This window comes from Pinus tabuliformis, chromosome 9 (genome assembly GCF_031772625.1).
Source record: "Pinus tabuliformis cultivar Carrire ecotype Pingquan chromosome 9, CPIR1, whole genome shotgun sequence".
NCBI classification, from domain to species: domain Eukaryota; kingdom Viridiplantae; phylum Streptophyta; class Pinopsida; order Pinales; family Pinaceae; genus Pinus; species Pinus tabuliformis.
In genome coordinates, this window is record NC_142307.1 from 1,872,226,470 (window position 1) to 1,872,298,558 (window position 72,089).

Below are 72,089 nucleotides of genomic sequence, written 5' to 3' on the forward strand. Positions count from 1 at the left end.
CATGCTTTCTGTGAATCTCAACGGAGTCACTAACGAAGATGCTGTTGTCCGGCTTTTCCCTTATACAATGCAAGGAACACCGGGTCATGGTACTTTTCGTTACCTTCCGGATCCATCACAAGCTGGGAAATTTTTCAAAGTCAGTTCCTCACCAAGTTTGGTGATGATAGATCCACGGCGACATTGATCAATGACCTATCTAATCTTAAGGCTGAGGCTAGAGAACCCATTAAAGATTTTAACTTACGGTTCAATAAGATCCTCAACAAAATCCCCGCTGCTTCACAACCCAGCGAGGAAGTAAGATGTGAATGGTACATCACGGCTTTACCTCCAAGCTTGGCTATCTTCGTAGATAGGGCAAACAAGACCACCTTAGTTGACAACTTGACAGAAGCGTTAGTAGTGGAAAAACGCGTGGTAGCCCTAGAAAAGAGATCTGCTATAGAAGAATGCAAATCTAAGAAGATCTCTTTCAAAGAAGACACCAAGAAGAAGCAAACGAAAGATCCTTTTGATTTGGAAGGATTACAAAAAGTGTTGAAAGCCATGTCCAATGAGATGATTGATATTAAGAAACAAGTAGCAGAGACTTCTTCGAAAAAGCCCTTTAGGACTTTTAAAAGAAATCCTCCCATGGAGGTAAAACCACCTAGTGTTGTCTCAAACGTTGAATCTGAAGAAGACGAAGAAGAAGAGAATACCACTGAAGGGCAGACCGACGAGGAAGAGGTCGTAGAACTAAAAGGAATGTGGGACTTCATCCTCCCACAAGAAGAGGATCAAGAAGCATTTCCTGTTAGCATGAGAAGCAAAAATCAACTTGATCCTCCCCAAACTACCCCAAAACAAAAGGGCGCAAACCCTGCAACAAAAGAAAAGGTCGCAACAAAAAAGACAACTGCTAAAGCGACCCAGCTTAGCCCAGTCCAATCTGATCAAGCACCTCCATCAAGAACACTAATAGTGTCGGATGAAATGGAGTATAACATCATTGACGACATGAAGAAGACTAGGGCTAATATCACTCTGTATGAATTGAGTAAATTGAAACACCAGCAGAAAATAATGATGAAAGAATTACATGCTGTGCCTACTACATCTTTACCTACAGCTATAACTTCCCACAATTTGGGAAGGCCTCCAACCAACACGATCAATAAAATTGATCCAAATGACATCGCCTTGATTGGAGGAAGATCAAGGTCTCATACTCCCCCTTTTCTTCTCACATATGAAATCTTCAATAAAAACGTGCACAATTGCTTGTTTGATTCTGGTGCTTCAACGAATATTTTACCCAGGTCAATATGTGCCAAATTGAATGTGCAACCTCAAAAATCCGCAGTACGTATAGTTCAACTTGATCGATCCCAAGTCGAAGTGATTGGTGAACTTAATCAGGTGACCATAAGATTGTCGTCTAACCCAAAAGTGTGTCAGGTTATCGACATTCTAGTAGCTGATATCCCTGAGTTCTATGGTTTGATTCTTAGCAGGGATTGGTCGGAGAAACTCCACGGATATTTCTCAACCAACTGGTCACACATGTGGTTACCATACAATGGTAAACCAAATCAGATAAAGGTTGAACGAGAGTTGCACCAAAAATACATAGTGACAGAATTGGAAGGAGAAAATGAAGCCATAACATAGAATAGCAGCATTGTAGGCAATTACGCAATAGATTCTTTCCTAGGTAATTTCAATGCTCATATTTCACCATACTTAGAGAATTCAGTTTTATCCCAAGTTGAAAATTTCTCCCAAACTGATGACTCAAAATGTTTTAGTTTTTTAGATAATTCTGTAAATACATCTTTATTTTGGAAATTATATTTTGACGGATCTAAATCCAATGAGGGAGCAGGAGCAGGATGCGTTCTGATTAACCCAGACGGGAACAAGATTATGCTGACATGCAGACTTGAGTTCGATTGCACGAACAACACAGCGGAGTACGAAGCCTTTGTTCAAGGCCTATACAAAGCAATCGGATTAAACGTTAAGTATCTTCAAGTCTTTGGAGATTCGGAGATCGTCGTAAAACAGCTACGTAACACCATACATTGCCTGTCAAGTCATTTAAAGCATTATCAATCATTAGTTCAAGATCTCACTGCACATTTCGTAGCATTCAACATCTCGTCAATTCCAAGAATTCAAAACGCGAGTGCAGACCTGTTAGCTAACGTGGCCTCTAGACTTATCCCTTCCGAAGATTTTAGTCCTGATAGGTTTTCAATAGAATTAATCTTTAGACCATCCATCCCTGACAATATCACCAATTTGAGAGTGTTCAACGACGATCCTGACATCGTAAATTTCCTTACTTCTGAAGGATCCTACTCAAATCAGATAATCGACGAAGACCATCATGATCACCAAATACAACAAAATGGCTCTGACAATGCTATACCGAAATCAGTGGTCAAGTTAGAAGATCTGTATGATTTGAAAAGTCAGTTTAAAAGGTCCACCAATGCTAAACTTTGTAGTTCTACCCTGAACTATGAATTAGTAAACAAAGGGACCGATCAGAAGCCACAAAACGTTAACCTAGGTCACGGCCTAGCCCCTGAAGAGAAATCAGCATATATCCATCTTCTGAGACAATACAAAAACGTTTTTGCCTGGAATTACGATGAGCTAAAGACATACAACACTTCTATCATTCAACATGTTATCCCTATGATTGACAATGAAAAACCTGTCCAGCAGAAGCTCAGAAAAATACACCCTAACCTAGAAAATCAGATAAAAACTGAGCTTAATAAGTTGTTGAGAGCCAGAATAATCTTCCACGTAAGGCATTCTAAATGGGTATCCAATATGGTGCCCGTTAGGAAGAAAAACAGAGACATTAGAATCTGTATCGATTTCCGAAATCTCAACAAAGCCTATCAGAAAGATAACTTTCCCCTCCCACCTATGGAGCAAATATTACAGGCAGTAGCAGGCTCAGAATTAATGTCATTCCTGGATGGATTTTCAGGATACAATCAAGTACTGGTGCATCCCGATGATCAGTTAAAGACTAAGTTTCGAACCAAATGGGGCACTTATGCATATCGGAAGATGCCATTTGGTCTGATCAACGCCGGAGCTACCTTTCAGAGAGCCATGGACATCGCGTTTAAAGGGTTAGTCAATAAATCAGTAGTGATTTACCTGGATGATATAACAGTGTACTCCAAAAAACGAAACAACCATCTCAAAGATTTGAAGCAAATCTTTCAAAGATGCTTGAGGTATGGGATTTCGCTCAACCCAAAGAAATCTTTCTTTGCATTAAGTGAAGGGAAATTGCTCGGATTCATAGTGTCGAAATCTGGTATTCACATAGAACCCGACAGAATCAAGGAAATTTCCGAAATATCCATACCCCATAAAAAGAAAGCCATGCAATCCTTCCTTGGACAGATCAATTTTGTCAAAAGATTTGTCCCGGATTTTTCACGTATTATTTCTCCCTTACAAAATATGATAAAAAAGAATTGAAATTTCAAATGGGGTCTAGATGAGCACGAAGCATTCAACTTAATCAAACAAGCTATCATCAATGCTCCATCTTTGGCCACCCCAATTTTTTCGGAATCTTTTATCTTGTACACCTTTGCCTCAGAGAAATCCTATGCCGCGATTTTGACCCAAGCAAATCAAGAGAAAGCGGAAGCTCCAATCGCATTCTTTAGCTCGAACTTACAAGGTGCTGAAATTAATTACTCAGACGTAGAGAAACAAGCATATGCTGTTTTCAAAGCGATCAAATATTTCAGACCTTTCTTTCTTAAAGCCTACACTAAAGTCGTAGTACCGTTTCCGGCGGTAAGAAACCTTTTGGTGCAGAAAGACGTGGGCGAAAATAGAGCTAATTGGATTACCGCTTTACAAGAATATGATCTTGAGATCAAACCAGCAAACATCGTAAGAGGTCAAGGCTTCTGCAAGATGTTAGCCGGAGCATCGCAAATCCCAGAGAACTCATCTGAAGAGGTACAAGCATATGAGGTAAGCCTAAACGATGCAAAATCATCATATGCTGACACCATTTATTTTCTTAAGAACGGGTATGCTCCATCACGTTTGGATCATACCAAGAAAAGAGCTCTGAGATTAAAAGCTAAACAATACCAGCTCATAAATGATGTCTTGTTTAAAAGGAATTACGATTCTGTGCTTCTTAGGTGTCTTGAGAAAACTGAAGCCGAAAAGGTTTTGCAGGAACTCCACGATGGACCAGCGGGTGGACACTATGCCGGAGATGCGACTGCACATAAAATCTTGCGTGCAGGATATTATTGGCCCACGCTGTTCAAAGACTCATACAATCACGTAAGGAAATGCCAAGTCTGCCAGACTGCTGCAGGAAAACAAAGGAAACCGTCCATGCCGCTACAACCAGTCAACATCGACCAACCATTCAGTCAATGGGGCTTGGACATAATAGGTGAGATCGTTCCTCACTCTTCTAAGCAGCATAAGTATATCCTTACGGCAACTGATTATTTTACCAAATGGGTAGAAGCAGTTCCTCTCAAGACAGTTCATTCTGAAAATATTATTGAATTCATAGATCAATTTATCATCACTAGGTTTGGATTGCCAACAGCATTAATGTTTGATAACGCTTCATATTTTTCTGGAAATACTATGACTGAGTTTGCGCTTAAAAGAGGGTTCAAACTGAAATATTCTGCCAACTACTATCCGCAAGGTAATGGATTGGCTGAGTCAACAAACAAGAACCTAATCAGAATTATCAAAAGAACAATCGACCAAAACCAAAAGAATTGGCACAAAGCGCTGGTAAATGCTTTATGGGCTGATAGAATCACAAAGAAAGCTTCAATCGGCAGTTCTCCCTTTAATTTAGTTTATGGGAGAGAAGTGGTTCTTCCGACTCACCTAGTCATTCCCTCTTTGTCTTTAGTGCAATATATCGATGAAGTATCTACTTCCTCTTTACAATTAAGACAAATGGAAATAATCAAAATAGAAGAACAAAGAGAACAAGCTAGGAAAACCCATGCTCATCACCAAGCGCTAATAAAATCTTCTTTTGACTCAAGCATCATAACCAAAAAAAACTTTCAGATGGGTGATTTAGTTTTGAAATGGGATAAGGCTCATGAAGAAAAGGGCAAACATACGAAATTTCAAAAGCTGTGGCTTGGCCCTTTTCAGATTGTAGAAGTCGTAGGCCCGTCTACATTCGTGTTGCAGGATCTGGCAGGTAGGAGAGATTCTTTACCTGTCAATGGATTGATTCTTAAATTATATTTTCCATAGAAGAGAATTCTTCTAATTTTTGTAGGATAGATTTAGTTTTTAGTTTTTATTTTGTTTTGTTTTTCTCTTTTATGAATAAAACCCGTTGTAAATGATCATTTAAAAAGGATTCATGAAAGAGCACGCCAATTCTCTATCAGATTTTGATTTCGCTTGTACAAATAGCAAATTTTTTTGAAAATCTGAATTTTATTATTGACAAATAGAGTTAACTTCACTTTGACTACGATACTCGTTTCAACCTCTAAAAAACTTTGACAAAAGCAACCTTTGGTAAAAGAATTGTTTTGTATCAGCACCATGAAAGGTATCATCAATAATAAAATAAGCATTCTCTGCAAAACTGTTGTTTTCAAAAACTCTATTATTGTCGTCCAGAGCTTTCTTAAGGAAAAAACAATGACTTCCTCCCTGCTAAAAGGAAATTACAGCATTCAGAGAAACAATCCAAGGAAAACACTATATCTCAAAGAATAAGAGGTCTCATCACGAGCCGGCTTATCATGATCACAGATATTATAACTTGCTGACTTTGCCAATACTGTCTATCAAAACAGGGCAATGACTTAAGATTGTTGCAATAAAAAGACAAGAGGTCTCATCACGAGCTGACTTGTTCAGCAAAAGTGTAAATCAGGTGAATGACTGTGTCATAATTTGGCTACCAAACCAAGACATTCTTCTTTAGAGAATTAAAAAAGGAAAAGAGTGTCAAAAAAGATTTTTCTCTAGAATGTTGCGAGTAACCTCAGATAGGAAAAAGGATCATTGCTGGATAACATGGTAACCCTATCGAGGCTATGGACGCTTGCGGGCAGCAGAGGCTCTACCTACGACAAATGAGCATACTTTTAAGCCAATACGCAGAGAAGACCTTATTTTATCTTTAATCAAGACCAAGTAATGTCTGATGCGAATTCAAGAAAAAACCCGAGGAAGCAAGCAATTGGGATATAAAAAGGGTTGAGACAAAATATCGTTGGCAAGGTGAGGGGTAATCTACTCTATCTGTCCATAACAAAATTTAGACATATAAAATTTTTTGCTGTTTCGGAAGTGAACGGTCAATAGAAATACAGAGATAACTGGTTCTTCACAGTGAATCACCATTGTTGTGGTCACCAACAACCCCCCTCTTTGTTTGATATTAGTAATAACATCAAGCAAAGGGGGACCCTTAACTAAAAATCCAAAAAATATTTTTGTTTGAAAAATCTTTTGTATTAACTTCCTAAGAGCTATATCGCGTCGCAAAAGAAAAAGAGGCGCTCTCCCAAAGCGCATAAATACACTGGAAGGGAGCGACGCGAGAACTCATCGCATCGCGTGCATTAAAAGCACTCAAAAAGGGAAAACCTAAAGAATCGCGGACGGCCGATATGTGACGTCGCACGTCGCAATGTTGCATAAGCAGCACAAAGTGACAAAGCGAAAACCTTGCGACCTTGCGATCTTGCGATATGCGATTTGCGACCATGCAAAGCTACGACCTGCGATCTATGGTTTGCGACGAATGAGTCCATCAATTGCTACGATACCACTATTTACATCGCAATCTTCGACGCTGCGATGAAAATCGCAGAAGCCATTCGTCGCAGGCATTCCTCGGCATGATCTGTGAGCCCAATATTAGGCGCGCACCTTACGGGAAATTAATGATTGTACACCTGTGTATCCAAAGATGATTATGTTGTGTTTTGCGAAGAGTCAAGTCATAATGGGTGACATGATTATGCATTCATTAGAACTTAATTGCTTTCATGTCAATCTTTTCTTCTGTCTCTTTTCATTTACGTGAACTATAAGTCAGCAACTGATATAAATCTATATGTAGGAAACCTCTAGGGAAAAGCGCCAGAGCTAGAAGAACAGAGAGGAGATGACTTCGCAGATGGATACCGCATACAGCAGGGACGCGGATTCCAGAGTATCACTCAACAAATGCTGATGGAAATAGGCTATCCAGGACTCAGAGTCAAAGGCGCACAAAAGCAAAGCGTTTATGAAAGATCCTGAGTCCCAAATTGGGTAAAGCAAAAAGAAAAACGATTAAGGGGAAAGACATCTCAGAAAAGCCTAGAACAAAGAATGGAAACCAGTTTCAATTGAGAAAATCATTCAGGCAACAAAATCTCCAGCTCATTGAGTCATTCGCACGGCCGGAAACCGAAATAGCAATAGCACAATCAGTTTGAAAGAAATCTGAGTTGTACTAAGTTTACACGCCGTGAAGACACTCCTCCAGAAGAACACTTTCAAAAATATCTTCTAGTTTGTCAGAAAGAGGTGCCAGCTCTTGTTATTTCTAATTTTCAAGCTCAAACAAAAGGAAAGGACAAGCAGCCGACTCTTTCACGGCGAACAGCGCATCGCTTACAGCACTAAGGAGCAGATACAGAAATGGTTAGAAATTAGATTCAGTTTCTAGAAATAAATTTGTTTTAGTAAAAGGGCGGTCATGTGAAGCCGTTCCCTAAATTTGTGTAATTAAAATTAGCCGGTTAGTAGTATTTAACCCTTCTCGTTGCATTGGAGAAGGGTCCGGAAATTTGTCAAAAAACTTGTCCTCAGAACATGCACTTTTGCACCCTCGGAGGGGGTTTTTGATGAATGGACGGATCAAGATTTATTTATGTTTGCATTTTAATACCTGCTACTGATGTTGCACTTCTGTACTCTTAGTAGGCATTAGAAGTAAGTAGAAATAGATCGTTATTGCTTAAGGTCTGTGAGTATAAAATCAGTCATAAATGGTACTTTTATCTCTTGACGAATTTCTGCTTGCATTCTTAGAGTAATATACAGCTGATGTTGTTTATATGTTAATGTATGAATGAGTGGACTACCATTTGGCACTTTTGTACGGTGGAGTCATTGATTTGTGCTTAATACATGAATAACTGATTATGCGATATGCTGTTCACAACCGTTTTGCTTAACTTTTTATGCAGGATGGTTCATCTTAATTGATTTATATTCTCATAATAGCTGAATAATCTTCATTACCAGTTATTGTGTGAAATCTTTCTAGATCGCGTAATGGAAAAGTTCTATCCCGGGTTAGCGTAGATTAGATGTGTTGTTCTTGATAGATTAAAGTAGTATAAAATTCAGTCTTAGAGTTTAGAATTGAATTAGCTTAGAAATAATTCCAGATTTTCATTATCATATTCTACACACACACATCACCAAACTCTTCACACACACACCCCTTAGATCGGGAAGCTGGTCCCGTTATCCCCATTCGGACCCGCTACACCAAACGGGCATGGAGCCGCCAACCAGGTTCCCGACCGGGTGGGTATCCCCCTTGTTGTTGACCCGATTTCAGGGCCCTCAACACAACCCAAAACATCAATTTTACATTCTTGAAAAACATCATGGAGCACATCATATTTAAGATTATCCTATTCATTCTTTCATATACTTTGTTCTTTTGGGAATGATAAGGCATAATGGTATGATGTTTGATCCCATGTTAGTGAAGATAGTTTTAAAATTCATTTGAAGTGTATTATTTTCTATTATCAGTGCGAATAGAGCTAATATGAGATTGTGCATCATTTTCAATCCATGTATGAAAGTTCTTGAATGTTTGAAAAGCATCATATTTGTTCTTCAATAAATAAACCCAACACATTCTGGTGTAATCATCAATAAATGTCATCATATATTCATCTCCATTTGCAGAAGGAACATGCATTGGACCAAATAAATTTGAATGAATGAGTTCAAGTTTTCTATGTGCTCCGGAATGTGAATCATGAAAAGACTGTTTGCTATGCTTTCCTAGAATGCAAGCATCACATTTCTTAAGTTTCCTAGGAATTGTGGGCAAACCGGTAACACCATTTTTCTTTAACAAGTGGAGACTGTAATAGTTCAAGTGTCCAAATCTAGCATGCCATAATAAACTTTATGAAAATGTACCTTCATCATAATGAGAATTGTATGAGAAATTTTTGTGCATGAGTCGAGGTACCTTGCAACTTGAGAAGACTTTCTTCTTCTATCCCCATCATGACAAGTGAGTGATCTGATGATTTTCTCACCTCAACCTTACCATGAAACATATGAATGGAGTGTCCTTGGTGGAAGATGTCGACCAAGTACAACAAGTTTCTTGTCAGCTGTCGGAGATATAAAACATCATGCAGAAGATAGTCTGGAAGACCAATAATTTGAGCCTGATTGTGCCAAGCATTGATGGCTTGAGTTTTGATTTATCTGCAAAGTAAACTGCTACATCAACATTGTCAGTAAATTCTTCAAAAAAGTCTCTTCTAAATTTCATGTGGAAAGTTGCTCCTGAATCCGAAAACCAATCATATTTCCAAGAAGCAAGTGAAGCATTAAACAAGTCTTCATTTACTCCAATATTACAATGTACCACAGCATAGTGAGTGGATTTAGGTGCTTTACCTTTCTCTTTATCATTAGTTTTACCTTTAGGTTGATTTCTTTCCCGCTTAATTCTTCCCCAAGGAAACTTGCATGTGGATGCATCATGTGATCCATCTCTATTGCAACATATGCAATGTAAATCAAACTTTTCTTGTTGAGAGTGTTCCCCCCCACCTCTGAAATTTCCTTTTCCTATTCCTCTTCGACCACCTCTTCCTCTGGAAGAATCTTGAGAAGGATTATTATCTCTTTGTGTAAGACACACAGCCTCTTCAGAAGACTAAGGAGTCGTCTTCTTCCCAAAAGCTTTCTCTGTCTCAGCAAATTTATTCACAATGGAATCAAATGTCATTTCTTTGAGGTTTCCATTTGCTTGCAATGACTAAAGATAATTTGAGTAAGTGGGATAAAGTGCCTTGACAAAAGCTATTAGAGGAATGTCCAATTCAACATTAGTGAATTTGATATCATGCATAATAGATTTTACTTCTGATGCAAGAGCAAGAGGATCGTCGTTTTGTAATTGAAGGCTGAACAATTTAATCATGAGTTGAGCAACTTCAAGTGTAGAGTGTGAGTCATAGATTTCCTTCAGTTTTTGTAAGGCTTCGAAAGAATTTGAGAATGAAAAATATGGTGACTCACCTCTTCATTTACTAATGCTACAATCAAGGCATAAGCCTTGCTGTTATTATTTTCCCAAATGGAAAATTCCTTGCCAAAAGTAGGATTTTCTGGTTATTTCTCTCCTTCACCAACACAAACTCCTTTCCACAACTCATTAAAAATGAGAGCATGTTTGATTTTCTGCGACCATTCTAGATAGTTCTCCTTCCCATTGAGAAACTCCCATAATAGATACCAATGAATGCATTTTAAAATCGTTTCCTGTGAAAAATTTCACTTTTGGTAGTAGACTTTGTTTAACTTTTGAAAAAAATAATGAGGAATGTGTGGGGAAGGGGTTATGTAGAGGAGGTATTAATTGGATAGTCCGATGGAAAAAAGGCCAACTGTGGACCAATGGTATTGGAGGCAAACTGTTAGGTGGTTAACTACCTTACATAACTGTGTACTACCGTAGGGAAAAGTGGAAACAAAACTTTTCATTTACAAAAACCGAAAGCATTTAAATGTATGGACAATGTTAAATATATGCTAAAAGTTGGGTGGGGCAGTGTAAATATATGATGGAAAAAGTATGTGTTGGACAAAGTATATTCTGAACAAAGTATAAAAAATTATTATACCATGTTGACATTATGATTCGAGCAACATTATTATGAACAAAGTGTATTATGAACCGAGCAACTTTATTATCAACTCAGTAGCACTGTGGAGTTAATAGAGCAGTGGAGTGATACCATGTCATCACATACCCTTGAATGGGAGCTGAGGGGCTCGAGCTAACTGTGCAGGAGGGAGTTCCGAGGGAGTGACCTGACCGAGCCAACTATGTAGGAGGGAGTTGAGTATGTAGTGAGGAGGTTTGGATATACAAGCATGGAGTATGGTGGATCGTTGTGCAGTTGGGAGAGGGATGAAAGTATCAAGAAAACATAGTATTGAAAAAATCCATATGTCAATTGGGCCATGATTTCACTGCACTGAAACCAGAATACCAAACAATGTCTAATGTAAAAATTTTTTTTTAGTGTTATAAATATAAACATCTATGGTATGAGTACTGGGCTACAAAAACCACTGTGCATACCATTGCCTTTCCCATGCCACTCTAGTGCTCTATCCGGTGTGCCACTCCAGGTTTCCCGAGTCTCGACCTCCCTTCCTCCTACGCATAGTGGCAGTGCTCAGACACGGTCCTCCATGTTACATAGTTCACAACACTCTAATCCTTCAAATCCAATCCTCTGTCATCCAAAAGGCCAAGCACTGTTCATGGAGGGTGTGGCTGTAACTGCAAGGTAGTGTTGGCCTAGGTATGTAGGGCAGCAACATTGAGAATGAAGTATACATTGCACAAAAATAAATGTAGCATACCATGTCAAGAAAAAAGAGTGGAATAATACTAATGCAAGATAAATAATATGACAGACTGCAAAAATGGTAGAAGGGAGTTACAAGAGCTAGAGGAAACTAAAAAAAGGGTTGGCTCTAATACCATGTCAGGCAATGAGGTAACTCCTCAAATTAAATCTATTTATTCATTTAGATTTCTCATAGTTATATACATGAGGGAGTGACTCTTGAGTTTCATTTCTTGATGACTCTTCCTTTTCCATTACTTATTATTTACACTATTTTACAACTGTTCACCCAACCCCATGATTAGGTGTAAATAGGGTTCCACTTCATCAGCAGGTAGATCATCAAAGACTAGTGGCTTGGAAAGTTCAACAGTGAATGAATCAACATCGTGATCGAATGAAGGAGTAAAGAGATCATGACAACCACGATCACAATATTCGAGATGTTCATCGACATCCTGATGATCTGATTAATCATGAAGAGGGGTATATGAGAAACAAGAATGTTCACCCTTTGCATTTCTGGAAGTGAATGATGACATATTGAATGGATTTTAAAGGAAATATGTGTCCTCTCTGCAATGCAATGACATGCTGACATCCGTTGTGTCCTGTGAATGATCAGAAGTAGAAACACACAATGATGAGTTTTCACAAGGAAAGTCAAAAGTGGCAGAATGACAAGAGATGTCAAGATAGAGAGGACGAGGTGTGAATGAAAGTAAGTCATCCTTCACCGCGAGTTCTTCTTTAGATTCCCACACACACTCATCATGAATGATAGAACAGGCTGACTTCACAACATCAACTATGTCGACAAATTGATCTTGTGAACACAAGATGTGGAGTTTGGAACAGGGGAACACAACATAGTACAATCCGAAGGATTAATGGAACCAGAAAATTCAGTTTGAAAATACAAGAGAACATGACGACGAATGGGCTTGCAAACCAAATACATGCAAATATGTAGAGTAGGTGGGGTGGGAGTATGTGACAGTTCAAAGGATGTGCACGCACCTTATCCCACCTCGTACTGTGGAGCTAGAGTTGTTTGATGAGAAGCAGATAAAGGGTCACTTGTGACAACAACCTTGTCTGTCTTAGATTTTGCAGCTCTAACACAAAGGTGTGCTTGGAGGGGTTCGAATGATTCTAAGATATGTGGACTTTTAGATATGTGAAGAAAATACTGAAATATTTCATTGAGAAATTTCCAATCAATTTCATCTTCTAGGATTTGAAATGAAAGATTACAAAAGCGATCCCAAAATTGCACAAGGGATTCATAAAGTTCTTTCCGTAATTTCAAAATTTTATTTTTGAGTGCTTGATGATCATATTGATAGAAACCACTTGTCAACAGTCTGACCACACCACATCATTGGGTGTCAATGAAGCATGAGTGTGAACATCGAGCAGGAAATGTAATTCTCATGGATTTCATTTCTTTCATAAAAGCTTGTGAAGGCAGCTTTGTGTTTAAGCAAGGATGCTCCACCTTCACCATCATATGTGTTACATGACAAGTCATTCCAGAGCTCCTCTGATACATCAAAATCATTTCCATAAGACAAACATATCGGAGGATTAACTGTAGCATAAGTCATAAAATATGTGCATATATTCAAAACAAACTTTAAGGACTCATATTGTCATTTAGCCCTCCTTATAGCACTAGAAATTTTGACGATGGTGGACCCACTAACATGTCAAGGAATCTCCCTGGTAAGAAGTCTGAACTAGAAGTCACATTGTTCGGAGTAGGAGTCCCAGTAGTGGGTAGTAAAGCTATGCCTTGACTGTGATAGCACACAAAGTTAAGCATGATATATTTGTCGGAAGCAAGTGTGTGACCTTAAAAGGAGTCAAGTGAGACGCATGGAGGGTTCTAACACACTGAAGGGGAAAAGGAAATGTGCCCCTTAGAAACCTTCAATAGTGTGAAGCCTAAAAGGAATGCACGAGTTGAATGACATCACAAGATGGAAAGAAGAATAGTCGACAATCCAAGGTGGTGGGTTAAACCAACAACACAACTTCAACAAGATTCATACAATCATATACAAAATATTTCATACACAAATGTGTATGTTAAACAACATACATTGCTAAAGTAACCAAAATAGTCAAACTACAATAACAACATATGCATGAAGACGTGTTGGCTTTGTTATATTATATAACTTGAAAGTTCCATCCATACGTACACCATTGACAACAACTAGCCCCAATAGTGGAACGTTACAGTCAACACTGCCTACTCCTCCAAAGAGATGTACTCGCTTTGCACTATGGAGAAACCAAAGCTTGTCACAATTCTCTCTAAGCCCTCTCTAAGAAATTCTTAGCAAAAACCTTGGCTCCCAAAAGCCTGTTCTATGAGTTATGAGGTTATATATATATCTATATATCTATCTATCTATCTATCTATATATATATATATAGAAAAGGGTGGGGTGACCCTTGACATTCCCCTTTCACTCTTGTAATACCCTAATGACTCATCAACCTCATTAGATATAACTCTCTACATTAAATATGAATGTTTGTATTCCAGTAATGACACTTGGAATTTTACTTTACATTACATTTGATTACAACAGATAAATCTCATAGTAGTGAGGTGGTCAAGACAACTCATGACACAACTCGACATGACACTACTAACATGTACTGGCTGATTGTAGTTTCCATGTCAAGCTGCTGTGCTATTGAGTGATAGATGTGTTCTTGGACATACTTTGTCTTCACCTCCGCATAGCTTGGTGTTGCAGGGTCTCCAATGGTCTTGGTATTTTCAAGATGGTTACATGCATGTACTCATTTTTCTTGTTGCTCGATGTGATTTGTATGTCCATCCAGCTGTAAGAACGTCTTCTAGCATGTGCTCCTTCTTCATCTTGTTCGTCGTCCCGCCATGTTCCATTGATGTACCCATTCCTGCAATTCACTCATGTCGGGGCAACATCAAATATGAAAATATCTTAGTCCAGCATGATGCATTGTTTTCTGTGTTCAGGTCCATGTGACTGGGAGGGAGGATAGGGTACTGAAACTACGCAGAGCATAACTTAGGTTAGGATGAGTGATTCTGGAGCTCAATCTGCACTATTGGGAAAAACTGTGCAGTGATCAATGGGAAGTAGAAATGGGAAGTGACAGTCACCAGTGTCAACTGCAAGATGGGATCCTTAGGGGGACAGTTTCTATGTAGTTTTGTGAGGGAGGACAGAGCAGGGCTACAGAGGGACTGTTGGGTAATTCTGCACAGTTTACAGAGGGAATACATAGTAGGACTACTGGTCAGTTCTGCGCAGTGTTTGGGAGGAAGACAAGGCAAGGTGTGTTGAAATATGGAAAAGGTATGAATTTGCCATTTATTTGATCATCCTTTCCTTTAATTATATCCCCTTTATGTTCTAAAGATATTCATATATCAAGGGATTATAGTAAAAACTAGGGAACTATTTATTATTACAATTTAGCTAATGATTGTCTTTTCTCATGCAGGAAAAAGATGAAATGGGAGAACTACTGTTCCTGACCCAAGAGAAGGAAAAAGACAAAGTAGAGTAACTGTTATTCCCTCAACAGGAAGTAGCATACAGGCAACAAGCCAAGGATGGAGAGCGCAGTTATGGATAAGGACAACAAAGATCAGAGCATCAACACAAAAGAAACAGAGCTAACTGAAGATGGAAGATTGAGCGGATCTCTCAGGATCTCTTGATCTTGAGGGATCGCTGTTACTATTCTATCCACTGCTACTATTTTATCTGCCTAGCCATTATAAAAGGGTCAGCGATTGTAAAGAATAGGGAGATTATTCAGAAATTAATTTTGTATTTTTACTTTGATCATCGATTCTCATTGTTGAAACAGAGTATGAACTGGCTGTAACCATTTTGCATATGATTAATATATAATACAGTTGATGTTCCTTCTGTCATACTGAAATAATATGGTGGTGTTCACTAGGTGCTAAGGGCCCGGCCCTGGTGGATTCACTTGTTGTTCTCGTATCATTCCTTTACGATTTCTGCCAAGTGATGGTTTGGTTTTATTTTTATATATTATAGTCGCATCACTTTACTGTTTCGTATTTACAGACTTAATGAATTGATCTATTTTATAAGCTATAATTGAATTGTGTTGATGTTCATTTCCCCCATAACAAGATCACTACTTTTTGCAAATATATTGTTTTGCTGTTCATTTTACTTACAGAGCTTCACTATTCATTTCAGTAACTTAGCTTTGCTATTCATTGCAGTTACATAAGTATTGTTGTTCATTTCTATTATATAGTGTTGCTGTTCATTTACTTTCTGCAATCATTTATTTTTGCCTTTTAGCATTCTTACAGTTAGCATAAGTATCTCATTTCGATCAGTTGGAGTAGCATTATTGAATTAATTCATTTCCATTTCCCATTGGTTATTTAATGTGTTGTATGTGAGATCAACAACTGTAAAGAGCATTGGCTATTGCTGTCAAATCTCTCAGATTGAGGATCTTATTTATGCTTGATTTAGTTCACATCAGTTAAAAAGGAATGAGTTATTGCTACTGTATCCTTGACTGATAATTATTGTTACTTTGTCAAATAAATGATTTAGTTTTAGAGCATTGAGTTTCATTTAATTGCAAGTGATTTTTATTTAAAGAATCTGTTTACTCTTGTATTTGAAAGCACTTTACTGCAATTTAGAAACATTACTCTTGAGTAAATAGCCACCACAAACTGTGTACACTCTTGAAATAGAAAATCTTGCCCAAATTGATAACTAATGTGAAGATAATTAGGAGTTAAAAATACACCTTTTATACCTCAACATTTTGGCGTTGTTGCTAGGGAGAGTGTATCCATTTCTAAGGAGTAGTGTGTATCTGATGGGTGCCTATTAGGAGAGAATTGGGTATTAAAAACGGAAGGTAAGAACCTGCCTACGGAGCATGTAAAATCCCTTCTCCCCCGCCCACTTTCCAGCAGAATTGTTTAGGGTAGAAATAAATATTTGAGTTGTGTGTATGAGTAAGAAGAAAAAACTTGAAAATAATTCAAAACCACTACCCAAACCCGACAAAGCTAAGGGGTCGATGACCTTTGGTCGATAAACCTTCATAGACTATATCATTAAGAAAGTTGAATCTCAGCCATCAGTAGGCCCTAGAAAAGTTGCTTCTAGACAACCTAATAGCTCCCTTCAGGCCACAGACTCACCATGTATAGCCTTTGTTGAGGTGCGCAACAAAACAGAAGAAACTGAGCAAGATTTTCAAGAAATTGAGAATTCTCACCCAATTTCTTTACAAGAAGGGAATTCTAGTAATCTCCATGAAGGAGGAGGAGAAACAGGGGAAATAGAAGAGCCAAGATCCCCTCTTGAAATAATTCAAACAATCAGCAGCCCAGATAAGGGGAGTGCTGTTAAGATTATCCAAAACGAAGCAGGAGAACCTGAGGAGCCAAGATCCCCCTAGGTAGTAGCTCAGCAAGGAACACTCATTATCCCAGACCAGGGAAGTGCTGTTAAGCTCATTCCTATTCCTTTTGGTCATCCTAGGAATAACTCTCTGGAAATCCCAGAAGGGTATTGGCACATATTTAATCAAATGGCCCAGAACTAGCAAACACCTCAAACCTCCACACTGTAGTATCCCATCGTGGACAGAACAGTTAATGCACCTATGAAGGCCATTCCTCTCCATAATATTCCTACATTCCATGGCCTAACATCAGATGATCCAGATTCATTTCTATTTGAGTTTGATGTATTATGCTGGGGGTATGACTATACCACCGATCCCCAAAAACTAAAATTATCTCCCTCCACATTAAAAGGAGCAACTTTACGATGGTTTATGGGATTAGGTGGGGGCATTATAAATCACTGGGATCAAATGAAAACTACTTTTCTAAAGAAATATCAGGACTATTGTAGATCCAGAGAATTAAAGGATGAGATATTTCAAATGACGGCAAGACCTAGTGAAACACTGGAGGAATATGTAGAACGCTTTCAATACAATCTCCAGAGATCTCCTTATGCATATTTAACCTTCCCTGACAACGTATTAAAGACTACACTAATCAAAGGGATGAAAGAACAATGGATTGAAACATTAAACATTATGGGTAAAGGTGACATATATCAGGAAAACTTTGCTGACATCATTGATTTGTATATTAGGAGTTCAAGAGGCAACACAAGGCTGAAGCCAGCGGAACGTGACATGATCACAAGGGATAACAAAGTCTTTGGTGGAGGTATAAGCCGTGTAGAAATCGACAATCTACTAGAGGATTTCAAAACTGATATTCTAGGGACTCTAACAACACAGTTGGACATTATGCAAGCTAAGCAAAAGCAAGCAGAAGTGGAACAAAACTTGGCGATATTCTGCCCTAGATGTAGAAAGAAACATAGCCACAAAGAGTGCTCGCTGGATATGGTCAAAATCTGTGCTATTTGTATGAAAGATCATGCCACAGAAAGCTACCCATCACTCCCAGGACTGAAAGCAATCTACAAAGAAGTAGAAGAAGAAACAGAACTGGTTTACCTACTAAATCAGTGCCGCCAGTGGCAGTCGTGACAAATAGGTATGCCCATTGATCCATCCTCTTCTTTTCAGCCTCCTCAGTATAATGCTCAACAGTATAATGGAATGTGGCAGAATCAGCCACCTTTCTCTAGCTGGTCACAACAGCCATTCCCCATATCACCATGGCCAAATCAAACAAATCAAACCAATTGGACGAAATTTCCTTACTATCCACCATTTTGGCAAAATAATGCATATTCAACACAATGGTCACCCTCCACCTCGCAGAGTCAAAATTGGCAGTCAAACTAGCAAAGACCTATAAATCAGCAAACTGGAACGATCCCTCTCCCTTAACCCACACTGCCGACGCCTTATAGATTGCAACAAAACCCCCAGACCAACTTATGACCTTAGCTCCCAGCCCAACCCAACCCGAACCCCAACAATAGACTGGTTCAATTTGTGCAAATAATTGAAGGACCAGAACCAGAAACCGAGTTAAGGGAGTGTAATGACCTTCAATTAAGATCTGGGCATATAATAGAATCAGAGGGAGATAAAAATATTCAAACTGAAAATATGTTACCTATAGAACAAACATTATAGGAAGAGAATTTGCTTAGACATAAAACGCATGAACAAGCAACCACCTCTTCTCCACCATTCTCAAAACGACTGATCATACCTCGCCCAATAGAAAATCCTAATTTTGATCCTTTGGGAGAACTAAAAATTTTGTGTATAAAAATTCCACTCCTCCAGGCTATTCAAGACATCCTTATTTATGCAAAAACTATCAAAGAATTATGTATGAAAAAGCCAAAGAGGAAAATAACAACAAATCCAATTGTCCATGTAGTCGGTACCCTATCTGACTTACTATAAGGAAGAGAAGCACTTGTAAAATATAAGGACCTGTTGAGGGCCCTGGAATCGGGTCAACAACAGGGGGGATACCCACCCGGTCAGGAACTTGGTTGGCAGCTCCGTGCCCGTTTGGTGTAGCGGGTCCGACTGGGGATAACGGGACTAGCTTCCCGATCTAAGGGGTGTGTGTGTGTGTAGAGTTTGGTGATGTGTGTGTGTGTAGAATATGATAATGAAAATCTGGAATTATTTCTAAGCTAATTTAATTCTAAACTCTAAGATTGAATTTTATACTACTTTAATCTATCAAGAACAACACATCTAATCTATGCTAACCCAGGATAGAACTTTTTTCATTACGCGATCTAGAAAGATTTCACACAATAACTGGTAATGAAGATTATTCAGCTATTATGAGAATATAAATCAATTAAGATGAACCATCCTGCATAAAAAGTTAAGCAAAATGGTTGTGAACAGCATATCGCATAATCAGTTATTCATGTATTAAGCACAAATCAATGACTCCACCGTACAAAAGTGCCAAATGGTAGTCCACTCATTCATACATTAACATATAAACAACATCAGCTGTATATTACTCTAAGAATGCAAGCAGAAATTCGTCAAGAGATAAAAGTACCATTTATGACTGATTTTATACTCACAGACCTTAAGCAATAATGATCTATTTCTACTTACTTCTAATGCCTACTAAGAGTACAGAAGTGCAACATCAGTAGCAGGTATTAAAATGCAAACATAAATAAATCTCGATCCGTCCATTCATCAAAAACCCCCACCGAGGGTGCAAAAGTGCATGTTCTGAGGACAAGTTTTTTGACAAATTTCCGGACCCTTCTCCAATGCAACGAGAAGGGTTAAATACTACTAACCGGCTAATTTTAATTACACAAATTTAGGGAACGGCTTCAAATGACCGCCCTTTTACTAACACAAATTTATTTCTAAAAACTGAATCTAATTTCTAACCGTTTCTGTATCTGCTCCTTAGTGCTATAAGCGATGCGCTGTTCGCCGTGAAAGAGTCGGCTGCTTGTCCTTTCCTTTTGTTCGAGCTTGAAAATTAGAAATAAAAAGAGCTGGCACCTCTTTCTGAAAAACTAGAAGATATTTTTGAAAGTGTTCTTCTGGAGGAGTGTCTTCACGGCGTGTATACTTAGTACAACTCATATTTCTTTCAAACTGATTGTGCTATTGCTATTTCGGTTTCCGGCCGTGCGAATGACTCAATGAGCTGGAGATTTTGTTGCCTGAACGATTTTCTCAATTGAAACTGGTTTCCATTCTTTACTCCAAGCTTTTCTGAGACGTCTTTCCCCTTAAGCGTTTTTCTTTTCGCTTTACCCAATTTGGGACTCAGGATCTTTCATAAACGCTTTGCTTTTGTGCGCCTTTGACTCTGAGTCCTGGATAGCCTATTTCCATCAGCATTTGTTGAGTGATACTCTGGAATCCGCGGCCCTGCTGTATGCGGTATCCATCTGCGAAGTCATCTCCTCTCTGTTCTTCTAGCTCTGGTGCTTTTCCTTAGATGTTTCCTGCATATAGATTTATATCAGTTGCTGACTTATAGTTCACGTAAATGAAAAGAGACAGAAGAAAAGATTGACATGAAAGCAATTAAGTTCTAATGAATACATAATCATGTCACCCATTATGACTTGACTCTTTGAAAAATGCAACATAATCATCTTTGGATACACAGGCGTACAATCATTAATTTCCCGTAAGGTGCGCGCCTAATATTGGGCTCACAGATCATGCCGAGGAATGCCTGTGACGAATGGCTTCTGCGATTTGCATCACAGCGTCGAAGATTGCGATGTAAATAGTGGTATCGCAGCAATTGATGGACTCATTCGTCGCAAACCATAGATCGCAGGTCGCAATTTTGCATGGTCACAAATCGCATATCGCAAGATCGCAAGGTCACAAGGTTTTCGCTTTGTCACTTTGTGCTGCTTATGCGACATTGCGACGTGCGACGTCGCATATCGGCCGTCGGCGATTCTTTAGGTTTTCCCTTTTTGAGCGCTTTTAATGCACGCGGTGCGATGAGTTCTCGCGTCGCTCCCTTCCAGTGTATTTATGCGCTTTGGGAGAGCGCCTCTTTTTCTTTTGCGACGCGATATAGCTCTTAGGAAGTTAATACAAAAGATTTTTCAAACAAAAATATTTTTTGGATTTTTGGTTAAGGGTCCCCCTTTGCTTGATGTTATTACTAATATCAAACAAAGAGGGGGGTTGTTGGTGACCACAACAATGGCGATTCACTGTGAAGAACCAGTTATCTCTACATTTCTATTGACCATTCACTTCTGAAACAGCAAAAATTTTTATATGTCTAAATTTTGTTATGGACAGATAGAGTAGATTACCCCTCACCTTGCCAACGATATTTTGTCTCAACCCTTTTTATATCCCAATTTCTTGCTTCCTCAGGTTTTTTCTTGCATTCGCATCAGACATTACTTGGTCTTGATTAAAGATAAAATAAGGCCTTCTCTGCGTACTGGCTTAAAAGTATGCTCATTTGTCGTAGGTAGAGCCTCTGCTGCCCGCAAGCATCCATAGCCTCGACAGGGTTACCATGTTATCCAGCAATGATCCTTTTTCCTGTTTGAGGTTACTCGCAACATCCCAGAGAAAAATCCTTTTTGACACACTTTTCCTTTTTTAATTCTCTAAAGAACAATGTCTTGGTTTGGTGGCCAAATTATGACACAATCATTCACCTGATTTACACTTTTGCTGAACAAGTCGGCTCGTGATGAGACCTCTTGTCTTTTGATTGCAGCAATCTTAAGTCGTTGCCCTGTTTTGATAGACAGTATTGGCAAAGTCAGCAAGTTATAATATCTGTGATCATGATAAGCCGGCTCGTGATGAGACCTCTTATTCTTTGAGATATAGTGTTTTCCTTGGATTGTTTCTCTGAATGCTGTAATTTCCTTTTAGCAGGGAGGAAGTCATTGTTTTTCCTTAAGAAAGCTCTGGACGACAATAATAGAGTTTTTGAAAACAACAGTTTTGCAGAGAATGCTTATTTTATTATTGATGATACCCTTCATGGTGCTGATACAAAACAATTCTTTTACCAAAGGTTGCTTTTGTCAAAGTTTTTTAGAGGTTGAAACCAGTATCGTAATCAAAGTGAAGTTAACTCTATTTGTCAATAATAAAATTCAGATTTTCAAAAAATTTTGCTATTTGTACAAGCAAAATCAAAATCTGATAGAGAATTGGCGTGCTCTTTCATGAATCCTTTTTAAATGATCATTTACAATGGGTTTTATTCATAAAAAGAGAAAAACAAAACAAAATAAAAACTAAAAACTAAATCTATCCTACAAAAATTAGAAGAATTCTCTTCTATGGAAAATATAATTTAAGAATCAGTCCATTGACAGGTAAAGAATCTCTCCTACCTGCCAGATCCTGCAACACGAATGTAGACGAGCCTACGACTTCTACAATCTGAAAAGTGCCAAGCCACAGCTTTTGAAATTTTGTATGTTTGCCCTTTTCTTCATGAGCCTTATCCCATTTCAAAACTAAATCACCCATCTGAAAGTTTTTTCTGGTTATGATGCTCGAGTCAAAAGAAGATTTTATTAGCGCTTGGTGATGAGCATGGGTTTTCCTAGCTTGTTCTCTTTGTTCTTCTAGTTTGATTATTTCCATTTGTCTTAATTGTAAAGAGGAAGTAGATACTTCATCGATATATTGCAGTAAAGACAAAGAGGGAATGACTAGGTGAGTCAGAAGAACCACTTCTCTCCCATAAACTAAATTAAAGGGAGAAGTGCCGATTGAAGCTTTCTTTGTGATTCTATTAGCCCATAAAGCATTTACCAGCGCTTTGTGCCAATTCTTTTGGTTTTGGTCGACTGTTCTTTTGATAATTCTGATTAGGTTCTTGTTTGTTGACTCAGCCAATCCATTACCTTGCGGATAGTAGTTGGCAGAATATTTCAGTTTGAACCCTCTTTTAAGCGCAAACTCAGTCATAGTATTTCCAGAAAAATATGAAGCATTATCAAACATTAATGCTGTTGGCAATCCAAACCTAGTGATGATAAATTGATCTATGAATTCAATAATATTTTCAGAATGAACTGTCTTGAGAGGAACTGCTTCTACCCATTTGGTAAAATAATCAGTTGCCGTAAGGATATACTTATGATGCTTAGAAGAGTGAGGAACGATCTCACCTATTATGTCCAAGCCCCATTGACTGAATGGTTGGTCGATGTTGACTGGTTGTAGCGGCATGGACGGTTTCCTTTGTTTTCCTGTAGCAGTCTGGCAGACTTGGCATTTTCTTACGTGATTGTATGAGTCTTTGAACAGCGTGGGCCAATAATATCCTGCACGCAAGATTTTATGTGCAGTCGCATCTCCGGCATAGTGTCCACCCGCTGGTCCATCGTGGAGTTCCTGCAAAACCTTTTCGGCTTCAGTTTTCTCAAGACACCTAAGAAGCACAGAATCATAATTCCTTTTAAACAAGACATCATTTATGAGCTGGTATTGTTTAGCTTTTAATCTCAGAGCTCTTTTCTTGGTATGATCCAGACGTGATGGAGCATACCCGTTCTTAAGAAAATAAATGGTGTTAGCATATGATGATTCTGCATCGTTTAGGCTTACCTCATACGCTTGTACCTCTTCAGATGAGTTCTCCGGGATTTGCGATGCTCCGGCTAACATCTTGCAGAAGCCTTGACCTCTTACGATGTTTGCTGGTTTGATCTCAAGATCATATTCTTGTAAAGCGGTAATCCAATTAGCTCTCTTTTCGCCCACGTCTTTCTGCACCAAAAGGTTTCTTACTGTCAGAAACGGTACTACGACTTTGGTGTGGGCTTTAAGCAAGAAAGGTCTGAAATATTTGATTGCTTTGAAAACAACATATGCTTGTTTCTCTACGTCTGAGTAATTAATTTCAGCACCTTGTAAGTTCGAGCTAAAGAATGCGATTGGAGCTTCTGCTATCTTTTGATTTGCTTGGGTCAAAATCACGGCATAGGATTTCTCTGAGGCAAAGGTGTACAAGATAAAAGATTCTGAAAAATTTGGGGTGGCCAAAGATGGAGCATTGATGATAGCTTGTTTGATTAAGTTGAATGCTTCGTGCTCATCTAGACCCCATTTGAAATTTGAATTCTTTTTTATCATATTTTGTAAGGGAGAAATAATACGTGAAAAATCCGGGACAAATCTTTTGACAAAATTGATATGTCCAAGGAAGGATTGCATGGCTTTCTTGTTATGGGGTATGGATATTTCGGAAATTTCCTTGATTCTGTCGGGTTCTATGTGAATACCAGATTTCGACACTATGAATCCGAGCAATTTCCCTTCGCTTAATGCAAAGAAAGATTTCTTTGGGTTGAGCAAAATCCCATACCTCAAGCATCTTTGAAAGATTTGCTTCAAATCTTTGAGATGGTTGTTTCGTTTTTCGGAGTACACTGTTATATCATCCAGGTAAATCACTACTGATTTATTGACTAACCCTTTAAACGCGATGTCCATGGCTCTCTGAAAGGTACCTCCGGCGTTGATCAGACCAAATGGCATCTTCCGATATGCATAAGTGCCCCATTTGGTTCGGAACGTAGTCTTTAACTGATCATCGGGATGCACCAGTACTTGATTGTATCCTGAAAATCCATCCAGGAATGACATTAATTCTGAGCCTGCTACTGCCTGTAATATTTGCTCCATAGGTGGGAGGGGAAAGTTATCTTTCTGACAGGCTTTGTTGAGATTTTGGAAATCGATACAGATTCTGATGTCTCCGTTTTTCTTCCTAACGGGCACCATATTGGATACCCATTTAGAATGCCTTACGGGGAAGATTATTCTGGCTCTCAACAACTTATTAAGCTCAGTTTTTATCTGATTTTCTAGGTTAGGGTGTATTTTTCTGAGCTTCTGCTGGACAGGTTTTTCATTGTCAATCATAGGGATAACATGTTGAATGATAGAAGTGTTGTATGTCTTTAGCTCATCGTAATTCCAGGCAAAAACGTTTTTGTATTGTCTCAGAAGACGGATATATGCTGATTTCCCTTCAGGGGCTAGGCCGTGACCTAGGTTAACGTTTTGTGGCTTCTGATCGGTCCCTAGGTTTACTAATTCATAGTTCAGGGTAGAACTGCAAAGTTTAGCATTGGCCGACCTTTTAAACCGACTTTTCAAATCATACAGATCTTCTAACTTGACCACTGATTTCGGTATAGCATTGTCAGAGCCATTTTGTTGTATTTGGTGATCATGATGGTCTTCGTCGATTATCTGATTTGAGTAGGATCCTTCAGAAGTAAGGAAATTTACGATGTCAGGATCGTCGTTGAACACTCTCCAATTGGTGATATTGTTAGGGATGGATGGTCTAAAGATTAATTCTATTGAAAACCTATTAGGACTAAAATCTTCGGAAGGGATAAGTCTAGAGGCCACGTTAGCTAACAAGTCTGCGCTCATGTTTTGAATTCTTGGAATTGACGAGATGTTGAATGCTACGAAATGTGCAGTGAGATCTTGAACTAATGATTGATAATGCTTTAAATGACTTGACAGGCAATGTATGGTGTTACGTACCTGTTTTACGACGATCTCCGAATCTCCAAAGACTTGAAGATACTTAACGTTTAATCCGATTGCTTTGTATAGGCCTTGAACCAAGGCTTCGTACTCCGCTGTGTTGTTCATGCAATCGAACTCAAGTTTGCATGTGAGCATAATGTTGTTCCCGTCTAGGTTAATCAGAACGCATCCTGCTCCTGCTCCCTCATTGGATTTAGATCCGTCAAAATATAATTTCCAAAATAAAGATGTATTTACAGAATTATCTAAAAAACTAAAACATTTTGAGTCATCAGTTTGGGAGAAATTTTCAACTTGGGATAAAACTGAATTCTCTAAGTATGGTGAAATATGAGCATTTAAATTACCTAGGAAAGAATCTATTGCGTAATTGCCTACAATGCTGCTATTGTATGTTATGGCTTCATTTTCTCCTTCCAGTTCTGTCACTATGTATTTTTGGTGCAACTCTCGTTCAACCTTTATCTGATTTGGTTTACCATTGTATGGTAACCACATGTGTGACCAGTCGGTTGAGAAATATCCGTGGAGTTTCTCCGACCAATCCCTGCTAAGAATCAAACCATAGAACTCAGGGATGTCAGCTACTAGAATGTCGATAACCTGACACACTTTTGGGTTAGACGACAATCTTATGGTCACTTGATTAAGTTCACCAATCACTTCGACTTGGGATCGATCAAGTTGAACTATACGTACTGCGGATTTTTGAGGTTGCACATTCAATTTGGCACATATTGACCTGGGTAAAATATTCGTTGAAGCACCAGAATCGACCAAGCAATTGTGCACGTTTTTATTGAAGATTTCATATGTGAGAAGAAAAGGGGGAGTATGAGACCTTGATCTTCCTCCAATCAAGGCGATGTCATTTGGATCAATTTTATTGATCGCGTTGGTTGGAGGCCTTCCCAAATTGTGGGAAGCTATAGCTGTAGGTAAAGATGTAGTAGGCACAGCATGTAATTCTTTCATCATTATTTTCTGCTGGTGTTTCAATTTACTCAATTCATACAGAGTGATATTAGCCCTAGTCTTCTTCATGTCGTCAATGATGTTATACTCCATTTCATCCGACACTATTAGTGTTCTTGATGGAGGTGCTTGATCAGATTGGACTGGGCTAAGCTGGGTCACTTTAGCAGTTGTCTTTTTTGTTGCGACCTTTTCTTTTGTTGCAGGGTTTGCGCCCTTTTGTTTTGGGGTATTTTGGGGAGGATCAAGTTGATTTTTGCTTCTCGTGCTAACAGGAAATGCTTCTTGATCCTCTTCTTGTGGGAGGATGAAGTCCCACATTCCTTGTAGTTCTACGACCTCTTCCTCGTCGGTCTGCCCTTCAGTGGTATTCTCTTCTTCTTCGTCTTCTTCAGATTCAACGTTTGAGACAACACTATGTGGTTTTACCTCCATGGGAGGATTTCTTTTAAAAGTCCTAAAGGGCTTTTTTGAAGAAGTCTCTGCTACTTGTTTCTTAATATCAATCATCTCATTGGACATGGCTTTCAACACTTTTTGTAATCCTTCCAAATTGAAAGGATCTTTCGTTTGCTTCTTCTTGGTGTCTTCTTTGAAAGAGATCTTCTTAGATTTGCGTTCTTCTATAGCAGATCTCTTTTCTAGGGCTACCACGCGTTTTTCCACTGCTAACGCTTCTGTCAAGTTGTCGACTAAGGTGGTCTTGTTTGCCCTATCTACAAAGATAGCCAAGTTTGGAGGTAAAGCCGTGATGTACCATTCACATCTTACTTCCTCGCTGGGTTGTGAAGCAGCGGGGATTTTGTTGAGGATCTTATTGAATCGTAAGTTAAAATCTTTAATGGGTTCTCTAGCCTCAGCCTTAAGATTAGATAGGTCGTTGATCAATGTCGCCGTGGATCTGTCATCACCAAACTTGGTGAGGAACTGACTTTGAAAAATGTCCCAGCTTGTGATGGATCCGGAAGGTAACGAAAAGTACCATGACCCGGTTGTTCCTTGCATTGTATAAGGGAAAAGCCGGACAACAACATCTTTGTTAGTGACTCCATTGAGATTAACAGAAAGCATGAAATTATTGATATGTTCCTCGGCTAGCATGCCTGCTTCCGGATTGAATTTAGGCAGCCATTTCTCAGGATGGGCCGGTATAGGGCTCAGGGGTGGAGGCATTAAGACCGCCCCAGGATTGTTCCATGGAGACTGGGCCATCGTTGAGCTGCTGGCTAATGGAAGTGCAGAAGATGATCCCTGATGCTGAGAAGATGAAGATATTAAGATCTTTGATGTTTGAAGAGGCAGGTTTGTAGAAGATGGGTGAGTGAGTTGGAATGAAAGAGTGGGTGGTTGACTTCACGGTGAGGGAGTTGATATGGACGAAGTGGATGAAGGAGTCTTACTGTCAGACTCTGGTGGTGTTTTCCTTACTATTTTCCTGGTAGGAAGAGGGAGTTCACTTGGTTGTATGACAAATTTTTCACTCTTTAATCTGGTAAGGGGATGAGCAGGGTTGTACTGCAAAGTCATGCTGCTTTTAGATTTATCAGACTTCTGGTTAAAAATAGAGAATCCCTAGAGTTTACGAATCAAAGTTTGAATTTCAGGGGGTTCAATGATAGATTGGTCTGATATATTCGAATATGTAGCAGTGGTAGATACTCGAGCGACTTCAAATTCCGGGTTTAACTGTGTTGGAGAAGTCGAGGGAGTTGATGAGGGTGTATTACTCTCAGAATGGTATTTAGATATTGCTTTAGGTGCCATTCATAGTTCGTGCCCTCCTTCTAGCGCCAAATATGTTGAGGGCCCTGAAATCGGGTCAACAACAAGGGGGATACCCACCCGGTCAGGAACCTGGTTGGCGGCTCCGTGCCCATTTGGTGTAGCGGGTTCGACTGGGGATAACGGGACCAACTTCCCGATCTAAGGGGTGTGTGTGTGTAGAGTTTGGTGATGTGTGTGTGTGTAGAATATGATAATGAAAATCTGGAATTATTTCTAAGCTAATTTAATTCTAAACTCTAAGACTGAATTTTATACTACTTTAATCTATCAAGAACAACACATCTAATCTACGCTAACCCGGGATAGAACTTTTTTCATTACGCGATCTAGAAAGATTTCACACAATAACTGGTAATGAAGATTATTCAGCTATTATGAGAATATAAATCAATTAAGATGAACCATCCTGCATAAAAAGTTAAGCAAAACGGTTGTGAACAGCATATCGCATAATCAGTTATTCATGTATTAAGCACAAATCAATGACTCCACCGTACAAAAGTGCCAAATGGTAGTCCACTCATTCATACATTAACATATAAACAACATCAGCTGTATATTACTCTAAGAATGCAAGCAGAAATTCGTCAAGAGATAAAAGTACCATTTATGACTGATTTTATACTCACAGACCTTAAGCAATAATGATCTATTTCTACTTACTTCTAATGCCTACTAAGAGTACAGAAGTGCAACATCAGTAGCAGGTATTAAAATGCAAACATAAATAAATCTCGATCCGTCCATTCATCAAAAACCCCCTCCGAGGGTGCAAAAGTGCATGTTCTGAGGACAAGTTTTTTGACAAATTTCCGGACCCTTCTCCAATGCAACGAGAAGGGTTAAATACTACTAACCGACTAATTTTAATTACACAAATTTAGGGAATGGCTTCAAATGACCGCCCTTTTACTAAAACAAATTTATTTCTAAAAACTGAATCTAATTTCTAACCGTTTCTGTATCTGCTCCTTAGTGCTGTAAGCGATGCGCTGTTCGCCGTGAAAGAGTCGGCTGCTTGTCCTTTCCTTTTGTTCGAGCTTGAAAATTAGAAATAACAAGAGCTAGCACCTCTTTCTGACAAACTAGAAGATATTTTTGAAAGTGTTCTTCTGGAGGAGTGTCTTCACGGCGTGTATACTTAGTACAACTCAGATTTCTTTCCAACTGATTGTGCTGTTGCTATTTCGGTTTCCGGCCGTGCGAATGACTCAATGAGCTGGAGATTTTGTTGCCTGAATGATTTTCTCAATTGAAACTGGTTTCCATTCTTTGTTCCAGGCTTTTCTGAGACGTCTTTCCCCTTAAGCGTTTTTCTTTTTGCTTTACCCAATTTGGGACTCAGGATCTTTCATAAATGCTTTGCTTTTGTGCGCCTTTGACTCTGAGTCCTGGATAGCCTATTTCCATCAGCATTTGTTGAGTGATACTCTGGAATCCGCGGCCCTGCTATATGCGGTATCCATCTGCAAAGTCATCTCCTCTTTGTTCTTCTAGCTCTGGCGCTTTTCCTTAGATGTTTCCTGCATATAGATTTATATCAGTTGCTGACTTATAGTTCACGTAAATGAAAAGAGACAGAAGAAAAGATTGACATGAAAGCAATTAAGTTCTAATGAATGCATAATCATGTCACCCATTATGACTTGACTCTTCGAAAAACACAACATAATCATCTTTGGATACACAGGCGTACAATCATTAATTTCCCGTAAGGTGCGTGCCTAATATTGGGCTCACAGATCATGCTGAGGAATGGTTGCGACGAATGGCTTCTGCGATTTGCATCGCAGCGTCGAAGATTGCGATGTAAATAGTGGTATCGCAGCAATTGATGGACTCATTCATCGCAAACCATAGATCGCAGGTCGCAGCTTTGCATGGTCGCAAATCGCATATCGCAAGATCGCAAGGTCACAAGGTTTTCGCTTTGTCACTTTGTGCTGCTTATGCGACATTGCGACGTGCGACGTCGCATATCGGCCATCGGTGATTCTTTAGGTTTTCCCTTTTTGAGCACTTTTAATGCACGCGGTGCGATGAGTTCTCGCGTCGCTCCCTTCCAGTGTATTTATGCGCTTTGGGAGAGCGACTCTTTTTCTTTTGCGATGCGATATAGCTCTTAGGAAGTTAATACAAAAGATTTTTCAAACAAAAATATTTTTTGGATTTTTGGTTAAGGGTCCCCCTTTGCTTGATGTTATTACTAATATCAAACAAAGAGGGGGGTTGTTGGTGACCACAACAGGACCCAGGAAATCCTATAGTCACGGTGCAAATCAATGGATGCTCCTTCCCCAATGCCTTAGTTGATTTAGGAGCTGCAATTAATATTCTTACAACCACCACTTGTGAAAAACTTGGCATTACATCATTAGACCCAACCACAACCTTATTGGAGTTAGCTAACCAATCGGTAGTCAGACAAGAAGGCACATTACATGATGTAATGGTGTCTGTAGACTCCCGGGAATACCCTGTAGACTTTCTGATCATCAATCCTAGAAACTGACTGGATGGTCACCCCTTAATTCTAGGTATACCTTGGCTAGCAACTGCTGACACTTACATTGGATGTCGACAAGGCAGCATGACTATAGTAAGAGGAAGCAATGTAAATAATTTAGCCTTATATCCTCCAGCCCAGCCAAGTTTAATAATAATCAAAACAAAATACAACCTGTATCATACCTTACTGAAAACATTAGATCACCACTAACCATAGAAAATGCCCTCGAATTTAAAGACCAAATAGAGGACGACATCATTAACAGCTTCATTAACCAACCAAAAACTAGATCCCATCTAAAATGTCACATGATTGAAGCAACATTCGACAATGAAGTAGAAGAATATCCCCTAAAAGATACTCATGATCAATCAATACCAACCACCTTTGTTTATAACAACAAAACCATAGAAATTGAGCCTGGAAAAACTTTGAACATTAACAATAACCTGACTGCTGCACAAGAAGAAAAGCTGGTTCAACTCCTGAGAAAATATAAAGAATCCTTTGCATGGGATTACCTGGGCATGAAAGGAATTGATCCCCAGTTGTGTACGCACCACATCTATACAGAAAAGGATGCTAGACCTGTTTTCCAACCCTAATGGATATTCAATCCTCATCTTAAGGATATTGTGAAAGCTAAATTGCAAAAACTTTTAGATGTAAACTTTATCTACCAAATATCTTACAGCAAGTGGTTCTCTCCATTAGTAGTGGTGCCAAAAAAGAATGGAAAGTGGCGGATATGTGTTGACTATAGAGAATTGAATAAAGCAACCCAGAAAGACTACTTCCCCCTTCCATTCATTGATTAGGTCTTGGACACTTTAGCAGGAAAGAAATTATTTTCTTTCCAAGATGGCTTCAATGGATATAATCAAATCCAGATTGCCCCTGAAGATTAAGATAAAACTACCTTTACCTATCCTTGGGGAACATTTTCTTACAGGGTCTTACCCTTTGGGCTATGCAATGCACCTGCCACATTTTAGAGGGTTGTACTCAGCATTTTTTTAGATTTAATTAATGAAGGGCTCAAAGTATATATGGATGACTTCACACCTTATGGGGATGACTTTGAGCCAGCATTACAAACATTAGAAAAAGTGCTGCAAAGATGCATTTCCACCAAGCTCTGTTTGATCCATGAAAAGTGTCATATGATGATGACCGAGGGACTCATCTTAGGTCATTATATCTTAGCAGCTGGAATACAGGTAGATCCAGCTAAAATTCAAATAATTTTGTTAATACCTACCCCTACCACACAAATAGAGGTACACAGTTTTCTGGGATTTTCTAGTTATTATAGAAGATTTATAAAGCATTTTTCTCAGATTGCTACACCTTTATATGCACTAACAGGAAATATTGATTTCATTTGGACAGATAAGTGTGACCGTGCTTTTGAGGATCTAAAAAATCTTGTATCAATAGCCCCAGTGCTAAGGGGCCCAAACTAGGATTTTCCATTCCAGATTTCATCTGATGCTTCAGACACAAAAATCGGAGCAATTCTTAGACAAGAAGAAGATAAAAAGCCATATGCAATATATTATATCAACAAAAATCTATCTCCTATTGAATTAAACTATACTGTGACTGAAAAAGAATTTTTAGCTGTAATATATACTATAAATAAATTTAGACATTATATAACTGGATATCCTATAGTTTTATATACAGATCACTCTGCCATTAAGTATTTAGCAAATAAACCTGTTACAAATGGAAGAGTGACAAGATGGTTGATTCTCTTGTAGGAATTTGACATCACAATTAAGGATCAACCTGGAAAAGAAAACCCTGTAGCTGATTTTCTCTCACGAATGCCAAAGCCAGCAGATGCAGCAATAGTTGAGGATCAATTTCCCGATGAACATTTATTTGTTGTTACCGTCAGAACACCATGGTATGCTGACATTGCAAATTACTTGGCAATGGGAAAATTACCCAAGCACCTAACGCCTAATGAAATAAAACAAATAGTGCAGCAGAATACCTGATTCTCTTGGATTGGAGGCTACTTATTCCATATAGGGGCAGATATGCATATCAGAAGATGAATCTGGGAAGATGAAGTGTTTGACCTTCTAAAATAATGCCATGAAGAGATGTGTGGTGAACATTTTGCAGACCGTAGAACCAGTCACAAAGTCTTACAAACAGGCTATTACTGGGCCACTATCTTTAAAGATGCTAAAAAGTTTGTTCAAGCCTGTGATAACTGCCAGAGGGAGGGATGCCCTGGAAAATCTGATAAGATTCCTCTTAACCTGTAATTAGTAATCAAGCCTTTTGAGCAGTGGGTGCTAGATTTTGTTGGTCCCATTAACCCACCATCCAATTAAAAAACATACATACTGGTTACAATAGAGTACGTTACTAAATGGGTTGAAACAAAGGTGCTGCCAAGAGCTACAGAGGATTCAGTAATACATTTTATTTTACAATTATTTGTGTGGTATGGCCTTTCGAGACACATAATTATAGATGGAGGACTGCAATTCATAGTAACAAGATTGCCACAACATTGAGAAATTACCATATTCTACACAAAATTACAACTCCATACCACCCACAAGAAAATGGCTAAGTACTAATAAGGTAATTGAGGAAATACTTACAAAAACAGTTGCATCACACAGACGTGACTGGATTTCAAGATTGCTAGAAGCCTTGTGGGCATATCATACAACATGGAGAAACACCACGAGATATTCACCATATCAATTAGTATTTGGTAAGGAACCCATCTTCCCAATCGAATTCCAGATTCAAACATTAAGAAAAACACAGGAGGTGGGTTCAAATTTAAATGAAGCTCGGACCAATAGATTATAGAAAATCAATGAATTAGATGAAATCAGGCTCTCAGCTCTTCAACGCACCGCATTAATTCAACAGTAGAAGGCGAAATGGCACAATTCCCTTATTAAAAAGAAGACCTTCCACGAAGGAGACTAGGCACTCATATATGATTCAAGGTTCTAGGATTTCCGCGGAAAACTCCAGACCAGATGGCTAGGACCTTATTGTTATCAGGAAAACTAATGTCTATGCAGAGCTGCTAGTCCCACTAAGGCTGGTAGCTACCTTAGAAACAAACAAACTAAAACTACTTTCATTTTCCTATATGAGAAATAGATAAGAGTGGAATAAGGAGACCAACCTCTGTCTTGCGCTTAGTTCCTTGCTCGATTCCTCTCCCTTCTGATAGATCTTTGCTACTCGCTACCTTGTCTACCCAGCTTCAAAGAGCACCTGTAGAATCAAAGCAGCATAACACTATCCAAGAACATTGATCTATTATCATAAACAATAAAGGACCAGATATATATTGACCACACAAATTCACATAACATCAATCATACAAGAATGTGGAGGAAAACTTGAATAGCTTTATTGATAATCAAGAAAGAGGAAAGAGGATTACAACCAATTGTTCTAACCCAGCATCATCCTCTCAGCAAGAAAGCCCTTCTTCACCTCATGAAAAGCTTAGATCACCCAACACTATGATATTGCACCAAGAAACCAGCAACACTTCCTTACAAGATACAAAATTCCAGCCTCCGGATTTCTAGGATGAGGGATCCATATGTAGATGTTTACAAGGGGGGTGAGTGAGCTTTTGATAGTTTATTAGTGTCCTCTCTCTAATAGTTCTTGATTCCACTTGGAGATTTATGATCTCTTACTCATCCCTGGGCGAATGCAGAGAGGCAAGTGTCACAGGAGAAGTTTCTAGAAGATTCCATGATCCTCCACCTTGCAGATTGACCCTACCATTTGTCCACTCTCGTCCATTGCACCCCATAGAAGGCCTTTTCAAGATGCATCGCACCTACTGTGTGTACTTAGGTGGGATGCAGCACACTTTGACCATGGAGTAGGTGAGATGGTCCAGTTCTGAGCAGTTTTTCATGGAGAACTTCTGGGAGAAGATGTAATCTGTTGACCTTGTTCTTTTAGAGGTTGGAACAACAATTTTAGGGACTTAAGAGCCCTTGGTTTATGGACATTTATGATTGGGGTTGCAGTGCCGAAAAATGTCTATAACAGTTGCCCACTAAAGCATGAGGTCGTTAATCTGTTGATGTCGGGTGAAATGCTTTATCATGAGGATCTGAAGTTCTTTCAAGTTGGAAGGCGACCTGTAATAAGATACAATAAAATACATTATCTCCATAATATTTTCATGATCTAGTTGAGGCGGGAATTCCCATGCTCAACTTTATAAATTCATTTTCATGTACATAAGATAGACAACTGTTTGAGTGTAGACTGATAATTCTGGTAGAGCCATCATCCCTTAGGTTGGATGATTATCTGTGCAGTAATGATGTACATTTGATGTCTTTATTTTCCTGAATATATATCGCAGCCCGGATGGATGAAACTAGATCCGACATCTTCAATATCGTTCGATCTTCACTCAAAGTACAAGTTGATCCATGTGAAAGATGTTCTGGAGTCGAACATGGAAAGACATCGCCTGATTACCAGCCAATGATGTAAGCTGTTAACAGGCACGAGAGGAATCACCGATAATGATGATGACCCTCAAGGTACTACAGTACAATTCACGTGGTGTGAATAAGGGACTTGGCATTGAACACCACGCAAAATCTTTCGGTCGAAGGCCATTGATGTAAACCTGTCGCCGAAAGTGAGAAACTTGCCATTGAGGGATGCAAGCTTCAAAGTACTAAAAGGGTTGTTCCTAGATCGACTTCTTGGATAATGAGCTGATGTTGACAAGAAGCGATCCGTCATAGAACGGCCTTAGTGAATCCCACATCAATGGCATGGAATGGAGCAAATGATTTTAATGGAGGTGAAAACGATCTGGTGATATAAGATTCGGGGTGGCGGTCATGAAAGAATGGAGCGTAAATGTATTACAGTGGGTGAGACACAGGCGAATTCTCTGAGCGACTTCTCTTGAGCATATCGGCGACACTGACATGATGGATCGGTAGCATTAACCCCAAATATGGATGGTGTGATGGAACCATGGTGATGTGACCAGTGAATGGAACAACCCAACCTGACTCGGATGCGGAGTGAAAGTGTCATGTTCAAGAGCGACTTGCTACCGATAAAGTTTCTTCAAGTTTTCTTCCCAATTTTCCCCAGTCATTGCTAACCAGTACCTCTTTATTGTTGTCAAGCTTGAGGAGGATAACATATTCTTGTTCTATAATTTTCCCTTTGGACAAACCCATCGCTATGTTTTAACGAGCCTAGCGATAGTGAAACTCGTTCTTGTCTGTATGGACAAGTTTTTCGCTATTCATTTTAACGAGTTTAATGATAAGGATAACTCGGTCCTTTTCAATTTTAGAGAGTCTGATAAAGGGACATAAAGAAAACTCCAATAGTCCTTTTTCGTCATCTAATCCCTTGAGTCTGAAAAAGTATAAAACAATACAAAAGGGATGAATTTTTGATACTTTTAACGAGCCGAACAAAACAAGCGCTCGATCTTTTTGTGTAATAATCCCTCAAGTCCAAAAAGATTAAAATCTAAAGGAGGGATAGCACTTCCGGTCCCTTTAATGAGCTGGAGAGGCCAATCGCTCGGCAATATTTTCATTTTTTACAAGTCAGTTGAAAAGAGCTTAAAGGAGACTTGTTTTTTGAGGAAAGAGTGATAAATTCGGGTAGCAGCTGATTCCAGGTAAGGTTTGGAATTTTCCAATCATGGCAATGTCACAAGGAAGGCTAACAGGATCACTCTTCGCAGTTGTTCCTAAAAAAGGGTAAACAATCAAATGGAGGTGAATGATCGGCCAATACAGAGTGGAGGTGATGATGAGAACATGACCAAGGCTTCAAAGGTTGATGGTAATACATTTACAATGGTTATTTACCGGAAAATGGTTCATTTTTTAATGAGCTTAAACTCTAGGGGAACATTTGATCATTGCTTATGTTTATTTTTTAACGAGCTTGAATTCCGCATTAAAATTGGTCGATAATCCAGTCATATAATAAGGATGTCTCATATAAAAATGGCATTTTTTCAAAGCTTTGCCCCACATACTTTCTTTATGCAAGTTAGGAAATGACCAATCCTACGAGTTTAAAGGGTCAGAGGACCTATAAATTTAAAAAATAAATGGTCACTCTTCGCTTGCATGCCAAAAGGTTTGCATGCCCTGAGGTATAGCGAAGTAGAGTTTCCAGGTTACCCCTCAATTTGCAGACAAAACACTTGTTTTATCGGGAAAGGCCTACCTTTTCCAGGTTACCCCTAAATTTGCAGACAAAAAATTTGTTCTATCGGGAAAGGCCTACCTTAACAGAAGTATCTTATTCCGTTCTAATCCCATTTTCCAAAATGGACGGGTGCATCAGCCAGTCATATATCCTCTGCGGGAACCTACCCTATACCCAAGGTTCTCCTGTCGAAACAGGCTAGGGTGCATGCCCCCTGGTTTTCAGTCATATCCTCCGAATCACTCGCGCTCATCAGGAGGATGGACTGGGGATTGATAAGGCATTCCTTGCGTGAAAAGACCATTCAGGGTTGGTATATGACTATTTTCTATGTGTGAACTGGGGAATGAAAGCTGGTCTACGAGCTTGACCATTCTTCCTTCATGCGGAAAACACATTACTCTAAAAAGTGAGGAGACAATGGCTCCCATGCAATAAATATAGTCTCGTCCAAGGAGTAGATTATAATCCAGGGGTCCTTGTACTACCATTACGTTCATGTGAACGGTTTTCCTTCTCAACATTATCGGAAAATTGGGAAGGATCCCTAACGGTCGATTGGTTCCTTTTTCAAAGCCTGTTAGATTTCTCATCTCAGGCAAAAGCGATGGCGAACCAAGCGCTTTCCAAGCAGTTGAGGAAAGGATACTCACAGAAGCCCCTTCATCTATGATGGTACCGGCCATGACCATTCTATATATTTGAGCAATGATTCAAAATGGTACACTAGTCGGTAAGCGGGTCTGCCTAGTAGATTCCAATCGAAGGAAACAACTAGGTTGCTTGGGGGTGGGACTGAATAGACGGTTGGATACGACTCTGACGAACTTCCTTCCTACGATAAAGGAACGGGTAGACTTCCCCCATGTTCATCGGAGTCTGTGCTTACGAAGAGAATTTGGATGGTGTCATCCTTGTTCTCTTCGGTGACTATATCATTCAAAGATGGATCCTCTGAACGCAAGACTGGGTCAACTGCTGCCTCAACCTTTTAACTTTTGTCTGGTGTGGATTCAGATGGTTTATCTTCAATGATAGACGCTTCGGCCGACCACAAGGGCGTGTCAGCTGGATTTTCAACTAGTGACGGACTCAGTAAGAGCTTCTTATATCTGGGAGGAAGCCGTAATGGTGAAACCGGATGGTCATCCAAAACTCTTTTAGCCTCGCCTAAGAAGGGACAACGATGGACGGCATGATTGCCTTCACACAATTTACAAGGAAATTTACATCTTCCTTTTTGTCTAGGAGCTTCACTTTCACTAGTTGACGGTGTACCTTCAACACGATCATCAGAGGTTGAGGACACTGGATTGTGCAAACGAGGAGACCAGTCCTTTAAGATCCGAGGGATGCAAGGACAATCTTGATGATAGTGGTCTCCTTTGCAAATGACACATGGAGATTTAGGCCTGGTCGGTGTAGTGTGTGGATTTTCGCTAGACGATGCTTGGTTGCCCTTTTTCGCCTTTGGCTCCTTCTTCTCCTTCTCTTTCTTCTTCTTCTCCTTCTTCTTCTTGGTTACTTGATTTTTTTCTTTACCAGCTTCATCAAGCGAAGAGGAAGGAGGAGAGGAAGAATTGGACGAAGTAGAGCGTTGGGGGTAACTTTGGTATCGTTTAGTTGCTGACTTGATTGTTCAGGAATCACGGGATTCTGAACGACAGAGGTTGAGAAGATCCATACAGACAAGCCGATTGTCAATCCTGGAAGCGACAATGTGGCCATATGGGGTGCACCAACATCTCCCCAAGAGGAGAAGGGACTAGGATTTCCTCCAAGGGGAATTCCTTGGTTGGTGGACTCCATTTTTCTCAACCTGAGACCAACGTAGGAAAGGTGATATTTATTCCATTTAAAATAAATTTTAGATGCTTTGACACAACTTGTTTTTTCAATTTTTAAGAGTCGAGAAAAAACAAAAGATGACTCTAGTCACCTTCAATTTTTAATGAGCCTGAAGTGACAAGTGCTCAGATGGACATTTTCCTTTAAGGAGTCTGAAAAGGAATGAAAGAGACTGCTCTAGAAATCTAGACAGAGGGATTACCAAACCAATCATAAAACTGCAGAATACTTTTTATGGTACGGCAGCCAATCTTCCTGAATGCTGTGTTCAGTGCATTGCGATCGATAGGGTGGCAGACACGGCTTCCTATGGATAAAGGATAAAGCCTATTGTGGTCTCCCAATATATACTCGATGGTACGTGGGAGCACAAGTCCATACTGGTACTTATCGTCTCAAAGTGGAGGAATCACCCAACCAACAATGAAAGCAACAGTTACCAGGCTTTACGACGCCAGAATACGTCTCTAGCCTAGTGTTAAGATTAGGTATGTTCTATGCTAGAGAAATTTATTTAAATTTTCACAGTTAGCAATCACATCAACATTATGATAAACTGCAGATAGAACATAAATATAAAACACAGAAGACAAGCCAAGACAAGAGGACACAAGATATGGTGCGAGCCAGGGACAAACCCCACAACGTGTGGGGAAACCCTTGATCAGTTCTTCTTTTATCTTCAAAGTTCAGCAGAGAAAGAGAGAGAGAGTACATTTACAATAAAGTCAAACCTTTGACTTGTCTAGATCTGAGCATAGATCATCTTCTATAATGATGAGATCAGTTGAAGACATTCTGCTTCAACTGATTCTCCAAGGTGACGACTTCACCTATCGTAGTGCTACCTTTCGTCCATTTGCTGCACACAACTATGTGACACCATGTTGTACTGTCACATGTATTGAACCTTGATGACTGAGCTGCTCCTGCTCTCATCATCATGCTGCTCATTATTTATCATGCCCACTGTTTCATTCATCATCATGCTGCCCTTGCTAATGTACATCATTCATCATCATGTTGCCCTTGCTTAACATGCCCATTTACACTGCATCTTTCATCATCATGAACTGAGACTGTTCATCTTTATCATTCTCATTATGTAGAGACTATAACCATCAGAAACATTACTGCTTATGATCCTTGTCATGGTGACTACATATTAATATGCTGAGAAAATGTACGGTACTGATATTTAGATTGAGATCACAGATCTGAATATTGTGCATCATGGAAACTTATTTCATCAACACGATTCTGCAGAGATAGTTTGCCGAGAGTTCTATCACTGTTGTTCATTGTGTTGGAGCTGCTACACATATTCCACCATCTCACTGTTGTTCCATTGTGTTAGGGCTGCTACATGTATGCCACCGTATAATTGTAAACCTTTTCCTCACTGTGACTGCGAATGCACTATTGTGAGAGCACCAAGATATGTTTATCTACTTATATTCTGAGGCTACTGTCACCCGAGTTGATGACTGTTCTTATAGCAAGGTGCAGTCAAACCCTTGGCTTCAGCTTCATGTGGAGATGACTACGGCTCCATATATAATTGCGGTTAACTACGTTTCCATATATAACTGCGGCTCACTACGGCTTCATATATGACTGTGGCTCTTCATAGCTCCGTTGCTTTTCACTGCGTATGCATTCTTTATTGACTGTGTGGGATCTCGACGGTGGTTTCATTACTACGGCTGACTGTATCACTGCGGCTACCATGCTATGCTTGCGGCTCTACCTGCGGTTCTTCCATGCTTGTTATCACTATGGCTACATACCTTGGCCTCCATTGCCTACGTATAGAGTATCTCTATTGCCTGCAGATAGATCTTCATGACCTGCGTTGATGCATCTAAATGCCTCCATGAGTAGTGTTATTATGACTGCGTTGATGTGAGTATATGCCTCCACGAGCAGCGTATATATAAATGCCTGTTTCTTGATTATGAACAACGAATGTGTGTATAGTTGCAGCTAGGGCATCATCCTCTTTGGTATCATTTTGCAGCTAGGGCATCATCCTCTTTGTTATCTCTCCTTCTCCAAAAACCCAAGACGTGGAGAGGAGATCACCTAAAGAGCGTGTTGTGCTAATGACTCCAAATACTCTCTTATTTATACTAAAGGCAGATGATTGAATAGACATGACGTTTGGGCTTCTAGATTCTACATAAGAGCTGGTCGGCTTGAAAATAATTACATAAACAAAATAAATTCATATCTCCATAAATACTTATTGGAATCGGATGATCTTTAGATCAATCCTACACCTCTCGACGAGAGGGATCCAATAAAAATATCAGCTGCCATAAATGAGCTAAGCCACATGGAGTTTGGCCCTAGTTGCCAATTTAACACCTAGACTTCTAGATGTTGTGCATTAGGTTCCAAAGCGTTTTTAGATTCATTAAATTTATTTTACAGTTGATCTTGCTTAAGAAATTTTCCTTTCAGGTTCACCGCATGATGTAGATGTACAATTCTTAAAATGTAATCTAAGATGATAAATAGTCATTTAATCTTCTTTTTGCAATGAAAATCCTAGCTACTTAAGGAAAGAGAGATGGCATTCTTTCAACATAGAGCAGAGAGCACACACTATATGCACTGTCCTAAATCAAACCAACAAACAGTCTAAATGCAAAATGCACGTGCATGTATTTGTTTTCAGCCTTCTTAATGTGTGAATGATAAAAAGAAAGCTAAGCGCAAATCTGAATTATTTTTCAAAGCGACATTACTTAACAAGTTTTCTTTTCAAGAAAAAATGAGGACAATGACGACACTTTGCGATTTGGAATTGAAAACTTGCTTTCGACACTTGAAAAACTACTAATTCAAATCAGATACAAGAGTAACAGGGTAATCAACTATCAAGAACAATCAGATTCTCTTCTATGACTGAAAACGACACTTGCAACACTTTCAAATCGAGAAAAGACAGTACGATTACGCTACTTCTTTGTAAAAGAGAACTGAAAATGGCTCAAAATACATTAAAAGATTTACAATCCTTTGCACAATGGAGGTGGAATAATGGCAAGGAAGGGGGTTTCAACAGAGGTGTACTGATTACAGGCAGCAAAACTCTTGAATAGAGCTGAAGAGAGTGAACACAGAAACCAAATCTAGGAGCAGGAAAGGCCTTGTCTGATCAGCACACCTAATAAACTCGGGAAGTGCGATGCATCTAGAGTTCACAGAAGAGACAGTGTGCTGGACCAGAGACGAGACTTTAGCTGGGTTCTGGGTCACAGTTTGCAGCTCAATCTAGGGATTTAGGCCGAGAAAGTGGTAATCAGTAAATCAATCACAGGGGTAGATCTAAAGAGGTTACTAGAGCCACCACAAGGGCAATTAGAGAGCTTGTAAATCAATTGTTCAGTTTATAAACAAAACCTGGAGATAGACTTAAGCAACATTGATCTACTTTTCACTTGCATAGCAAATGCAGTTCGAAGGCTAGCTGGCTTGACTTCAGGCTCCGTCTATAAGTTTATAAAGCAAAAAAAATGTAGATAAACAAACAATCTATTCGCTCCCCAGCAGAGTCACCATTTTCTTATCGGGAAAACTAGTGTCTATCCAGAGCTGCTAGTCCCACTAAGGCTGGTAGCTACCTTAGAAACAAACAAACTAAAACTACTTTCATTTTCCTTTATGAGAAATAGATAAGAGTGGAATAAGGAGACCAACCTCTGTCTTGCGCTTGGTTCCTTGCTTGATTCCTCTCCCTTCTGATAGATCTTTGCTACTCGCTACCATGTCTACCCAGCTTCAAAGAGCACCTGTAGAATAAAAGCAGCATAACACTATCCAAGAATATTGATATATTATCATAAACAATATAGGACCATATATATATTGACCACACAAATGCACATAACATCAATCATACAAGAATGTGGAGGAAAACTTGAATAGCTTTATTGATAATCAAGAAAGAGGAAAGAGGATTACAACCAATTGTTCTGACCCAGCATCATCCTGTCAGCAAGAAAGCCCTTCTTCACCTCATGAAAAGCTTAGATCACCCAACACTATGATATTGGACCAAGAAACCAGTAGCACTTCCTTACAAGATACAGAATTCCAGCCTCTGGATCTCTGGGATGAGGGATCCATAGGTAGATGTCTGCAAGGGGGGTGAGTCAGCTTTTGATAGTTGATTAGTGTCCTCTCTTTGATAGTTCTTGATTCCACTTGGAGATTGATGATCTCTTACTCATCCCTGGGCGAATGCAGAGAGGCAAGTGTCACAGGACAAGTTTCTAGAAGATTCCATGATCCTCTACCTTGCAGATTAACCCTACCATTTGTCTAGTCTCGCCCATCGCACCCCATAGAAGGGCTTTTCAAGATGCATCACACCTACCGTGTGTACTTAGGTGGGATGCAGCCCACTTTGACCATGGAGCAGGTGAGATGGTCTAGTTTTGACCAGTTCTGAGCAGTTTTTCATGGAGAACTTCTGGGAGAAGATGTAATCTGTTGACCTTGTTCTTTTAGAGGTTGGAAAAACACTTTTAGGGACTTAAGAGCCCTTGGTTTATGGACATTTATGATTGGGGTCGTAGTGCCCAAAAATGTCTATAGCACTTATGAGATATAAAAAGTGCATGATAATGGCACCATTACATTGACAACCATCGATGGATCTGGATATTCTTTCAAAGTGAATGGTCATCAAGTGTGACTTTATCACAAACTGCTTACTAGGGAGTCCTTTTACCAACAGTTATGGGAAGATTCCACCATGCAAATTCTCGCTGAGGAGGTTAACCCATCCTCAACATCAATCCAGTAAACAACTCATTTGTTTTTTAATTTTGTATATAAACTTTTCTTTTTTAAATTTGCTTGTATAAATTGTTTTTTGTATAGATTTTAGTGTTGTTCCATTTAAGGAACAACTGTTGTTCCTCTTAAGGAACAACAACTATTCCATTTAAGGAACAACACTTTTCTCTTTATTTAATTTTCGTGTTGTTCCTCTTAAGGAACAACTATTGTTCCTCTTAAGGAATAGCAGCCATTCCATTTAAGGAACAACAGTTTTTGCGTGTGTTTTATTTTTGTTGTTCCTCTTAAGGAACAGTAGCAGTTCCTCTTAAGGAATAGCAGCCATTCCTCTTAAGGAACAACAATTTGTGTTTTTATATTTTTGTTGTTCCTCTTAAGGAATACCTTTTGTTCCTCTTAAGGAACAACATCCGTTCCATTTAAGGAAGAACAATTTTTCTTGTTTATATTTTTGTTGTTCCTCTTAAGGAACAACAACCATTTCATTTAAGGAACAACAGTTTTGCATGTGTTTATATTTTTGTTGTTCCTCTTAAGGAACAACTTTTGTCCCTCTTAAGGAACAATAGACATTCCATTTAAAGAATAGCAATTCCGCATGTGGTCTATTTTTTGCTGTTCCATTTAAGGAACAACTGCTATCCATCTTAAGGAACAATAGCTATTCCATTTAGGGAACAACAATGTCACCTATTTGTATACTTGCTGTTTCTCTTAAGGAACAAAAGTTTTGCATGTTTGTATTTTTGTTGTTCCTCTTAAGGAATAGCTGTTGTTCCTCTTAAGGAACAACAACCGTTACTATTAAGGAACAACAGTTTTGCATGTTTCTATTTTGGTTGTTCGTCTTATGGAACAGCTACTGTTTTTCTTGACGAACAGTAGCTGTTCCATTTAAGGAACAACAGTTTTGTTGTTTTGAATGTTTGTTGTTCCTGTTAAGGAATAGCTACAGTTCCTCTTAAGGAACAACAACTGTTCCATTTAAGGAACAATAGTCTCGTTTGCGTTTTTTTGTGTTGTTCCATTTAAGGAACAGTTGTTGTTCCCTTTAAAAGGAGCAACAGTTTGGTATGCGCATGCTTTACACTTTTTCGTTTAAGGAACAGTTGTTGTTCCTCCTAAGGAACAACTGTTGTTCCTTCTAAGGAACAACAGTTTTGTCATTTTTTTTGCTTGTTGTTGTTCCTTTTAAGGAACAACAATTTCACTTCAGTTTGTTTTTATGTTGTTCCACCAAAGGATCAGCACTTTCACTTGCATTTGTTTTACTTGTTGTTCCTCTTAAGGAACAACAGTTTCGTGTGCAATTTTTTATCTTTCTACCATTCCTCTTAAGGAACAACAATTTTGCGTGCAGTTGTCTTTTTGTTGTTCCTCTTAAGGAATAGCAGCCGTTCCATTTAAGGAACAACAATTTTTTTTTAGTGCATTTTTTTGTGAATAATATTTCACTCTTCATGATCCTTTGAAAGCAAGAATACAAATATATGCAAGGGTACAAAATTAGAGGTTACTGGAATAAGCAAATCAAAGAAAATTTATCATCTTTAATGAGATTGCTTTGTATTGATTAGAAAAAGGGAAGGACACAACTATCTATATTACTTTGCTGTCCTTATCTTCACTAGAACTCAAATTGATTGATTACTTGTATCATGTTGGTTCTTCCCTAATTCTCATAATTCTCTTTGATTATTAATTAGTAAATAAGAATAAGGGCATATTTTCTTCTATTGATATGTTTAGACTTCTTCCACCATCCCTACTCTTAAGGAGTGTTGAGCCATCCTCTATATATAAATAGGAAGTGTTATATAAAATAAAAGAAAAAAGAAGGAAATAATATATATATATGTTTACTAACAATTCTATGATTTGTTAGATGGAGGATAGGGGGTCTCATCATGAGCCAACCTACCATGATCATAAGGAAGCAATGAAGTAGCATTACCACTATGGCCACCACACCAGGGATATGATCTAATGGACACATCAGAAAAATAAAAGTCCTTGGAATAGGAGGTCTCATCATGAGCTGGCCTGTCCACCTTTCACTCCTTCCCAATGAATGGCATTGTGATCCATTTGGTTACCAAGCCAGCACAATGGCCTCCATTCTGACATCACAAGGCACTTTCCTAGGCATACATAAAGGATTATGGTTCCAAAGGGTGAAAAAAAAAACTTTATCAAGGTTATAAACACATGTGGGCAACAGAGCTTTGCTGATGGTATTGGAGTCATATGTTTCAAACATCAATAGTAATTAAAAACCCTTTTCTTATTTCTTTATCTTTATTTCAAAAGATATTATGTTCCCAATTCCTTTTGAACCTTTTGTGCATGAAATATCATTTAAAAAATCAATCATAACGGTTTAAGTGGAATAATGACCACATAGCATCTTACCTACGTCAGCTGTCCTTTTTCCCTTTTTCGCATCACTCCATAGCATCTCCATATTTATTCATAATTTCCATTCTAATGCATCGATTTCAGCAACTCGATACTTTTGTGATCTTGTCATAAATATGTACACCTTGCCATTTTTTCACCATGGTACAATTTCCGTCAGTATGTCATTCCTCCATTTAACCGATCGAAGGCGACCTATCATTTTTCATGGGAGCACGGGTGACTTCCAAAGCACTTTTGCATATGTGCCAGTCTTTTATTTGGTTGTACCAAGCTGCATGATATCCCATAATAGCAAGTTTTAACGATATCTATGTTAAAAAAAGGTATTATCCGATATTTACAGTTTGTTGTTTCATTGTCGGCTCTGTGCATTGTTATGTAAAAATAACAGTGTGCAAAATTTAGACAAAATGGGAGGACGATCAATACATAGCAAGCCACAGACACTAGCAGTTTCCGATGCCGCACAAGAAATTCTAGTAAGGGATGGATGGGTTGCTATTTTACATGATTGCAGCAACACATTGAAATCGTGGCTATCGAATTTTTACAAAATTTGTAGGATGATCAAAGTAAGAGGAAGACAAATAATAGTGACGGACACAGTAATATCCAAGGTATCTGGATTACCAGCAGTCAGACCCATATGGACACATAAAAAATTAAGGCTTCAAGATGCCATGGCCATCTTTCGGGACAAGGAACAGAACTTTATTGTCAAAGGTAAAGGAGTCCAACATTCATCTCTGGGAGAACCATGGATAGAGCTAGCTAGAGTAGTTCAGAGTTACATTACATGTGATGGAAGAAAGGATGTGGTATGACCACACCTCCTTAAATTACTAGCAGTTTTAAAACAGAAATGTTCTTTAAACTTGCCTACATATTTGAATTTTTTGTTGCATGACACTGCTAAAAGCATAAAGAAATCCTGGCACATAGATACAGTTGTAAGTCATCATTTTCTAATTCAGTTGATAGTTAGCTACAATCTTGTCCAACAACAAACCAGTTAGGAAGAATTAGTGTTTTCTATCGACGAGGGATTAGCCTTACCTGCCCCAAAGAGAAAAAGGACCACCAACACAGCAAATAGACCACAAAAACATAGACACTCTTCCATATTGAGAACAAGCATGGGAACAATTGAAAACTTCTAGGGTAGCAGTAGCCAACCCTTAGAATTATCTAGCCCTAAAAATGAGCAACCCTTACAGCTGGAAGGAAGAGACAACCAAGAATCAGAACTTGAGGAGGAAATAGAGCATACTAGTGAAGAAGAGAGGGATGAAGTAGACCTTCCCCTAACTCCCAACACAAGTCCACCACACAACCCATTATATGAGGTTGAATTGGCCCAGATTTTGGCCAATATGAGTGAATATATTCAGCCCGAAAGCCCGCTCAACCTCAATGTTGAAGCAACACAATCAAAAGAAAACTCTGCCCATAATAGGAGTATATCAAAAGAAATAGTTGGTGAAGTAGAAAAAGGGGTAGAAACCACTCAGGAAAAGGTAGACCAAACTAGGGTTAGCCCTCCAGAAGAACCTAGCCAGGTTTATGTAAACACAGAAGATGTGGGCCAAACAGAGGAAATGGAAACTAGTTAGGGCAAAGACACAGCCCTTGGAGAATAAAACCCAACTGAGAAACCAAGCTCAGTAAGAGAAAAAACGGTTACTGAAATAACTATTCCTCACAAAAAGAAGAAAAGCAAAATTAAGAGGTTGTGAAGGGAATAGTAGAAGCTGCAGAGCTTAGTGAAAAGACTTAGACAAAAGATAAGAACATTAAAAAGGAGAAAAATTGCAAGTAGAACCCTGAAAATGGTGAATGCAGCCATTCAAAATGAATTCCATGATACAAGGGCTACGGAGACTCAAACCAAGCCCATACTCATTCAAAACGATAAGGAACAACATGCAACCGTTACAAAAGTGGTTGCCCAAATAGAGATTGCACATTTTGGCAATACAACTATTCAAATGGAGGAAATACCCTCCAATAGTGTGGACACCCAAACAGATATCCAAGCCAAAGATGTTTTGATAAGCAACGATCCTGGTATAACAAATATTCAAGAGAAGCTGGCACAGGCTCAACTGACTATAGAAAAGCTTGAGGAAGAGACTGTTCCCCAACAAAGGTACCAGGAATTACAGAGGCAATTGTGGAATATCAACGCGTCAGAAAGTGAGGCCTTCGAGAAATGTCGGAGGGCAGAAGAAAGAACTGAAAAGATAAAGAGCAGACTAGAAACAGTCATGTGTTAGATGGATACTCTCTGTTCCCTTTACACAGATGTTTTAGCATGCAGGTCCCCTGCCAAGAACTATGCTTTATTTTTATTAGAAAGGTATTTACAGTTAAAAATTAAGGCTGTTCGTGTAGGGAAACCCATAGAATTAAAAATTGTTGAGGATTTCACAAACTGTTGTAAACACCATGGAGTGAAAGTTCACCGCTTACTCGGTGAGTTTTATTTGTATAATTTTATATTGTAAGAAGAAATGGAGAAGAACCCTAGCCCTTTTGTCGGTGATGTATAGTTTCAAGCGTTCATTTCATTTATTGTTAACCAGTTGAAGTGGTTCAAAGGCCATAACGCTTTCCATAGGCAAGAAAATGGGTTGGACCTTTGGGTCAGGAGTGAACCGAAAAACCCATTACAACTGCTGACCAAACATAAGAGTCTAATGCAAAAGGCAGGAGTAATGCAGACCTTGGGACCCATCCACAATGGAATTGTCTAGCAATGGGTAGAGTATTTTATCTCTATCAAAGATAATTCCTTGGAAGCAGCTAAATTTAGATGGAAAACTTCCAATTGTAATGTACTGGACAAAGAACCATTTAGCTATAAAAACTTTAAATTATCTACAGATCACTTGGTCACTTATAGCAACCTCATCTTGCGGGAAGGGCCATATTGCCTAGGTTTTCGACTTCGTAGTCTTGTTGTCTAGTATCTTACAGAATGGTATAAAGCTATATATGAATTACCTGAAATATAGACAAGGCACATCTTTGAAATTTTGGCTAAAAATCATGGTTTTAGACCACCTCATGACATTCCTTCTCCAGCCTATTCTTTGACTGTTTTGCACTCAAACTACATGGTTTTAATGAGGGAATGAAAAAGGGTAAGCAAGGGAATGTGTTGAGCTATAGAAAAGGTATGAATTTTCCATTTATTTCATCATCCTTTCCTTTAATTATATCCCCTTTATGTTATAAAGATATTCATATATCAAGGGATTATAGTAAAAACTAGGGAGCTATTTATTATTACAATTTAGCTAATGATTGTCTTTTCTCATGTAGGAAAAAGATGAAATGGGAAAACTACCATTCCCTACCTGAGAGAAGGGAAAAGACAAAGTAGAGTAATTGTTGTTCCCTTACCAAGAAGCAGCATACAGGCAGCAAGCCAAGGATGGAGCATGTAGTTATGGATATGGACAGAGAAGATCACAGCATCAGCGCAAAAGACAAAGAGCTAACTGAAGATGGAAGATTGAGCAGATCTCTCAAGATCTCTTGATCCCAAGGGATCACTGTTACTATTCTATCCAGTGTTACTATTTTATCCACCTAGCCATTATAAAAGGGACAACGATTGTAAAGAATGGGGGGATTATTCAGAAATTACTTTTGTTTTTTTAATTTGATCATCGACTCTCGTTGTTGAAACATAGTAAATACTGGCTGTAACCATTTTTCATATGATTAATATATGATACAGTTGTTTTTCCTTATTTCATATTGAAGTAATCCGGCAGTGTTCACTAGCAGCTAAGGGGCTGGCCCTGGTGGATTCACTTGTTGTTATTGTATCATTCCTTTACAATTTTTGGCCTGTGATGATTTGGTTTTATTTCTATCTATTGTAGTCACATCGCTTTACTGTTTTGTATTTCCAGACATAATGAATTGATCTTTTTTATATGCTGTAATTGAATTGCGTTGCTGTTCATTTCCCCCATAATAAGGTCACTACTTTTTGCAAATATATTGTTGTGCTCTTCATTTTACTTATTGAGCTTCACTATTCATTTCAGTAAATTAGCTTTGCTGTTCATTGCAGTTACATAAGTATTTTTGTTCATTTTTATTATATAGTGTTGATGTTCTTTTACTTTCTGCAATCATTTAGTTTTTCCTTCTAGCATTCTTACAGTTAGCATAATTATCTCATTTCGATCAGTTGCAGTAGCATTATTGATTTAATTCATTGCCATTTCCCATTGGTTATTTAGTGCGTTGTGTGTGAGATCAACAACTATAAAGAGCATTAGCTATTGCTGTCAAAGCTCTCAGATTGAGGATCTTATTTATGTTTGATTTATTTTACATTAGTTATAAAGTAACGAGTTATTGCTACTGTATCCTTGACTGATAATTGTTGTGACTTTGTTGAATAAATGATTTAGTTTCAAAGCATTGAGTTTCCTTTAATTGCAAGGGAGTTTTATTTAAAGCATCTGTTTACTCTTGTATTTGAAAGCACTGTACTGAAATTTAGAGACATTACTCTTGATTAAATAGCTACCACAAACTGTGTACACTCTTGAAATAGAAAATCTTGCCCAGATTGATAACTAATGTGAAGATAATTAGGAGTTAAAAAGACACCTTTTATACCTCAACAGGGTGTAGGGGCATTGCTTGCATAGTTTAGAAGTGGAAGACAAGGCCGGCCACTCACGAGAGCAGCTGGGAATTCTACGCAGTTTCCTGGAGAAGTACAGAGCAACCCAACAGGGGAATAAGTTGAGCATGTCTGTGCAGTTTTGGAGAGTAGTGAAACCCTGAGTCTTAGTGTAGTGCAGGTTTCTGGTAGGCAAGAGGGTGACTTGAAGACTGTGGTTGAGAAATGCGCAGTTCAGTTAGGTTATGAGGTAGTTTCTATGCAGTTCTAGGAAGGAATGCAACTACTCATTTCTAGGATTGCGTAGTGCAGCTGGCCCGGGGGATAGCCTCAAGTACTACATAGTTCTGGAAAATAGAGAAACACCACTGAGGGCCTAGACTGCGCAAGGGAGGGAAATTTTTAGGGATGGAAAATTATCTTAAAGTTTAAAAGCATTGGTGAATCTTACTAGTACCTAATATGCAAACTATAAAAAAATTATTGATGTATTTGTAAAACTATTCAAATTTACAATGATTTTATATATAATCTCTATATAATGTTGGTTATTTTTAAGGTTAAGTAATTTTATATTTTAAAATTTGGGTGAATCATTTTTATAAATAATGGAAATTGGCAAATATTTTTTTTGTAAAAATTATGGAAATTTAGCACACCTGCAAATATTAGCCCCTAAAATTTTCCATGGCACAAGGCGTCTTGGTCAGAGTCTAGGGATGTGAGGTTGTTTCGTGGAGAGGCTTTCAGGAAAATGGCTAAGTGTGAGAGTCAAGTGAACTTGTGATGACTTCTACATGGTGATCACGCACTCATAATACTTTGACAACATGACGACACTAACCACTGGGATGGCATAACAAAGCATGACCCTTTATGGGCCTGTCTAATGGTGAAAGTGACAAGTGCAACACTTGGGATAGACCTTTGGATGATTGTGATGACACTTGCATGATAGTGCTTATAATAATGTGTGTGAGTATGATGGGTGTTCACATAGATAAGACAACCCAAACAGACAAAGACAAACTTTCAACATCACCATAACAAGATTGCAAGCATGGCACAACGATAATATGCCAAAGAAGATAGTTGGTCCAACAAGTGAAAGGGAGCAAGACATGTAGAGGAAACACATGGAATGACTTTCAGTATTTGGAAACATGCATGTTATTGAAGATAGAATGATATGGTGATGATCAACAATACTTTGAGCTATAGTAAGAGATGTTTTTCAAAGAGGTGTACTTTATTGACCATATTTACCCTCCAGATGGTTATGCATCTGACAGAGTTTGCATGCGGTCCCAATATTTTAACATAACGTAGTTCCTTGGTATTTCTCCTCAACTCCTTGAGATTCATCTAGCATGTCATATTTCCATATGTTCACCGAGAGATAGATCTGTGCATTTTCAGCAAGAAGTGACTACTGCCAGGATGAGGCCCTAGGAGACACATCTGTGTAGTTTCTGAATACAAGGCAAATTAGACAACTAGGAAAGCATTGTGCAGTTTTGAGATGCAAGACATTATTGTGGGATGGGTTCCTAGAAGGACACCTATATGCAGTTTCTGAATGCAAGAAAAATTGGGGAGCTGAGGGACAATACTGTGCACTTTCTGAGTGCAAGGAATTATTGTGGGATGGGGTCTCGAGAGGACACATCTGCATAGTTTCAGGTTGCAAGATAGACTCGGTAGCTAAGGGACAAAACTACGCATATTCTGGAGATAGTGGGTTCCATATAAGGGAAGGACAGTAGAGGAAACCACTTCATAGTTTTGGATGCTAAGGGAGGCTGGGGTTCCTGCACATTACATAGTTCTAGCAGGAAAGGGAAAAATATTGAGTGTTGCAAAATAAAATTGTGTAGTTCTGGAAATCTAGATGAGGCTAGGTTTCTTCGTAAACTGGCTAAGTGTGAGATAAGTGAAACTGATGTAAACAATTATAAAACTTCACTATGATCACACACTTGAACACTTAGTGATACAAGATAGATCATCCAGAACATATAAAATATACCCTTCTTAACACAACAACCTTCATGACAAGAGTGCGTGAAGTGAGTGTAAAACATGTCTATGTGATGAGAACAACCCATACACACAAGATTTCCCCTTGAAGAATAACAAATTCCCTTTGCATTATGAACGATAATCCTGATGCCCAAAGATGACACATGCTACATAAAGATGAGAACGTGAAAAACTCTTAATATCAAGGGGGGGCTTGGGATGATCAAATTACCAATAAGTGGCCAAAGAATGATTGATCATAGGATCGAAAATATGCTCCAAAATTTGCATGGAGCCAAAATTTTGAAGGGTGGTTGAAGCCACTACAACAAAAACTTGAACATGTTTTTCCATGTTTCAACTATTAATTGACCCATATGTTAGCATGTCACAATGCCACATGTTAACCTATCATCATACCACATGTTATCCTATCATCATGCCACATGTCAATCTCGCCCCTAGTTTTCTTTTAACTTCCCAAGTCCATAAATTTTGCATACAATGTTTGTTTGATCCCATTCAAGTCGTGTTGGAAATCTCTTGATGAGATCTTTGGCTTGGAGACCTTTTTATCAAAATTTTAAACCATTAATGTGCATAATTTGTGGAAATATTCCTAAATCAATCATGCCCACTAAGAATGTTTTAGAACATAAAAATTTTGATTTCATTTAGCAAGTGAGTGACGATACAAATCCCTCATTAGTTTTATTTCCTTCCATTGCACTTTAATTTGATGCATTCCTTTTAGACCCACATGAAGATATTCCATATCACCTCTTCAAAAAGTTCTAATCATTTTGTTAAAAATAACATCTTCTTGCAACTTATCTAGATATTTATGAGAAAAGTTATCAATTGAAGGAAATTAAACATTTTTACCTTTATCCGTGATCATAGGAGGCTCATATAGTTTTCATGTTTTCAAAAATTGCCAATAAATACAACAACATGTATGGAGATAAATATAACCAAAAGCATTATTACCATTCTTTTTTTAAAATTGTAAATGAGCCATACTTGACTATTCTGAGCTCTTTATGTTCATCTTTATGAGATTATTTATTGATATATAACTGAACTTGATCACTGAATTGAAAATGATGATAAACCTAATGCTTGTCAGGCCTAGCCTTATAGATTACTTGGATCTTTTCCAATTTTTCTCATACAACTTTAAGAACCAATTGGATTTTCTAGATAAATTTCGTGTCTTTATTTGCATTTCTATGTTCATTCACCACTTAATCTTTGCCAAGAGTGAAGTCTCTTGGTGGAATTCTAGCACTGCCAACAAACGACGAGAAAACATGGAACAAAATAACACTCTTGTGTTCACATTTTGAGAACATATAATTTTGGTGGAATGTAATTTTTTTATTTCCAAAATTAGAAAATAAAAAATGTGTGGAATCCCAAGGGTCACAAATGGATTGTGAAGAGTCACTACGAAGAACAAGGGTCATGAGGTAGGTAAATAATCACATGGTAGGTGAAAGGTCACCTCATTTGTTATAAATAGACCCTCATAACTCAAGCAAAGGACTTTTAGCCATGGATTTTAAGATTAGCATAGGAGATAAGATCATTCTTTTGAGGAGTAAGTGGTGGCTTCATGTTACACTATTGGGGCTAGTGATGCATCATTGTAATTATATATCTTGGAACTTTCATTTAATATTTTGAAGCTCTCAGAGCTAGCCATACTTTCATTCATGTATATTGAATGTTGTAATACAATTATTTCAAGTTTGGAATGTATGTTTGTATTCATATGTACTAAAGAAAATGAACTATTTTGTTGGCTTTGATATACATCTAATTGAATTGTGTGTCCTTGATTTCATATTCATTGTTACTTTGCAAACTATTTTACATATTAATTAACAATTATTCTTATGTATGTGTGTGTCTTTCTTAGGATAGTACTATTACTTTCTAAAGGCACACTCTTCCTTTTCCTATCCGTGAAAGTAATTTATACACATTGCAACTGTATTTTTCACAAAGATAACTTACTTTCTTATCTCAAAATTTATGTGTATGTTCTCTTATGTTGATTGATTTCAACCAAGGCAATTCTTTAATATCATTTCAATGGTAGTTGGGTTGATTTCCTAGATGGTGCTCCTATCTCAAACGATGGGAGGTCTAATCGGGAATTCATACCAAGGAGACCCCCTTGTATTGGATGACTTACATCAACATCAAAATTTTCCAAATAAAACTTAGGAAAATATCCAACACATGTCTCAAAAGGATACCTCTATGTAGAATCATGCAAGGCACAATTATAGGCATGTTGTACATAATGCAACTACTCATCCCAAAGCATAGGGTGCTTTTTACAATACCCTCAAAGTAGATTTATCACTATCATGTTGACCACTTTTTTCTATCCATAGATATGTTGATGAAAAGCATTTTTTTTTTAAGATTGACATCCATCAACCTCCATAAAGCTGACCAAAATTCCCCATGGAAGTGAGAGTCTTGATCAGATACAATGAATGATCGAAAACCAAAATGAACCCAAACATTCTGAAAGAAACGATGTGCAATCTTCTCTCCTATTACTTTCTTCTTACAAGGCATCAAGGAATAAATTTTTCTAAATGTATGCACTGTTAGCCTCCTGTTGCAACAGGGTTTCATTTTTCATGATTGACATTTTTACATGCCAAATATGTCATACTTTGTAGGCTGCAGTGTTCCATATTTCCACAGGATGCCATGAAGTGTGCTAGTTCAAAGGCACTGCTGTATTCCAATTTTGATGAGTCATTCCATTTTTGGAGAATTTTCATTTAAGGGAGGTCCAAACAGTTTAATCTTGGTCTCCCTAGGTTTCAATTTCTTGTTTTAGAATGTAGAGAATGCATCTGACCAAACAGTTTAATCTTGGCAGATCTGTAGATAGGTAGAGAATCAAAGGGACCCAACTGCTTAATCTGGGCCCCTGACAGAAATAAGTGTAGATCTAGATAAGAAGCATTCAAAAGAAAAATTGTAAATCTGGGTCTGCAAGTCTAAGTGCACCCAAACCAAAAAGAAGAAAAAATGTTAGGTGAGTAGGCTGGGTAGGTAGCTGTGAGGTTGCAGAATGATGACTTATGATCAATTTTGTGTTACAAAGTGTTTTATCTCTTCAGATCACAGTGCAGACAGTTTTTCATCTGAAGGAGCTCGAGGTGGACATCACTAACTCCCCCTTCTTCTAATTCCCCAAGTCACTTACTAATTTCCCCAAAGAGGTCAAGACCTGCTTGGTTCCTCTTATTTCATCATTTTCCATGTCATTTGTCTTGGTGAAGATCTGCTTCACTCAAGGATTTCTCATCTATGAGTCACTTTTCCCCAAAATTAGCCTAAGGTCCCCCACCTTAGTGCTTTCTTATCATCTCCATATTAACTACTAACTCTAGTATATAACTCCCCATCAGCTTTTCCCCTTCCCCTACTAAAAATATGTATATAAAACTCCCCTATGTAAATATCCCCTCCCTGGCAATATAGCCATATTTCTTCTAAGTCCAGGGAAAAAATAGTCCATCTGGGACTATTTTTAGCCCATCCGTGTCATAGTAGGAGTTAGATGACACCTGGTCATGCTAATAACCTCTTCCTTGCCCTAAAAACCCTCAAAAAACCCACATTTCCACCCTTATCCTAATTTTTTATGCACAAATCACTATACTGTTGGAAATAATACTGAGAGGGGGGTGAATCAGTATTATCAAGCAATTTACCAAATCTTCCTTATTTGATCTTTTGAATTATTCTTGCATATCAGTACCATAAAATAATGAGCATGAATAAAGAAAATAGACAGTCACACCAAAGAACACAAGATGTAAGGTGGAAACCCAATGCGGGAGAAAACCACCTGCTGCAATATGTCTCTATCTTCTTTCAAGAAAATCTTTTTACAATGATTTTGTACTGGTGCAGTCCTTTACCAGCACGCAGGCTGCAACCTGCAGAGAGCTACAACTCTCTCTCATTTTCCAGTCTCTCCTGGAAGGGAGCTACAACCCCCTACTTCTTTTCATGAAGAAACAAATGATCAACAAGTATACAACAGATACAGTCCACTACAGATATCAGTAATTACAGAAACAACCTAGAACACCTTATGAACAGAAATATATAGTCAAAAGATCATCTTAAGACAGGGACGCATATTTTCTTTCTGTGGCCTGCGACTGGACGCAGTCTACCTTCTTCTGTTCTGCGTGCAGACGCACTATTCTTCTAAGCTTTTCCGCGACCGACGCACCCAGCAGCACTATTGCGCCGCGTCTTTCGCTTCAGAGACGCACCTGAGCTTTTACTTCACTGCGTCCCGGCGCACTTGCTCTTCACTGAACCTGCGTCCCTTCAGATATAATAAGTATGAGGACTTCAGAACCAACCCAAACACTCAGATCCACAGATCTGATCATGCGCCAAAGAGATCATAGTTCATTAGAAGATTTGCCCTTATAGATCTAGACTAGATCTCACCAAGAGATGTTCAACCAAGATGATGCCTAATCCAAATGAACTCCTTTGCTTTATATAGGCAAGCTTCTCCCCAAAACATGGAACAAAACCACGAGCCGACACCATAGAAACACAAAACCGTCGGCTAGATACCACACAAGAAACCCCCACGTGCCTTGAAATGTGTGCACTGGGCGGACGCACCTCCTGAACGGCTGGCCTGCGTCCTTGGACGTGGGTTCTGTATGGTATACCTGCGGGGACGCACGTGCTGAACATATTTCCTGCGTCCTTCTTGATTTATCACCTGAATGGGTTTGCCATCAAGGACAACACCTGAATCATAATGCCAACAATCTCCCCCTTTGGACTTGATGGCAACCACATAATCTTCAGCTTCATTCTCCCCCTTTGACATCAAGGGCAAAGGGTATGCTCCCCCTATGCTCATGCATCTCCAGATTTGTAACCAGAAATCCATCATGAAGGAGATAGAGACATATTGCAGCTATTTCCAAGATCTCCTTCTCCATAATGCCAACAATGCATTATGTGCTCCCCCTGAGCCTATACCACCAATAGGAAGATGATCAACAGTAAGATGATGCATCAACAACCCCCAGCTTTTGCCTGAGGTATTCAAAAGTGTCCCTGGGCAACGGTTTGGTGAAAATATCAGCAACTTGTTCCTTAGAAGGAACATACTCCAACTTGACCTTCTGTTCAAGTACTTGTTCCCGGAGAAAATGGTACTTGATTGGTATGTGCTTGGTTTTTGAATGCATAACCGGATTCTTTGAGATGCTGATTGCACTTGTGTTGTCACATAAGATAGGAATAGGAGGTGTACAAGTGATGTGATAATCCTGCAAAGTCTGCATCATCCAAAGAAGTTGGGTGCAACAAGATGCAGCAGCAACATATTCCGCTTCAGCTGTAGACAAGGCAATTGAACTCTGTTTTTTGCTGAACCAAGATACCAGTCTGGAGCCCATAAAGAATGCACCGCCACTTGTGCTTTTCCTGTCATCCACGCTTCCGGCCCAATCTGCATCTGTGTAAGCATGAAGAGTGAGATCTGTATCTCTAGGATACCATAAGCCATAATTTTGAGTCCCTTGAAGATATTTGAAAATTCTCTTCACTGCTTGAAGATGAGTCTCCTTTGGATTTGCCTGAAATCTTCCAACTATTCCAACTGCATGCATGATGTCTGGTCGGGTACCTGTCAAATATAGTAAACTTCCAATCATAGATCTGTAGGTTGGTTGATGTACTGCTGCAGATTCATCATTTTCACTGAGACTACATCCTGTGACCATGGGTGTACATACTGGTTTTGCATCTTCCATGCCATATTTTTTCAAAATCTGCTTGAGATACTTGGTTTGAGATAAAAAGATTCCTCCTTCCTTCTGTTGGATTTGCAAACCAAGGAAATATGTCAGTTCTCCTAGCAAGGACATTTCAAATTCTTTCTGCATGACTGAGGCAAAGCTTTGACTCATAGCTTCTTCATTGCTGCCAAAAATAATGTCATCTACATACACAACAAGTATTAGCAATTTGTCATTTTCAACTTTTATATACAGATTGCTATCTGCTGAACCTTTTAAGAAGCCTTGTTGATGAAGATATTTGTCCAACCGGTAGTACCAAGCCCTTGGAGCTTGTTTGAGACCATAGAGAGCCTTTTTCAATCGGCATACAAGATTTGGATCATTTCCAAGAATGAACCCATCTGGCTATTCAATGTACACTTCTTCTTCCAAGTCTCCATTCAAAAAGGCTGATTTCACATCCATTTGAAATACTTTGAAGTTCTGAAAACTTGAGAGAGCAAGGAACATTCGGATGGCCTCAAGTCTTGCAACATGAGCAAAAGTTTCTTCAAAGTCTATTCCTTCTTGCTGCGCATACCCTTTACAAACGAGTCTGGCTTTGTTTCTAATTACTTCTCCATTTTCATTCAATTTATTTTTGAAGACCCATTTTGTTCCAATAACATTCTTATCTTTTGGTCTAGGAACCAGCTCCCAAGTGTTGTTCTTTTCGATTTGCTCAAGTTCTTCATCCATTGCTTTTACCCAACATTCATCTTTGCATGCCTCTTTCACATTTTGTGGTTCGGTGGAGGAAAGTAATGCCAAATAGCTTGAAGCTTCTGCAACTGTTCTTCTAGTTTGTATACCTGCTTCTTTTTGTCCCATGATCTGAGATTCTGGATGGTTCTTCTGAACATATCTGGATGGAGTCTTTTCTTCTATTCTTGTCCGTTCTTCTGCTTCTTCGTGAGATTCTTCTTGAGATTCTTCTTGAGGTTCTTCTTCTTCATCATTCTGTCTTTGAGGGTAGCTCTCATCTTCTTCGATGTCTTCACGATGTATTTGCCTAGGAATATATCCCTTTTCATCAACCACTATATCAATGCTGTCAACAATTCTGCCAAGTCTTTTATTGTAGCATTTGTATGCTTTGCTATGTGGAGAATAGCCAAGAAGAATGCCTTCATCTGCTCTAGGATCAAGTTTGCCAAGCTGCTCCTCAGTATTCTTGATATAGCATTTGCTCCCAAAGATTTTGAAGTGCTTTACCGAAGGAGTTTTACCACTCCAGAGCTCATGAGGGGTTTGAGTGCTGTTCACTCGGACATTTGTCTTGTTGAGAATAATAACCGCAGTATGTGCAGCCTCACCCCAGAAGGTTGCGGGGGTTCCTGATTCATCAAGCATAGCATGAGCCATTTGTTGGATTGTTCTGTTCATTCTTTCAACAACTCCATTTTGCTGAGGCGTTCTAGCTGTAGAGAATTCTCTCCTTATCCCATGTTCATCACAGAAATCGAAAAATTCATTTGAAGTAAATTCCCCACCTCTGTCAGATCTGAGGCACTTAATTTTGTGACCTGATTCATTTTCAGCCAAGGCTTTGAAGGTTTTGAATTTTTCGAATGCTTCATCTTTGTGCTTCATAAGTCCTAACCAAACAAACCTGGAGAAATCGTCAATAAATAATATCAAGTATTCCTCTCCTCTAGGTGTTCTTTTTCTGAATGGTCCACATACATCTGTATGTACTAGCTCAAGAGGCATGCTAGCTGATCCTTCTTTCTTTGGAAAGTTAGTTCTGGTTTGTTTTCCAAACTGACATGATCTGCATATGGTGTTGTCAGGAATTTTGATATCTGGAAGATCGCGAACTGCCTGATATTTGCAAGCTTTCCTTATTTGTGAGAAGCTTAGATGTCCCAACCTTCGATGCCATAACCAGTGCTCTTCATTCTTGCTTAGATAGCATTGTTGTTGTCCTTCATCAAATATGTATAGATTATTTGGAGTTCTCTTTCCTTTGAGAACTGTTTTACCTGTATCAAGATCACGAACAAGGCATCCATTTGATCTGAATATAACCTCGGTTCTTTGATCACACATCTGGCTGACACTTAGTAGATTATGCTTCAATCCATCAACAAACAAAACATTTCCAGCCTTAACATCTTCTTTTAAAGGAGCAATACCTTTTCCTTTTATAGTTGCAGGAGTATCATTTCCAAAAGAGACTTTCTTTCCCTTTTCTAAATTAGAATAAGACTCAAGTTTTTCTTTATCACCTGTCATATGCTTCGAACATCCACTGTCAATGTACCATAGATTTTCTTGTCCTTCTGCATAAAATGCTATCCCACATCTTTCTGTTTGAGGTTCCTTTATTCTCCATGTTTTGGCGCCTGAGGCTTGTTCCTTTTTCTACTCTTGTACCTTTCTTTCCGGAAACCTGCTTCTGCATTCAAAGTCTTTATGTCCAAAATTATTGCAAATAGAACATTCAACTTCATTTTCAAGAGCTGAAAAGTTGTTATAGGTCCTTTTTGTAATCCCTGTCATACTTCTTTGTTTTTGAGCTTCCCTAGTCATGATTGTTTTATACGCAACACATTGAGCTGCTTTGTGACCAAAGTTATGGCAAGAAAAGCATTGTCCATTGAAGAAGCTTCTGTGATTATTGGATCTACCAGCCAACTGATTGTAATTTCTATTTTCATCTATTCTTGAACCAAATTGAGAAGATTTTACCTGTGGCTGGTTGTGGCTTTTGTTCACCTTTAAGCTGGATTGCCCCTGATAGTTTCTGTTTGACATTTGTCCCTGCTTTACCTGATGATCTTCCTTGTGTTCTTGCTCATTTCTTCTTGCTGCATCAAGATAACTTTTTGAAGTGGATGCTTGAGAAGTTTCTCCATTATAGCCCAAACCTGTCTTATTTAGTGGAGACCGCTGCACACTGATGATCTCATCCAAAGTTTCAGATCCTTTGACAAACTTGAGATTAATAGTTTTTGTTTTCTCAATTTCTTTTCTAAGACCAACAATTTCACCTTCTAATTTTTCAAGATGTTTTTCCTTTTCATCAATTTGGAATTGTAGAGTATCAATAATCATGTTCTTTTCTTCTATGCATCTCTTGAGTCTAGTAATTTCATCATAAAGGTTATCCACATCTACAACATCCTCATAATCATCATCTTCAAATGCCATTAACAACCTATATTTATTACCTCGTTCATCTTCATCACTGTTTGATAAGCCATCACTATCTTCATGGGTGTAGTAGCTTTTCTTATTTGCGCTTTGTTTCTTGTTCCATCTAACTGGTTCCTTTCCTTTATCCTTATAAGAGCATTTTGCAGCATAATGACCTACTCTTCCACAAGCAAAGCATTTGAAGGGTAGCTTACCTCTGAACCTTCCAGAACCCCTTTGAAGATTTCTGAAAAAATTTGATTCTTCTTCCTCTTCTTCTGGATCATGGCTTGCTTCATAGTAATCTTCTTTGCCTGATGCTTTAAAAGCAGCCTCCCTTCTGTCTGATGGTCCTCCCTTTCTCATTTCATAAGCAGTTAGAATTCCATGTAGCTGAGACATAGTGAGAACTTTGAGATTTTCCTTTTCTTCTATTGCAGATACTTTAGATTCAAACTTAGGGGATAATGATCTTAGAATCTTTTGAACTACTATAGTCTCTTTTATTTCTTCACCCAAATTTTTCATACAATTAACAATCTCATCTACCCGAAGAAAATAATTAACCACACTTTCATCATTATACATCTTGAGAGTCTCATATTGAATCCTGAGAGTTTGAAGTTTAGCTTCCTTTACCTATTCATCTCCTTCATAGCTAGTGATCATTTTGTCCCATATCTCTTTTGCTGATTTGAAGTGCATGACCTTCATGAATTCTATTTGGGATATACTTCCTAATAGAGTACTGACTGCTTTTGCATTTGTTTCATATGTCTTTTTCTCAGCTGGATCTGTAGGAGTAGCTGAAGGAAAAGCATAGCCTGTTTCTACAATGTCCCAAACTTTAGTACCAAGAGATTGAAGATATGCAGTAACTCTTACCTTCCAATAATTGAAGTTTGTCCCATCAAAAACTGGTGGCCTGATTGATGCTTCTCTCTCATAGTTGCTCATGATGAACGATCTACCTTCAAGCGATCAAGCTTTTCTGAAGGACCTGCTCCGATACCAATTGTTGGAAATAATACTGAGAGGGGGGTGAATCAGTATTATCAAGCAATTTACCAAATCTTCCTTATTTGATCTTTTGAATTATTCTTGCATATCAGTACCATAAAATAATGAGCATGAATAAAGAAAATAGACAGTCACACCAAAGAACACAAGATGTAAGGTGGAAACCCAATGCGGGAGAAAACCACCTGCTGCAATATGTCTCTATCTTCTTTCAAGAAAATCTTTTTACAATGATTTTGTACTGGTGCAGTCCTTTACCAGCACGCAGGCTGCAACCTGCAGAGAGCTACAACTCTCTCTCGTTTTCCAGTCTCTCCTGGAAGGGAGCTACAACCCCCTACTTCTTTTCATGAAGAAACAAATGATCAACAAGTATACAACAGATACAGTCCACTACAGATATCAGTAATTACAGAAACAACCCAGAACACCTTATGAACAGAAATATATAGTCAACAGATCATCTTAAGACAGGGACGCATATTTTCTTTCTGTGGCCTGCGACTGGACGCAGTCTACCTTCTTCTGTTCTGCGTGCAGACGCACTATTCTTCTAAGCTTTTCCGCGACCGACGCACCCAGCAGCACTATTGCGCCGCGTCTTTCGCTTCAGAGACGCACCTGAGCTTTTACTTCACTGCGTCTCGGCGCACTTGCTCTTCACTGAACCTGCGTCCCTTCAGATATAAGAAGTATGAGGACTTCAGAACCAACCCAAACACTCAGATCCACAGATCTGATCATGCGCCAAAGAGATCATAGTTCATTAGAAGATTTGCCCTTATAGATCTAGACTAGATCTCACCAAGAGATGTTCAACCAAGATGATGCCTAATCCAAATGAACTCCTTTGCTTTATATAGGCAAGCTTCTCCCCAAAACATGGAACAAAACCACGAGCCGACACCATAGAAACACAAAACCGTCGGCTAGATACCACACAAGAAACCCCCACGTGCCTTGAAATGTGTGCACTAGGCGGACGCACCTCCTGAACGGCTGGCCTGCGTCCTTGGACGCGGGTTCTGTATGGTATACCTGTGGGGACGCACGTGCTGAACATATTTCCTGCGTCCTTCTTGATTTATCACCTGAATGGGTTTTCCATCAAGGACAACACCTGAATCATAATGCCAACATATACCCCCGCTCATTAAACCCTAAAACCCATTTTTCCTAAGTCTAAAAAACCCTCGCCGCGTTTTATTCAAATCGGAATATTCCCGCGAATATCCCCGCCCACTAACTCGCCGTCACCCCGTCCTTCCCGCTAGCCGTCCGATCGTCCTGCGCCCAGATCAACGGCTGGCGGGCCTTCCCGTCTCCCAACGTGCCCGAAGGTTAGCGTCCGGGAGATGGGCGGTATTGCCGCCGTACTCCCGCCACGCGTCGCCTTCTGGGCTGTGGCGGAGCCCCTCCCTCCAAAACCACCAAGATGCTAAGGCGGTGCGCCCAAAACCGTTTACCACTCCTGCGCAATGACACGTCACCCGCTTGCGTCACCCTCCTGCCACTGTACCGCCGAGTCACCCTGCCACGTGCCCTACCACTGCGTCACCTCCGGTGCTGCCATGTCACCTCCATACGTGATGATGTCATCATGCTGACATCATCCTGCCACATCATCTTGCTGATGTCACCAATCGTACAACGTCCCGTCATGTTGACGTCATCATCAATTTTAGCGCAAAGGGAGAAAATCGCACTCCGGAGCCCCGGAATCAGTTTCTGAGGCAGTTTTTGGTGAGCGATTTGCGCTAGGCACAAATCGCTCATCGCTGGATAAAATAGGCGGAAGTGGGGAATCTTTAGGGAATCTTTTCATTATGTAGCCCCCAGCAAGCCCGAAAGGCACCGAATGCCCTGTATTTCTTCGCGAAGCATTCGGGAAGGAGCCGAAGAGAGTTTTAAGGAAGATAGAGCCGAACAGCGGCCATTAAATGCTGATTTAACGCATAGCACATCAGAACAGCATCCCAATTTATTGTCAGAGAGTATCAGAGAAGAAGAAGAGCCAGAGAGTATCAGACAAAGATTTTTTAGGGGCTCGAAGCACCTGAACATTGATGAGCCCCCCAGAAAGTCAAATTAAGAGGGGTAAGGCCATCCTTACCCTCAAATCACAGTTAAAGCTTTAAATGCAGACAGACAGCAAAGAAGCATAAACCCATACACATTTATTGCAGAAAACACTGCACCAAGCCATCGAGGACTACATCATTTACTCAGTTTTGATACGGCCACCCTCAGCGCAGCCCGAGATATTTTCATGCATTTATTTATGATAGAATTAGGTCAAATTAATCATTTTTTATGACTTGTTTTAGGTCAAGATGTAAAAAAAGCAGTTGTAGAGAGTTTTTCCCCTATATATACCACTCTCTACATTGTTTCAAGGGTTGGTCTATTGAGAATTTTCACTAGAGACTCGCATTGTATACCTGAGTTTTTCTATAACCAAAGATTGCTGAAAGCTTGGAGAGCAAACTGCCTGTTGTTAATGAATGTTTCGAAGGAATGAAGATGGAATTCTTGTGCTGCAGCCTGAAACAATAAGTGCATCTTACCTTTGTTTTATTGTTTACCACTATCTAAATAGCAGAAAGAAAGAATAGCTTAGAATTTGTTTAAATACACTCTATGCTCAATTTCTGCTATTTCCTTATGTTTTCCTCTGAATGAATTGGTTATGAATATGAATTCCTCCTGGCTCATATTTACCCCTATTCACCTATGTATGCCAATTATCTAGGGATTCTTAAATGCCCCTAGGTAGAGCTCTGTTACCTACATCTGTTAAGCTGATTGAGAGATTCTTAACTGCCTCTCATTACTTAGCATTCTTTCCATCATTTAAACCTGAAACATTGTTTCATGTGCAGCTATCTTGCTCCATTTTCCCTTATTGTGATCAAGGAAATGCACCAGCAGTCCTCCTCCTTGACTCCACACACAATGGTTTGAAACACTCAGACTGTGCTATGCCTCTCTACCTAGGACATCAATTTTCCTACCAAAGCAAAACAAAAACCCTCTGAACTCAATACCTAGCCTAGAATCCTTTTAAACATAGCTAAATCTGAAAGAGAGAGCCCTCTCTGATTGCAGGTGGGCTAGAACCTACAGACCAAATTTGGTTTGTGGTTACCACGGCCGTATCCCTTACTCCAACCTGGGGACAACCTGAGTGATAACATAATGGCGACTCCACTAGGGAACCTCCCCAGTTAATCCACTAGGGAGCATCCTCAGTTAATTTCACGAAGAAGGTTGGAAAGATCCCCTAAAAAGGTCAATTTTCTAAATTTCTGTATATTTCTTAAACTACAGATGAAGCTTGAACGTCAGCCAGGAAGCCTTTGAAACCGTTTCTGTTTTACATTAGCAGAAGTAAATAAAAGCTGCTTCAGTCAATCTTCATGCTAGTTTTAAGATATACACAGCCATTCCAAAATCTAATCTATCCCTTGTTAATTACAAAAATATTCCTACAAAAATACCCAAAAAATAATTCAGAAGCTGGCTCCCAAGAAGAATCCACGATATACAAGGTCAAATCCCGATCCAAACCCTCCAGCTGTTTTTGAAAACCCTAACATAATCCCGAAGATCCTTAGGAAGCAAGAAAGACAGGAAAATTTTGCTAATTTGAGTCCTGAAATAGCTTACCCTAGCTGTATTCCGACTCCTGTCAAGGTTTTATTTCATTTAGCCCCTGTTTCCCCTAGTTCATCATCTGCATCTCGAAGTACTCCTTCTACACCTTCATTCACCACACATACTACCACTACTGTTGTTTCCAGCATTCCAGTCACTCCTGTGATTCCCGTTACTTCAGTTGTTCCATTAATCCCTGTTGTCCCACTTATCCCTGCCAATATGGCTAATAGATATGCACCCTTGCAATTACCTGCTAATACTGGGGCTCTACCTCAAGAGTACCAATCTAAAATTACATATTTTGATAGTACTGGCCCTTTTACCACCATTCAGCATACTAAGAAGATGCAAGACTATTTTGAAAACTACGAAATAGATGATGATAGCGTGAGAATGAGAATTTTTGTTCAGAGTCTGACAGGTGATGTAAGAACTTGGTTCAAATCACTTGCTGCGAATTAAATAACCACCCCAGATGAGCTTTACCAATCCTTTACCAAGATATGGGAGAAAAAGAAAGACCCCTTGCACATACTAGCTGAATATGATACGATTAAACGAGGTCCTCAAGAGATTGTTTTGGAGTACTGTGCAAGATTCAATAATGTTTACAACGCAATACCACAGAACCTAAGGCCTCCCCTTGATCTGGCCTTGTACAAATTTCCGGATGGTTTTGACCCTGATATGGAATATCAGCTAAAAGAAAGAGCTCCTCAGACCCTTGCAGACATGCAAAACGTTGCTGTCAGTGTTGAGGCTAACTTAATTGCCAACAGAAATAGAGCTAGAATAGAAAGAAGAACCACCTTTAAGGAAGAACCCTCGGCCTTTGATCAAAAACTTGATACTATTATCAATGGCCTACAAAGGCTAGGGGAAAGAGTAGAAAATGTTGAGAGAAAAGCATCATGGGAAGGACAACAGTCCAATACCATAAGGAATCCAAATTTTAGGAAAACACAGAACACAAATGCTGGTAGGTCTACCCAGGACCATGACACAAGACCCCCTTTTCAAGATAACTATGTTGAAGGATCTACTTATAGTGAACCCATAGAGGACACTCACATGAACCTGGTGGATCTAAAGGGTGAGCACCAAACTGTCTTGTCCCAAGAAGACCAAAATGAACTCGATGACAATCAGTTTCAAACTAAATCTGGTGAGTCTTTTGATTTTAAACAAGGATATGATACTGCTGTGTATGAAGTACACAAACAATATAAGCTGAGAACTAGGACCATTGACATTTCGGAACCTAGTAAAACAAAGGATGGCAAACAGCCCAACAAGACCAAAGGCAAGGCTGTCATAACAGAACCCGCTGATACAAATGTTCCAAACCCGCATCAAGTGACTGTAGAAGACATAACAGAAATACAACCTTCCAAAGATCAGCCTTTTCCACCTTCTTCCTCGAAAGAAAGCTTGAACAGTGTTCCAAAAAACTTTCCTGAAACTATCAGTCCTCATAACGCCGCTAAACAAGAGCAAATCGCAGATAATTTAAATGAAAAGGAAAAAACTGCCTTTATCAACACGGGTGTTTGGATTCACAATACATATAACAATCATGCAGAAGGTCATGCCTACAGACTGAATTTTAAATGCACAAATAACATGGCAGAGTATGAGGCTTTGCTGCTAGGCCTTAAACTGCTCAAAGCACTAGGAGCTGCTAAAGTGTCTATTTTAGGAGACTTTGATTTAATCATACAACAAATGAAAGGTAATTTTGTTACCAATGACAACAGAATGAGAGCCTATAGGACTACTGCCACTAATATACTCAATGCATTCACTGAATTTAAGCTTGACAAGATTTCCAGAAATCACAACATTCATGCACACAGCCTAGCCACCTTTGCTAGTACATGCAAGCTTCCTTTTGACCCAAACCATCACTTCACGGCTGAAATAAAACATAGGCCCGCTGTCCCAAATAACATCATAGATTGGCAGGTGTTCGAAAATGATGTCCAGATTAATAATTTCCTTACCCTTGATCATGAATTTTCAAATATCAACATTGACTTGGATGCTATGACAGATTCAGAACAGCAAACAAATGAGAATCAACAAACAGTAACAGCTGTAACAGCCAAGCAAATCCTGAACCTGACTATTTTTCACAAAGAAAACATAGAACAACTGAAACAAATGCACTTGGAAGACATTGCCAAAGAAGAGGCAGAGATCATTGAGTTAAAGGATAACTTTCTGCCTGCTGGTCTAACCCCACTAGAAGACATGTTTGACGCCAACGACGTTCCTAGAAAGCCAAAATTACAACCCATAAACACTGACATAGAGGAACACAACATTGGGATGGTAGAAAATCCGAAAATGATCAAACTATCCAAAAATTTACCACCTGATCAAAAGCCCAAATACATTGACCTATTCAAAGAATTCCAGGATGTATTTGCTTGGAGCTATGAAGATTTGAAATCCTATGACACCTCGGTGATCCAACAAACAATCCCCTTAAAACCGAACCAGAAACCCTTCAAACAGAAACTTAGAAGAATTAACCCTATGCTTCTTCCACCGATTGAGAAGGAAGTAAAGAGGATGTTTGAAGCAGGCATCATAGCACCCATCAGATTTTCTGAATGGGTATCTAATCTTGTTCCTACAAGAAAAAAGATAGGTGAAATCAGACTTTGTGTAGATCTCAGAAATTTAAACCAAGTCTCCCTAAAAGACCATTACCCTTTGCCTAAAATGGACCACATCTTGCAGAGAGTAGTGGGGTCATCTAGAATCTCTTTGCTAGATGGTTTTTCAGGTTTCAACCAAATACTTGTTCACCCGGACGACCAAGACAAGACTGCTTTTACCACACCCTAGGGAACATTTAAGTATGTGAAGATGCCATTTGGTCTTAAAAACGCTAGTGCAACTTTTCAACGAGCAATGGACATTGCATTTGCCAAAGAAATACATGACTTCCTAGTTGTGTATCTAGATGACTTGACCCCATTTTCCAAATCTGATGAAGAACACCTCAAGCATCTTAGGCAAAATTTTAAGACATGTAGGAAATATGGCATTTCCTTGAATCCCAAGAAATCCCTATTTGGCCTCGAAGAAGGCAATTTACTTGGCCACATTATATCAAAAGATGGCATCAGAATTGACCCTGAAAGAATCCAAGCCATCCTCCAAATCCCATATCCAAGAAACATAAAAGAGCTACAAGCGTTCCTTGGGAAAATCAACTTCCTAAGAAGATTTATCCCAAATCTAGCTGAATTAATAAGACTGTTAAGCAACATGTTAAAAAAAGATGCCAAGGTAAGATGGTCCTTGGAAACCAAACAAGCATTCGAAAGTATCAAATCGGCATTGACACAAACCCCTGTACTCACCAGTCCGTAGTTTGACAAAGATTTTATCATATTTTCATTTGCATCTGATCACACAATAGCCGCTGTCCTTTTGCAAAAGGATGAACAGGGAACTGAAAAGCCAATTGCTTTTTTCAGCCAAGCCTTAAGAGACGCCCCTTTGAAATACCCAATCATGGAAAAGCAGGTCTACGCACTAGTTAAGGCCATAAAGGATTTCAGAGTGTACATCTTATGTTCACATGTGATTGCCTATGTCCCACACGCTGCTGTAAAAGACATATTGACCCAAGAGGGATTAGAAGGCAAAAGAGGCAAGTGGATTGCAAGCATCCTTGAGTATGATATAGAAACAAAACCAACCAAGCTGATAAAGGGACAAGGTTTAGCTAAACTGATGTCCGAAACAAACTTTCAAACCCTAGACATAAACCAGCTGGACAATGAACCGGAGCTGGCGACTCCACAGATCAGTGAGATATTTCTCCAATGCCCTTGGTACACTGATATTTGCTTTGTATTGTTAAACCTGTGTGCTCCCCCAGGATTGTCCAGAACCAAGAAAAGATTTTTGAAAATGAAGGCTTTAAAGTTTTTTGTTATAGATGGTGCATTATTTTGGAGAAATCATGAAGGTATATTGCTTAATTGTTTAACCATGAATGAAACTAACAATGTCATGAAAGAATTCCATGCAGGTGACTGTGGAGGACATCTATATTGGAAGTCCACTGCTGATAAAATTCTAAGGGCCAGTTTCTATTGGCGCTCTCTTTTTGCAAATATAAAGAAGTTTGCCATGTCATGTCACAAATGCCAAATCTTTGAGGGCAAGAGAAAGCTGGTACCCCTGCCCCTGAAACCCATCTCAACCGAACAACCTTTTTAACAATGGGGTCTTGACTTCATTGGAGAAATCCATCCCTCTTCCTCAGGCTAGCACAAATGGATCCTAACAGCCACTGATTATTTCACTAAGTGGGTTGAAGCCATTCCCTGCAAACAAGCCAATGACACCATCATCATCCAATTCCTTGAGGGCAATATCCTGTCTAGATTTGGCTGCCCTGAGAAAATCATCACTGACAATGCCGTTGCCTTTAAGTCCAAAAAGATGATCAATTTTTGCCACAGATTTCATATTACTTTAGGCCACTCTTCGGCTTATTACCCTCAGGTTAATGGCTTGGCTGAATCATCTAACAAAAGCCTCATCAACATCATAAAGAAAGTACTAGAAGAAAACAAGAAGAACTGGCACAAAAAGCTAGTAAATGCCCTATGGGCGGACAGACTCTCGAGCAAAAGATCCATTGGGATGAGCCCTTATGAGTTAGTATATGGCATGGAGGCTAGATTTCCTTCATCCTTGGGCATTCCTACTATCAAATTGTTACAAGAAATTCAGGCTGAACCAAATGAAATTCAAAGAAGAATCAATCAGACCATTCATCTTCAGCAAACTAGAGAACAAGTTTATGACAGAGCTCAAATTTTGCAAGAAAAGCTCAAAAAGATGTTTGATAAGAGAGCTAAGGCTGAGGATTTCAATGTTGGTGAAAAAGTTCTGAGATGGAACTCAAGAAGGGAAGACAAGGGCAAACATGCCAAGTTTGAGTTCTTATGGAAAGGTCCATTCGTTATTTCTGCTGTTCAGGGAAATAACACATATTTTCTCAGATCTGTAGAGGATAGTTCTGCTGAAGAATTCCCTGTCAATGGCCGTATGCTGAAACATTACCATGATCCCTTTTAAGGGATACGATGCAGCTTTGTATACACCTTTGTACAGTCTTATTTGTATATTTCAGCACTTTTGTTTTCATTTTGTATAAGCAGGCCGATTGTTTAAGGAAAAGCAGTAAATTCGTGAAAGACACAGTTTTTAAAGTTCTGTTTCTACACCAGTATTCAGCAAAGTATCAAGAGAAAAAACTGTCACATTACAAGAAATTCATGGTAGAAAAGAACTATTTGCAATCATTGTGCATAATTATCAAGCACGCAGAAGAAAGCAGGCGATGCTACACAGTTCAC